The 72089-nt window shown below is 53.4% G+C and overlaps 1 protein-coding gene across 1 annotated transcript; it reads right to left on the bottom strand.

Annotated features, from left to right (window-relative positions):
- Positions 1-48074: 48074 nt before the first annotated feature.
- LOC142908409 (uncharacterized) lies at positions 48075-64210 on the bottom strand. The gene is made up of 4 exons (XM_076059039.1): positions 61880-64210; positions 54446-54547; positions 52637-52825; positions 48075-50341 (listed from the first exon to the last, which is right to left on the bottom strand). Exons 1-4 carry the CDS (start codon positions 62198-62200, stop codon positions 50117-50119), a joined length of 837 nt encoding a protein of 278 aa, XP_075915154.1. The 5' UTR covers positions 62201-64210; the 3' UTR covers positions 48075-50116.
- Positions 64211-72089: the final 7879 nt, after the last annotated feature.

Raw genomic sequence — 72089 nt, 5'->3', positions numbered from 1 at the left:
AGCAGCACCTACACACAGACAAAGATCCTCCAGGTAGTCTCTAGCAGGCTGTAGTGGCAAGTGCTGTTAGTAGCGAGTAGCAGCACCTGCACACACAGACAAAGATCCCCCAGGTAGCCTCTAGCAGGCTGTAGGTGTATGTGCTGTTATTATCGAGTAGCAGCACCTACACACACAGACAAAGCTCCCCCAGGTAGCCTCTAGCAGGCTGTAGGGGCAAGTGCTCTTAGTAGCGAGTAGCAGCACCTACACACACACAAAGATCCCCCAGGTAGCCTCTAGCAGGCTGTAGGGGCAAGTGCTGTGAGTAGCGAGTAGCAGCACCTACACACACAGACAAAGATCCCCTAGGTAGCCTCTAACAGGGCTGTAGGGGCAAGTGCTGTTAGTGGCGGGTAGCAGCACCTACACACAGACAAAGATCCCCCAGATAGCCTCCAGCAGGGCTGTAGGGGCAAGTGCTGTTAGTAGCGAGTAACAGCACCTACACGCACACAGACAAAGATCTCCCAGGTAGCCTCTAGTAGGCTGTAGGGGCAAGTGCTGTGTATAGTTAGTAGCAGTAACGACACACACACAGACAAAGATCCCCCAGGTAACCTCTAGCAGGCTGTAGGGGCAAGTGCTGTTAGTAGCGAGTAGCAGCACCTACATATACACAGACAAAGATCCCCCAGGTAGCCTCTTGCAGGCTGTAGGGGCAAGTGCTGTCAGTAGCGAGTAGCAGCACCTACACACAGACAAAGATCCCCCAGGTAGCCTCTAGCAGGCTGTAGGGGCAAGTGCTCTTAGTAGCGAGTAGCAGCACCTACACACACAGACAAAGATCCCCCAGGTAGCGTCTAGCAGGCTGTAGGGGTATGTGCTGTTAGTAGCGAGTAGCAGCACCTACACACAGACAAAGATCCCCCAGGTAGCCTCTAGCAGGCTGTAGGGGCAAGTGCTGTGAGTAGCGAGTAGCAGCACCTACACACACAGACAAAGATCCCCCAGGTAGCCTCTAGCAGGCTGTAGGGGCAAGTGCTGTTAGTAGCGAGTAGCAGCACCTACACACACACAAAGATCCCCCAGGTAGCCTCTAGCAGGCTGTAGGGGCAAGTGCTGTGAGTAGCGAGTAGCAGCACCTACACACACAGACAAAGATCCCCTAGGTAGCCTCTAACAGGGCTGTAGGGGCAAGTGCTGTTAGTGGCGGGTAGTAGCACCTACACACAGACAAAGATCCCCCAGATAGCCTCCAGCAGGGCTGTAGGGGCAAGTGCTGTTAGTAGCGAGTAGCAGCACCTACACGCACACAGACAAAGATCTCCCAGGTAGCCTCTAGTAGGCTGTAGGGGCAAGTGCTGTGTATAGTGAGTAGCAGTAACGACACACACACAGACAAAGATCCCCCAGGTAGCCTCTAGCAGGCTGTAGGGGCAAGTGCTATTAGTAGCGAGTAGCAGCACCTACATATACACAGACAAAGATCCCCCAGGTAGCCTCTTGCAGGCTGTAGGGGCAAGTGCTGTCAGTAGCGAGTAGCAGCACCTGCACACACAGACAAAGATCCCCCAGGTAGCCTCTAGCAGGCTGTAGGTGTATGTGCTGTTATTATCGAGTAGCAGCACCTACACACACAGACAAAGCTCCCCCAGGTAGCCTCTAGCAGGCTGTAGGGGCAAGTGCTCTTAGTAGCGAGTAGCAGCACCTACACACACAGACAAAGATCCCCCAGGTAGCGTCTAGCAGGCTGTAGGGGTATGTGCTGTTAGTAGCGAGTAGCAGCACCTACACACAGACAAAGATCCCCCAGGTAGCCTCTAGCAGGCTGTAGGGGCAAGTGCTGTGAGTAGCGAGTAGCAGCACCTACACACACAGACAAAGATCCCCCAGGTAGCCTCTAGCAGGCTGTAGGGGCAAGTGCTGTTAGTAGCGAGTAGCAGCACCTACACACACACAGACAAAGATCCCCCAGGTAGCCTCTAGCAGGCTGTAGGGGCAAGTGCTGTTAGTAGCGAGTAGCAGCACCTACACACACACAAAGATCCCCCAGGTAGCCTCTAGCAGGCTGTAGGGGCAAGTGCTGTGAGTAGCGAGTAGCAGCACCTACACACACAGACAAAGATCCCCTAGGTAGCCTCTAACAGGGCTGTAGGGGCAAGTGCTGTTAGTGGCGGGTAGCAGCACCTACACACAGACAAAGATCCCCCAGATAGCCTCCAGCAGGGCTGTAGGGGCAAGTGCTGTTAGTAGCGAGTAGCAGCACCTACACGCACACAGACAAAGATCTCCCAGGTAGCCTCTAGTAGGCTGTAGGGGCAAGTGCTGTGTATAGTGAGTAGCAGTAACGACACACACACAGACAAAGATCCCCCAGGTAACCTCTAGCAGGCTGTAGGGGCAAGTGCTGTTAGTAGCGAGTAGCAGCACCTACATATACACAGACAAAGATCCCCCAGGTAGCCTCTTGCAGGCTGTAGGGGCAAGTGCTGTCAGTAGCGAGTAGCAGCACCTACACACAGACAAAGATCCCCCAGGTAGCCTCTAGCAGGCTGTAGGGGCAAGTGCTCTTAGTAGCGAGTAGCAGCACCTACACACACAGACAAAGATCCCCCAGGTAGCGTCTAGCAGGCTGTAGGGGTATGTGCTGTTAGTAGCGAGTAGCAGCACCTACACACAGACAAAGATCCCCCAGGTAGCCTCTAGCAGGCTGTAGGGGCAAGTGCTGTGAGTAGCGAGTAGCAGCACCTACACACACAGACAAAGATCCCCCAGGTAGCCTCTAGCAGGCTGTAGGGGCAAGTGCTCTTAGTAGCGAGTAGCAGCACCTACACACACACAAAGATCCCCCAGGTAGCCTCTAGCAGGCTGTAGGGGCAAGTGCTGTGAGTAGCGAGTAGCAGCACCTACACACACAGACAAAGATCCCCTAGGTAGCCTCTAACAGGGCTGTAGGGGCAAGTGCTGTTAGTGGCGGGTAGCAGCACCTACACACAGACAAAGATCCCCCAGATAGCCTCCAGCAGGGCTGTAGGGGCAAGTGCTGTTAGTAGCGAGTAGCAGCACCTACACGCACACAGACAAAGATCTCCCAGGTAGCCTCTAGTAGGCTGTAGGGGCAAGTGCTGTGTATAGTGAGTAGCAGTAACGACACAAACACAGACAAAGATCCCCCAGGTAGCCTCTAGCAGGCTGTAGGGGCAAGTGCTGTTAGTAGCGAGTAGCAGCACCTACATATACACAGACAAAGATCCCCCAGGTAGCCTCTTGCAGGCTGTAGGGGCAAGTGCTGTCAGTAGCGAGTAGCAGCACCTACACACACAGACAAAGATCCCCCAGGTAGCCTCTAGCAGGCTGTAGGGGCAAGTGCTGCTAGTAGCGAGTAGCTGCACCTACATACACACAGACAAAGATCCCCCAGGTAGCCTCAAGCAGGCTGTAGGGGCAAGATCTGTGAGTAGCGAGTAGCAGCACCTACACACACACAGACAACGATCCCCCAGGTAGCCTCTACAAGGGCTGTAGGGGCAAGTGCTTTTAGTAGCGAGTAGCTGCACCTACACACACAGACAAAGATCCCCCAGGTAGCCTCTAGCAGGCTGTAGGGGCAAGTGCTGTGAGTCACAAGTAGCAGCACCTACACACAGACAAAGATCCCCCAGGTAGCCTCTAGCAGGCTGTAGGGGTATGTGCTGTTAGTAGCGAGTAGCAGCACCTACACACACAGACAAAGATCTCCCAGGTAGCCTCTAGCAGGCTGTAGGGGCAAGTGCTGTTAGTAGCGAGTAGAAGCACCTACACACACAGACAAAGATCTCCCAGGTAGCCTCTAGCAGGCTGTAGGGGCAAGTGCTGTTAGTAGCGAGTAGCAGCACCTACACACACAGACAAAAATCCCCCAGGTAGCCTCTAGCAGGCTGTAGGGGTATGTGATGTTAGTAGCGAGTAGCAGCACCTACACAAACAGACAAAGCTCCCCCAGGTAGCCTCTAGCAGGCTGTAGGGGCAAGTACTCTTAGTAGCGAGTAGCAGCACCTACACACACAGACAAAGATCCCCCAGGTAGCGTTTAGCAGGCTGTAGGGGCAAGTGCTGTGAGGAGCGAGTAGCAGCCCCTACACACACACACAGACAAAGATCCCCCAGGTAGTCTATAACAGGCTGTAGGGGCAAGTGTTGTTAGTAGCGAGTATCACAACCTACACACACAAATCTGCCCCAGGTAGCCTCTAGCAGGCTGTAGGGGCAAGTGCTGTTATTAGCGAGTAGAAACATCTACACACACACAGACAAACATCCTCCAGGTAGCCTCTAGCAGGCTGTACAGGCAAGTGCTATGAGTAGCGTGTAGCAGCACCTACACACACAGACAAAGATCCCCCAGGTTGCCTCTAGCAGGCTGTAGGGGCAACAGCTGCTAGTAGCAACTAGCAACACCTACATACACACAGACAAAGATCCCCCAGGTAGCCTCTAGAAGGCTGTAGGTGCAAGTACTGTGTGTAGGGAGTAGCAGCACCTACACACAGACAGACAGAGATCCCCCAGGTAGCCTCTAGCAGGATGTAGGGACAATTGCTGTTAGTAGCGAGTAGCAGCACCTACACACAGACAGACAAAGATCCCCTAGGTAGCCTCTAGCAGGCTGTAGAGGCAAGTGCTGTTAGTAGCGAGTAGCAGCACCTACACACACACAGACAAATATCTCCCAGGTAGCCTCTAGCAGGCTGTAGGGGCAAGTGTTGTTAGTAGCGAGTAGCAGCACCTACACACACACAGACAAATATCTCCCAGGTAGCCTCTAGCAGGCTGTAGGGGCAAGTGCTGTTAGTAGCGAGTAGCAGCACCTACACACAGACAAAGATCCTCCAGGTAGTCTCTAGCAGGCTGTAGTGGCAAGTGCTGTTAGTAGCGAGTAGCAGCACCTGCACACACAGACAAAGATCCCCCAGGTAGCCTCTAGCAGGCTGTAGGTGTATGTGCTGTTATTATCGAGTAGCAGCACCTACACACACAGACAAAGCTCCCCCAGGTAGCCTCTAGCAGGCTGTAGGGGCAAGTGCTCTTAGTAGCGAGTAGCAGCACCTACACATACAGACAAAGATCCCCCAGGTAGCGTCTAGCAGGCTGTAGTGGTATGTGCTGTTAGTAGCGAGTAGCAGCACCTACACACAGACAAAAATCCCCCAGGTAGCCTCTAGCAGGCTGTAGGGGCAAGTGCTGTGAGTAGCGAGTAGCAGCACCTACACACACAGACAAAGATCCCCCAGGTAGCCTCTAGCAGGCTGTAGGGGCAAGTGCTGTTAGTAGCGAGTAGCAGCACCTACACACACACAGACAAAGATCCCCCAGGTAGCCTCTAGCAGGCTGTAGGGGCAAGTGCTGTTAGTAGCGAGTAGCAGCACCTACACACACACAAAGATCCCCCAGGTAGCCTCTAGCAGGCTGTAGGGGCAAGTGCTGTGAGTAGCGAGTAGCAGCACCTACACACACAGACAAAGATCCCCTAGGTAGCCTCTAACAGGGCTGTAGGGGCAAGTGCTGTTAGTGGCGGGTAGCAGCACCTACACACAGACAAAGATCCCCCAGATAGCCTCCAGCAGGGCTGTAGGGGCAAGTGCTGTTAGTAGCGAGTAGCAGCACCTACACGCACACAGACAAAGATCTCCCAGGTAGCCTCTAGTAGGCTGTAGGGGCAAGTGCTGTGTATAGTGAGTAGCAGTAACGACACACACACAGACAAAGATCCCCCAGGTAACCTCTAGCAGGCTGTAGGGGCAAGTGCTGTTAGTAGCGAGTAGCAGCACCTACATATACACAGACAAAGATCCCCCAGGTAGCCTCTTGCAGGCTGTAGGGGCAAGTGCTGTCAGTAGCGAGTAGCAGCACCTACACACAGACAAAGATCCCCCAGGTAGCCTCTAGCAGGCTGTAGGGGCAAGTGCTCTTAGTAGCGAGTAGCAGCACCTACACACACAGACAAAGATCCCCCAGGTAGCGTCTAGCAGGCTGTAGGGGTATGTGCTGTTAGTAGCGAGTAGCAGCACCTACACACAGACAAAGATCCCCCAGGTAGCCTCTAGCAGGCTGTAGTGGCAAGTGCTGTTAGTAGCGAGTAGCAGCACCTACATATACACAGACAAAGATCCCCGAGGTAGCCTCTTGCAGGCTGTAGGGGCAAGTGCTGTCAGTAGCGAGTAGCAGCACCTACACACACAGACAAAGATCTCCCAGGTAGCCTCTAGCAGGCTGTAGGGGCAAGTGCTGTTAGTAGCGAGTAGAAGCACCTACACACACAGACAAAGATCTCCCAGGTAGCCTCTAGCAGGCTGTAGGGGCAAGTGCTGTTAGTAGCGAGTAGCTGCACCTACACACAAACAAATATCCCCCAGGTAGCCTCTAGCAGGCTGTAGTGGCAAGTGCTGTTAGTAGCGAGTAGCAGCACCTACACACACAGACAAAAATCCCCCAGGTAGCCTCTAGCAGGCTGTAGGGGTATGTGATGTTAGTAGCGAGTAGCAGCACCTACACAAACAGACAAAGCTCCCCCAGGTATCCTCTAGCAGGCTGTAGGGGCAAGTACTCTTAGTAGCGAGTAGCAGCACCTACACACACAGACAAAGATCCCCCAGGTAGCGTTTAGCAGGCTGTAGGGGCAAGTGCTGTGAGGAGCGAGTAGCAGCCCCTACACACACACACAGACAAAGATCCCCCAGGTAGTCTATAACAGGCTGTAGGGGCAAGTGTTGTTAGTAGCGAGTATCACAACCTACACACACAAATCTGCCCCAGGTAGCCTCTAGCAGGCTGTAGGGGCAAGTGCTGTTATTAGCGAGTAGAAACATCTACACACACACACAGACAAACATCCCCCAGGTAGCCTCTAGCAGGCTGTACAGGCAAGTGCTATGAGTAGCGTGTAGCAGCACCTACACACACAGACAAAGATCCCCCAGGTAGCCTCTAGCAGGCTGTAGGTGCAAGTACTGTGTGTAGGGAGTAGCAGCACCTACACACAGACAAACAGAGATCCCCCAGGTAGCCTCTAGCAGGATGTAGGGACAAGTGCTGTTAGTAGCGAGTAGCAGCACCTACACACAGACAGACAAAGATCCCCTAGGTAGCCTCTAGCAGGCTGTAGAGGCAAGTGCTGTTAGTAGCGAGTAGCAGCACCTACACACACACAGACAAATATCTCCCAGGTAGCCTCTAGCAGGCTGTAGGGGCAAGTGTTGTTAGTAGCGAGTAGCAGCACCTACACACACACAGACAAATATCTCCCAGGTAGCCTCTAGCAGGCTGTAGGGGCAAGTGCTGTTAGTAGCGAGTAGCAGCACCTACACACAGACAAAGATCCTCCAGGTAGTCTCTAGCAGGCTGTAGTGGCAAGTGCTGTTAGTAGCGAGTAGCAGCACCTGCACACACAGACAAAGATCCCCCAGGTAGCCTCTAGCAGGCTGTAGGTGTATGTGCTGTTATTATCGAGTAGCAGCACCTACACACACAGACAAAGCTCCCCCAGGTAGCCTCTAGCAGGCTTTAGGGGCAAGTGCTCTTAGTAGCGAGTAGCAGCACCTACACACACAGACAAAGATCCCCCAGGTAGCGTCTAGCAGGCTGTAGGGGTATGTGCTGTTAGTAGCGAGTAGCAGCACCTACACACAGACAAAGATCCCCCAGGTAGCCTCTAGCAGGCTGTAGGGGCAAGTGCTGTGAGTAGCGAGTAGCAGCACCTACACACACAGACAAAGATCCCCCAGGTAGCCTCTAGCAGGCTGTAGGGGCAAGTGCTCTTAGTAGCGAGTAGCAGCACCTACACACACACAAAGATCCCCCAGGTAGCCTCTAGCAGGCTGTAGGGGCAAGTGCTGTGAGTAGCGAGTAGCAGCACCTACACACACAGACAAAGATCCCCTAGGTAGCCTCTAACAGGGCTGTAGGGGCAAGTGCTGTTAGTGGCGGGTAGCAGCACCTACACACAGACAAAGATCCCCCAGATAGCCTCCAGCAGGGCTGTAGGGGCAAGTGCTGTTAGTAGCGAGTAGCAGCACCTACACGCACACAGACAAAGATCTCCCAGGTAGCCTCTAGTAGGCTGTAGGGGCAAGTGCTGTGTATAGTGAGTAGCAGTAACGACACACACAGACAAAGATCCCCCAGGTAGCCTCTAGCAGGCTGTAGGGGCAAGTGCTGTTAGTAGCGAGTAGCAGCACCTACATATACACAGACAAAGATCCCCCAGGTAGCCTCTTGCAGGCTGTAGGGGCAAGTGCTGTCAGTAGCGAGTAGCAGCACCTACACACATAGACAAAGATCCCCCAGGTAGCCTCTAGCAGGCTGCAGGGGCAAGTGCTGCTAGTAGCGAGTAGCTGCACCTACATACACACAGACAAAGATCCCCCAGGTAGCCTCAAGCAGGCTGTAGGGGCAAGAGCTGTGAGTAGCGAGTAGCAGCACCTACACACAGACAAAGATCCCCCAGGTAGCCTCTAGCAGGCTGTAGGGGTATGTGCTGTTAGTAGCGAGTAGCAGCACCTACACACACAGACAAAGATCTCCCAGGTAGCCTCTAGCAGGCTGTAGGGGCAAGTGCTGTTAGTAGCGAGTAGAAGCACCTACACACACAGACAAAGATCTCCCAGGTAGCCTCTAGCAGGCTGTAGGGGCAAGTGCTGTTAGTAGCGAGTAGCTGCACCTACACACAAACAAATATCCCCCAGGTAGCCTCTAGCAGGCTGTAGTGGCAAGTGCTGTTAGTAGCGAGTAGCAGCACCTACACACACAGACAAAGATCCCCCAGGTAGCCTCTAGCAGGCTGTAGGAGCAAGTGCTGTTAGTAGCGAGTAGCAGCACCTACATATACACAGACAAAGATCCCCCAGGTAGCCTCTTGCAGGCTGTAGGGGCAGTGCTGTCAGTAGCGAGTAGCAGCACCTACACACACAGACAAAGATCCCCCAGGTAGCCTCTAGCAGGCTGTAGGGGCAAGTGCTGCTAGTAGCGAGTAGCTGCACCTACATACACACAGACAAAGATCCCCCAGGTAGCATCAAGCAGGCTGTAGGGGCAAGAGCTGTGAGTAGCGAGTAGCAGCACCTACACACACACAGACAACGATCCCCCAGGTAGCCTCTACAAGGGCTGTAGGGGCAAGTGCTTTTAGTAGCGAGTAGCTGCACCTACACACACAGACAAAGATCCCCCAGGTAGCCTCTAGCAGGCTGTAGGGGCAAGTGCTGTGAGTCACAAGTAGCAGCACCTACACACAGACAAAGATCCCCCAGGTAGCCTCTAGCAGGCTGTAGGGGTATGTGCTGTTAGTAGCGAGTAGCAGCACCTACACACACAGACAAAGATCTCCCAGGTAGCCTCTAGCAGGCTGTAGGGGCAAGTGCTGTTAGTAGCGAGTAGAAGCACCTACACACACAGACAAAGATCTCCCAGGTAGCCTCTAGCAGGCTGTAGGGGCAAGTGCTGTTAGTAGCGAGTAACTGCACCTACACACAAACAAATATCCCCCAGGTAGCCTCTAGCAGGCTGTAGTGGCAAGTGCTGTTAGTAGCGAGTAGCAGCACCTACACACACAGACAAATATCCCCCAGGTAGCCTCTAGCAGGCTGTAGGGGTATGTGATGTTAGTAGCGAGTAGCAGCACCTACACAAACAGACAAAGCTCCCCCAGGTAGCCTCTAGCAGGCTGTAGGGGCAAGTGTTGTTAGTAGCGAGTATCACAACCTACACAAACAAATCTGCCCCAGGTAGCCTCTAGCAGGCTGTAGGGGCAAGTGCTGTTATTAGCGAGTAGAAACATCTACACACACACAGACAAACATCCCCCAGGTAGCCTCTAGCAGGCTGTACAGGCAAGTGCTATGAGTAGCGTGTAGCAGCACCTACACACACAGACAAAGATCCCCCAGGTAGCCTCTAGCAGGCTGTAGGTGCAAGTACTGTGTGTAGGGAGTAGCAGCACCTACACACAGACAGACAGAGATCCCCCAGGTAGCCTCTAGCAGGATGTAGGGACAAGTGCTGTTAGTAGCGAGTAGCAGCACCTACACACAGACAGACAAAGATCCCCTAGGTAGCCTCTAGCAGGCTGTAGATGCAAGTGCTGTTAGTAGCGAGTAGCAGCACCTACACACACAGACAAATATCTCCCAGGTAGCCTCTAGCAGGCTGTAGGGGCAAGTGTTGTTAGTAGCGAGTAGCAGCACCTACACACACACAGACAAATATCTCCCAGGTAGCCTCTAGCAGGCTGTAGGGGCAAGTGCTGTTAGTAGCGAGTAGCAGCACCTACACACAGACAAAGATCATCCAGGTAGTCTCTAGCAGGCTGTAGTGGCAAGTGCTGTTAGTAGCGAGTAGCAGCACCTGCACACACAGACAAAGATCCCCCAGGTAGCCTCTAGCAGGCTGTAGGTGTATGTGCTGTTATTATCGAGTAGCAGCACCTACACACACAGACAAAGCTCCCCCAGGTAGCCTCTAGCAGGCTGTAGGGGCAAGTGCTCTTAGTAGCGAGTAGCAGCACCTACACACACAGACAAAGATCCCCCAGGTAGCGTCTAGCAGGCTGTAGGGGTATGTGCTGTTAGTAGCGAGCAGCAGCACCTACACACAGACAAAGATCCCCCAGGTAACCTCTAGCAGGCTGTAGGGGCAAGTGCTGTGAGTAGCGAGTAGCAGCACCTACACACACAGACAAAGATCCCCCAGGTAGCCTCTAGCAGGCTGTAGGGGCAAGTGCTGTTAGTAGCGAGTAGCAGCACCTACACACACACAGAAAAAGATCCCCCAGGTAGCCTCTAGCAGGCTGTAGGGGCAAGTGCTGTTAGTAGCGAGTAGCAGCACCTACACACACACAAAGATCCCCCAGGTAGCCTCTAGCAGGCTGTAGGGGCAAGTGCTGTTAGTAGCGAGTAGCAGCACCTACACACACAGACAAAGATCCCCTAGGTAGCCTCTAACAGGGCTGTAGGGGCAAGTGCTGTTAGTAGCGAGTAGCAGCACCTACACGCACACAGACAAAGATCTCCCAGGTAGCCTCTAGTAGGCTGTAGGGGCAAGTGCTGTGTATAGTGAGTAGCAGTAACGACACACACACAGACAAAGATCCCCCAGGTAGCCTCTAGCAGGCTGTAGGGGCAAGTGCTGTTAGTAGCGAGTAGCAGCACCTACATATACACAGACAAAGATCCCCCAGGTAGCCTCTTGCAGGCTGTAGGGGCAAGTGCTGTCAGTAGCGAGTAGCAGCACCTACACACACAGACAAAGATCCCCCAGGTAGCCTCTAGCAGGCTGCAGGGGCAAGTGCTGCTAGTAGCGAGTAGCTGCACCTACATACACACAGACAAAGATCCCCCAGGTAGCCTCAAGCAGGCTGTAGGGGCAAGAGCTGTGAGTAGCGAGTAGCAGCACCTACACACAGACAAAGATCCACCAGGTAGCCTCTAGCAGGCTGTAGGGGTATGTGCTGTTAGTAGCGAGTAGCAGCACCTACACACACAGACAAAGATCTCCCAGGTAGCCTCTAGCAGGCTGTAGGGGCAAGTGCTGTTAGTAGCGAGTAGAAGCACCTACACACACAGACAAAGATCTCCCAGGTAGCCTCTAGCAGGCTGTAGGGGCAAGTGCTGTTAGTAGCGAGTAGCTGCACCTACACACAAACAAATATCCCCCAGGTAGCCTCTAGCAGGCTGTAGTGGCAAGTGCTGTTAGTAGCGAGTAGCAGCACCTACACACACAGACAAAGATCCCCCAGGTAGCCTCTAGCAGGCTGTAGGGGCAAGTGCTGTTAGTAGCGAGTAGCAGCACCTACATATACACAGACAAAGATCCCCCAGGTAGCCTCTTGCAGGCTGTAGGGGCAAGTGCTGTCAGTAGCGAGTAGCAGCACCTACACACACAGACAAAGGTCCCCCAGGTAGCCTCTAGCAGGCTGTAGGGGCAAGTGCTGCTAGTAGCGAGTAGCTGCACCTACATACACACAGACAAAGATCCCCCAGGTAGCCTCAAGCAGGCTGTAGGGGCAAGAGCTGTGAGTAGCGAGTAGCAGCACCTACACACACACAGACAACGATCCCCCAGGTAGCCTCTACAAGGGCTGTAGGGGCAAGTGCTTTTAGTATCGAGTAGCTGCACCTACACACACAGACAAAGATCCCCTAGGTAGCCTCTAACAGGGCTGTAGGGGCAAGTGCTGTTAGTAGCGAGTAGCAGCACCTACACGCACACAGACAAAGATCTCCCAGGTAGCCTCTAGTATTCTGTAGGGGCAAGTGCTGTGTATAGTGAGTAGCAGTAACGACACACACACAGACAAAGATCCCCCAGGTAGCCTCTAGCAGGCTGTAGGGGCAAGTGCTGTTAGTAGCGAGTAGCAGCACCTACATATACACAGACAAAGATCCCCCAGGTAGCCTCTTGCAGGCTGTAGGGGCAAGTGCTGTCAGTAGCGAGTAGCAGCACCTACACACACAGACAAAGATCCCCCAGGTAGCCTCTAGCAGGCTGCAGGGGCAAGTGCTGCTAGTAGCGAGTAGCTGCACCTACATACACACAGACAAAGATCCCCCAGGTAGCCTCAAGCAGGCTGTAGGGGCAAGAGCTGTGAGTAGCGAGTAGCAGCACCTACACACAGACAAAGATCCACCAGGTAGCCTCGAGCAGGCTGTAGGGGTATGTGCTGTTAGTAGCGAGTAGCAGCACCTACACACACAGACAAAGATCTCCCAGGTAGCCTCTAGCAGGCTGTAGGGGCAAGTGCTGTTAGTAGCGAGTAGAAGCACCTACACACACAGACAAAGATCTCCCAGGTAGCCTCTAGCAGGCTGTAGGGGCAAGTGCTGTTAGTAGCGAGTAGCTGCACCTACACACAAACAAATATCCCCCAGGTAGCCTCTAGCAGGCTGTAGTGGCAAGTGCTGTTAGTAGCGAGTAGCAGCACCTACACACACAGACAAAGATCCCCCAGGTAGCCTCTAGCAGGCTGTAGGGGCAAGTGCTGTTAGTAGCGAGTAGCAGCACCTACATATACACAGACAAAGATCCCCCAGGTAGCCTCTTGCAGGCTGTAGGGGCAAGTGCTGTCAGTAGCGAGTAGCAGCACCTACACACACAGACAAAGGTCCCCCAGGTAGCCTCTAGCAGGCTGTAGGGGCAAGTGCTGCTAGTAGCGAGTAGCTGCACCTACATACACACAGACAAAGATCCCCCAGGTAGCCTCAAGCAGGCTGTAGGGGCAAGAGCTGTGAGTAGCGAGTAGCAGCACCTACACACACACAGACAACGATCCCCCAGGTAGCCTCTACAAGGGCTGTAGGGGCAAGTGCTTTTAGTATCGAGTAGCTGCACCTACACACACAGACAAAGATCCCCCAGGTAGCCTCTAGCAGGCTGTAGGGGCAAGTGCTGTGAGTCACAAGTAGCAGCACCTACACACAGACAAAGATCCCCCAGGTAGCCTCTAGCAGGCTGTAGGGGTATGTGCTGTTAGTAGCGAGTAGCAGCACCTACACACACAGACAAAGATCTCCCAGGTAGCCTCTAGAAGGCTGTAGGGGCAAGTGCTGTTAGTAGCGAGTAGAAGCACCTACACACACAGACAAAGATCTCCCAGGTAGCCTCTAGCAGGCTGTAGGGGCAAGTGCTGTTAGTAGCGAGTAGCTGCACCTACACACAAACAAATATCCCCCAGGTAGCCTCTAGCAGGCTGTAGTGGCAAGTGCTGTTAGTAGCGAGTAGCAGCACCTACACACACAGACAAAAATCCCCCAGGTAGCCTCTAGCAGGCTGTAGGGGTATGTGATGTTTGTAGCGAGTAGCAGCACCTACACAAACAGACAAAGCTCCCCCTTGTAGCCTCTAGCAGGCTGTAGGGGCAAGTACTCTTAGTAGCGAGTAGCAGCACCTACACACACAGACAAAGATCCCCCAGGTAGCGTTTAGCAGGCTGTAGGGGCAAGTGCTGTGAGGAGCGAGTAGCAGCCCCTACACACACACACAGACAAAGATCCCCCAGGTAGTCTATAACAGGCTGTAGGGGCAAGTGTTGTTAGTAGCGAGTATCACAACCTACACACACAAATCTGCCCCAGGTAGCCTCTAGCAGGCTGTAGGGGCAAGTGCTGTTATTACCGAGTAGAAACATCTACACACACACAGACAAACATCCCCCAGGTAGCCTCTAGCAGGCTGTACAGGCAAGTGCTATGAGTAGCGTGTAGCAGCACCTACACACACAGACAAAGATCCCCCAGGTTGCCTCTAGCAGGCTGTAGGGGCAACAGCTGCTAGTAGCAACTAGCAACACCTACATACACACAGACAAAGATCCCCCAGGTAGCATCTAGAAGGCTGTAGGTGCAAGTACTGTGTGTAGGGAGTAGCAGCACCTACACACAGACAGACAGAGATCCCCCAGGTAGCCTCTAGCAGGATGTAGGGACAAGTGCTGTTAGTAGCGAGTAGCAGCACCTACACACAGACAGACAAAGATCCCCTAGGTAGCCTCTAGCAGGCTGTAGAGGCAAGTGCTGTTAGTAGCGAGTAGCAGCACCTACACACAGACAAAGATCCTCCAGGTAGTCTCTAGCAGGCTGTAGGGGCAAGTGCTGTTAGTAGCGAGTAGCAGCACCTACACACAGACAAAGATCCTCCAGGTAGTCTCTAGCAGGCTGTAGTGGCAAGTGCTGTTAGTAGCGAGTAGCAGCACCTGCACACACAGACAAAGATCCCCCAGGTAGCCTCTAGCAGTCTGTAGGTGTATGTGCTGTTATTATCGAGTAGCAGCACCTACACACACAGACAAAGCTCCCCCAGGTAGCCTCTAGCAGGCTGTAGGGGCAAGTGCTCTTAGTAGCGAGTAGCAGCACCTACACACAGACAAAGATCCCCCAGGTAGCCTCTAGCAGGCTGTAGGGGCAAGTGCTGTGAGTAGCGAGTAGCTGCACCTACACACAAACAAATATCCCCCAGGTAGCCTCTAGCAGGCTGTAGTGGCAAGTGCTGTTAGTAGCGCGTAGCAGCACCTACACACACAGACAAAAATCCCCCAGGTAGCCTCTAGCAGGCTGTAGGGGTATGTGATGTTAGTAGCGAGTAGCAGCACCTACACAAACAGACAAAGCTCCCCCAGGTAGCCTCTAGCAGGCTGTAGGGGCAAGTACTCTTAGTAGCGAGTAGCAGCACCTACACGCACAGACAAAGATCCCCCAGGTAGCGTTTAGCAGGCTGTAGGGGCAAGTGCTGTGAGGAGCGAGTAGCAGCCCCTACACACACACACAGACAAAGATCCCCCAGGTAGCCTATAACAGGCTGTAGGGGCAAGTGTTGTTAGTAGCGAGTATCACAACCTACACACACAAATCTGCCCCAGGTAGCCTCTAGCAGGCTGTAGGGGCAAGTGCTGTTATTAGCGAGTAGAAACATCTACACACACACAGACAAACATCCCCCAGGTAGCCTCTAGCAGGCTGTACAGGCAAGTGCTATGAGTAGCGTTTAGCAGCACCTACACACACACAGACAAAGATCCCCCAGGTAGCCTCTAGCAGGCTGTAGGTGCAAGTACTGTGTGTAGGGAGTAGCAGCACCTACACACAGACAGACAGAGATCCCCCAGGTAGCCTCTAGCAGGATGTAGGGACAAGTGCTGTTAGTAGCGAGTAGCAGCACCTACACACAGACAGACAAAGATCCCCTAGGTAGCCTCTAGCAGGCTGTAGAGGCAAGTGCTGTTAGTAGCGAGTAGCAGCACCTACACACACACAGACAAATATCTCCCAGGTAGCCTCTAGCAGGCTGTAGGGGCAAGTGTTGCTAGTAGCGAGTACCAGCACCTACACACACACAGACAAATATCTCCCAGGTAGCCTCTAGCAGGCTGTAGGGGCAAGTGCTGTTTGTAGCGAGTAGCAGCACCTACACACAGACAAAGATCCTCCAGGTAGTCTCTAGCAGGCTGTAGTGGCAAGTGCTGTTAGTAGCGAGTAGCAGCACCTGCACACACAGACAAAGATCCCCCAGGTAGCCTCTAGCAGGCTGTAGGTGTATGTGCTGTTATTATCGAGTAGCAGCACCTACACACACAGACAAAGCTCCCCCAGGTAGCCTCTAGCAGGCTGTAGGGGCAAGTGCTCTTAGTAGCGAGTAGCAGCACCTACACACACAGACAAAGATCCCCCAGGTAGCGTCTAGCAGGCTGTAGGGGCAAGTGCTGTGAGTAGCGTGTAGCAGCACCTACACACACAGACAAAGATCCCCCAGGTTGCCTCTAGCAGGCTCTAGGGGCAAGTGTTGTTAGTAGCGAGTAGCAGCACCTACACACACACAGACAAATATCTCCCAGGTAGCCTCTAGCAGGCTGTAGGGGCAAGTGCTGTTTGTAGCGAGTAGCAGCACCTACACACAGACAAAGATCCTCCAGGTAGTCTCTAGCAGGCTGTAGTGGCAAGTGCTGTTAGTAGCGAGTAGCAGCACCTGCACACACAGACAAAGATCCCCCAGGTAGCCTCTAGCAGGCTGTAGGTGTATGTGCTGTTATTATCGAGTAGCAGCACCTACACACACAGACAAAGCTCCCCCAGGTAGCCTCTAGCAGGCTGTAGGGGCAAGTGCTCTTAGTAGCGAGTAGCAGCACCTACACACACAGACAAAGATCCCCCAGGTGGCGTCTAGCAGGCTGTAGGGGTATGTGCTGTTAGTAGCGAGTAGCAGCACCTACACACACAGACAAAGATCCCCCAGGTAGCCTCTAGCAGGCTGTAGGGGCAAGTGCTGTTAGTAGCGTATAGCGCCACCTACACACACACAGACAAAGATCCCCCAGGTAACCTCTAGCAGGCTGTAGGGGCAAGTGCTGTTAGTAGCGAGTATCAGAACCTACACACACAAAGCTCCCCAGGTAGCCTCTATCAGGCTGTAGGGGCAAGTGCTGTTATTAGCGAGTAGAAGCATCTACACACACACAGACAAAGATCCCCCAGGTAGCCTTAAGCAGGCTGTAGGGGCAAGTGCTGTGAGTAGCGTGTAGCAGCACCTACACACACAGACAAAGATCCCCCAGGTAGCCTCTAGCAGGCTGTAGGCGCAAGTGCTGTTAGTAGCGAGTAGCCGCATATACACACACAGACATAGATCCCCCAGGTAGCCTCTAGCAGGCTGTAGGGGCAAGTGCTGTTAGTAACCAGTATCAGATCCTACACACACAAAGCCCCCCAGGTAGCCTCTAGCAGGCTGTAGGGGAAAGTGCTGTTAGTAGCGAGTAGCAGCACCTACACACAGACAAAGATCTCCCAGGTAGCCTCTAGCAGGCTGTAGGGGCAAGTGCTGTTAGTAGCGAGTAGCTGCACCTACACACAAACAAATATCCCCCAGGTAGCCTCTAGCAGGCTGTAGTGGCAAGTGCTGTTAGTAGCGAGTAGCAGCACCTACACACACAGACAAAAATCCCCCAGGTAGCCTCTAGCAGGCTGTAGGGGTATGTGATGTTAGTAGCGAGTAGCAGCACCTACACAAACAGACAAAGCTCCCCCAGGTATCCTCTAGCAGGCTGTAGGGGCAAGTACTCTTAGTAGCGAGTAGCAGCACCTACACACACAGACAAAGATCCCCCAGGTAGCGTTTAGCAGGCTGTAGGGGCAAGTGCTGTGAGGAGCGAGTAGCAGCCCCTACACACACACACAGACAAAGATCCCCCAGGTAGTCTATAACAGGCTGTAGGGGCAAGTGTTGTTAGTAGCGAGTATCACAACCTACACACACAAATCTGCCCCAGGTAGCCTCTAGCAGGCTGTAGGGGCAAGTGCTGTTATTAGCGAGTAGAAACATCTACACACACACACAGACAAACATCCCCCAGGTAGCCTCTAGCAGGCTGTACAGGCAAGTGCTATGAGTAGCGTGTAGCAGCACCTACACACACAGACAAAGATCCCCCAGGTAGCCTCTAGCAGGCTGTAGGTGCAAGTACTGTGTGTAGGGAGTAGCAGCACCTACACACAGACAAACAGAGATCCCCCAGGTAGCCTCTAGCAGGATGTAGGGACAAGTGCTGTTAGTAGCGAGTAGCAGCACCTACACACAGACAGACAAAGATCCCCTAGGTAGCCTCTAGCAGGCTGTAGAGGCAAGTGCTGTTAGTAGCGAGTAGCAGCACCTACACACACACAGACAAATATCTCCCAGGTAGCCTCTAGCAGGCTGTAGGGGCAAGTGTTGTTAGTAGCGAGTAGCAGCACCTACACACACACAGACAAATATCTCCCAGGTAGCCTCTAGCAGGCTGTAGGGGCAAGTGCTGTTAGTAGCGAGTAGCAGCACCTACACACAGACAAAGATCCTCCAGGTAGTCTCTAGCAGGCTGTAGTGGCAAGTGCTGTTAGTAGCGAGTAGCAGCACCTGCACACACAGACAAAGATCCCCCAGGTAGCCTCTAGCAGGCTGTAGGTGTATGTGCTGTTATTATCGAGTAGCAGCACCTACACACACAGACAAAGCTCCCCCAGGTAGCCTCTAGCAGGCTTTAGGGGCAAGTGCTCTTAGTAGCGAGTAGCAGCACCTACACACACAGACAAAGATCCCCCAGGTAGCGTCTAGCAGGCTGTAGGGGTATGTGCTGTTAGTAGCGAGTAGCAGCACCTACACACAGACAAAGATCCCCCAGGTAGCCTCTAGCAGGCTGTAGGGGCAAGTGCTGTGAGTAGCGAGTAGCAGCACCTACACACACAGACAAAGATCCCCCAGGTAGCCTCTAGCAGGCTGTAGGGGCAAGTGCTCTTAGTAGCGAGTAGCAGCACCTACACACACACAAAGATCCCCCAGGTAGCCTCTAGCAGGCTGTAGGGGCAAGTGCTGTGAGTAGCGAGTAGCAGCACCTACACACACAGACAAAGATCCCCTAGGTAGCCTCTAACAGGGCTGTAGGGGCAAGTGCTGTTAGTGGCGGGTAGCAGCACCTACACACAGACAAAGATCCCCCAGATAGCCTCCAGCAGGGCTGTAGGGGCAAGTGCTGTTAGTAGCGAGTAGCAGCACCTACACGCACACAGACAAAGATCTCCCAGGTAGCCTCTAGTAGGCTGTAGGGGCAAGTGCTGTGTATAGTGAGTAGCAGTAACGACACACACAGACAAAGATCCCCCAGGTAGCCTCTAGCAGGCTGTAGGGGCAAGTGCTGTTAGTAGCGAGTAGCAGCACCTACATATACACAGACAAAGATCCCCCAGGTAGCCTCTTGCAGGCTGTAGGGGCAAGTGCTGTCAGTAGCGAGTAGCAGCACCTACACACATAGACAAAGATCCCCCAGGTAGCCTCTAGCAGGCTGCAGGGGCAAGTGCTGCTAGTAGCGAGTAGCTGCACCTACATACACACAGACAAAGATCCCCCAGGTAGCCTCAAGCAGGCTGTAGGGGCAAGAGCTGTGAGTAGCGAGTAGCAGCACCTACACACAGACAAAGATCCCCCAGGTAGCCTCTAGCAGGCTGTAGGGGTATGTGCTGTTAGTAGCGAGTAGCAGCACCTACACACACAGACAAAGATCTCCCAGGTAGCCTCTAGCAGGCTGTAGGGGCAAGTGCTGTTAGTAGCGAGTAGAAGCACCTACACACACAGACAAAGATCTCCCAGGTAGCCTCTAGCAGGCTGTAGGGGCAAGTGCTGTTAGTAGCGAGTAGCTGCACCTACACACAAACAAATATCCCCCAGGTAGCCTCTAGCAGGCTGTAGTGGCAAGTGCTGTTAGTAGCGAGTAGCAGCACCTACACACACAGACAAAGATCCCCCAGGTAGCCTCTAGCAGGCTGTAGGAGCAAGTGCTGTTAGTAGCGAGTAGCAGCACCTACATATACACAGACAAAGATCCCCCAGGTAGCCTCTTGCAGGCTGTAGGGGCAGTGCTGTCAGTAGCGAGTAGCAGCACCTACACACACAGACAAAGATCCCCCAGGTAGCCTCTAGCAGGCTGTAGGGGCAAGTGCTGCTAGTAGCGAGTAGCTGCACCTACATACACACAGACAAAGATCCCCCAGGTAGCATCAAGCAGGCTGTAGGGGCAAGAGCTGTGAGTAGCGAGTAGCAGCACCTACACACACACAGACAACGATCCCCCAGGTAGCCTCTACAAGGGCTGTAGGGGCAAGTGCTTTTAGTAGCGAGTAGCTGCACCTACACACACAGACAAAGATCCCCCAGGTAGCCTCTAGCAGGCTGTAGGGGCAAGTGCTGTGAGTCACAAGTAGCAGCACCTACACACAGACAAAGATCCCCCAGGTAGCCTCTAGCAGGCTGTAGGGGTATGTGCTGTTAGTAGCGAGTAGCAGCACCTACACACACAGACAAAGATCTCCCAGGTAGCCTCTAGCAGGCTGTAGGGGCAAGTGCTGTTAGTAGCGAGTAGAAGCACCTACACACACAGACAAAGATCTCCCAGGTAGCCTCTAGCAGGCTGTAGGGGCAAGTGCTGTTAGTAGCGAGTAACTGCACCTACACACAAACAAATATCCCCCAGGTAGCCTCTAGCAGGCTGTAGTGGCAAGTGCTGTTAGTAGCGAGTAGCAGCACCTACACACACAGACAAATATCCCCCAGGTAGCCTCTAGCAGGCTGTAGGGGTATGTGATGTTAGTAGCGAGTAGCAGCACCTACACAAACAGACAAAGCTCCCCCAGGTAGCCTCTAGCAGGCTGTAGGGGCAAGTGTTGTTAGTAGCGAGTATCACAACCTACACAAACAAATCTGCCCCAGGTAGCCTCTAGCAGGCTGTAGGGGCAAGTGCTGTTATTAGCGAGTAGAAACATCTACACACACACAGACAAACATCCCCCAGGTAGCCTCTAGCAGGCTGTACAGGCAAGTGCTATGAGTAGCGTGTAGCAGCACCTACACACACAGACAAAGATCCCCCAGGTAGCCTCTAGCAGGCTGTAGGTGCAAGTACTGTGTGTAGGGAGTAGCAGCACCTACACACAGACAGACAGAGATCCCCCAGGTAGCCTCTAGCAGGATGTAGGGACAAGTGCTGTTAGTAGCGAGTAGCAGCACCTACACACAGACAGACAAAGATCCCCTAGGTAGCCTCTAGCAGGCTGTAGATGCAAGTGCTGTTAGTAGCGAGTAGCAGCACCTACACACACAGACAAATATCTCCCAGGTAGCCTCTAGCAGGCTGTAGGGGCAAGTGTTGTTAGTAGCGAGTAGCAGCACCTACACACACACAGACAAATATCTCCCAGGTAGCCTCTAGCAGGCTGTAGGGGCAAGTGCTGTTAGTAGCGAGTAGCAGCACCTACACACAGACAAAGATCATCCAGGTAGTCTCTAGCAGGCTGTAGTGGCAAGTGCTGTTAGTAGCGAGTAGCAGCACCTGCACACACAGACAAAGATCCCCCAGGTAGCCTCTAGCAGGCTGTAGGTGTATGTGCTGTTATTATCGAGTAGCAGCACCTACACACACAGACAAAGCTCCCCCAGGTAGCCTCTAGCAGGCTGTAGGGGCAAGTGCTCTTAGTAGCGAGTAGCAGCACCTACACACACAGACAAAGATCCCCCAGGTAGCGTCTAGCAGGCTGTAGGGGTATGTGCTGTTAGTAGCGAGCAGCAGCACCTACACACAGACAAAGATCCCCCAGGTAACCTCTAGCAGGCTGTAGGGGCAAGTGCTGTGAGTAGCGAGTAGCAGCACCTACACACACAGACAAAGATCCCCCAGGTAGCCTCTAGCAGGCTGTAGGGGCAAGTGCTGTTAGTAGCGAGTAGCAGCACCTACACACACACAGAAAAAGATCCCCCAGGTAGCCTCTAGCAGGCTGTAGGGGCAAGTGCTGTTAGTAGCGAGTAGCAGCACCTACACACACACAAAGATCCCCCAGGTAGCCTCTAGCAGGCTGTAGGGGCAAGTGCTGTTAGTAGCGAGTAGCAGCACCTACACACACAGACAAAGATCCCCTAGGTAGCCTCTAACAGGGCTGTAGGGGCAAGTGCTGTTAGTAGCGAGTAGCAGCACCTACACGCACACAGACAAAGATCTCCCAGGTAGCCTCTAGTAGGCTGTAGGGGCAAGTGCTGTGTATAGTGAGTAGCAGTAACGACACACACACAGACAAAGATCCCCCAGGTAGCCTCTAGCAGGCTGTAGGGGCAAGTGCTGTTAGTAGCGAGTAGCAGCACCTACATATACACAGACAAAGATCCCCCAGGTAGCCTCTTGCAGGCTGTAGGGGCAAGTGCTGTCAGTAGCGAGTAGCAGCACCTACACACACAGACAAAGATCCCCCAGGTAGCCTCTAGCAGGCTGCAGGGGCAAGTGCTGCTAGTAGCGAGTAGCTGCACCTACATACACACAGACAAAGATCCCCCAGGTAGCCTCAAGCAGGCTGTAGGGGCAAGAGCTGTGAGTAGCGAGTAGCAGCACCTACACACAGACAAAGATCCACCAGGTAGCCTCTAGCAGGCTGTAGGGGTATGTGCTGTTAGTAGCGAGTAGCAGCACCTACACACACAGACAAAGATCTCCCAGGTAGCCTCTAGCAGGCTGTAGGGGCAAGTGCTGTTAGTAGCGAGTAGAAGCACCTACACACACAGACAAAGATCTCCCAGGTAGCCTCTAGCAGGCTGTAGGGGCAAGTGCTGTTAGTAGCGAGTAGCTGCACCTACACACAAACAAATATCCCCCAGGTAGCCTCTAGCAGGCTGTAGTGGCAAGTGCTGTTAGTAGCGAGTAGCAGCACCTACACACACAGACAAAGATCCCCCAGGTAGCCTCTAGCAGGCTGTAGGGGCAAGTGCTGTTAGTAGCGAGTAGCAGCACCTACATATACACAGACAAAGATCCCCCAGGTAGCCTCTTGCAGGCTGTAGGGGCAAGTGCTGTCAGTAGCGAGTAGCAGCACCTACACACACAGACAAAGGTCCCCCAGGTAGCCTCTAGCAGGCTGTAGGGGCAAGTGCTGCTAGTAGCGAGTAGCTGCACCTACATACACACAGACAAAGATCCCCCAGGTAGCCTCAAGCAGGCTGTAGGGGCAAGAGCTGTGAGTAGCGAGTAGCAGCACCTACACACACACAGACAACGATCCCCCAGGTAGCCTCTACAAGGGCTGTAGGGGCAAGTGCTTTTAGTATCGAGTAGCTGCACCTACACACACAGACAAAGATCCCCTAGGTAGCCTCTAACAGGGCTGTAGGGGCAAGTGCTGTTAGTAGCGAGTAGCAGCACCTACACGCACACAGACAAAGATCTCCCAGGTAGCCTCTAGTATTCTGTAGGGGCAAGTGCTGTGTATAGTGAGTAGCAGTAACGACACACACACAGACAAAGATCCCCCAGGTAGCCTCTAGCAGGCTGTAGGGGCAAGTGCTGTTAGTAGCGAGTAGCAGCACCTACATATACACAGACAAAGATCCCCCAGGTAGCCTCTTGCAGGCTGTAGGGGCAAGTGCTGTCAGTAGCGAGTAGCAGCACCTACACACACAGACAAAGATCCCCCAGGTAGCCTCTAGCAGGCTGCAGGGGCAAGTGCTGCTAGTAGCGAGTAGCTGCACCTACATACACACAGACAAAGATCCCCCAGGTAGCCTCAAGCAGGCTGTAGGGGCAAGAGCTGTGAGTAGCGAGTAGCAGCACCTACACACAGACAAAGATCCACCAGGTAGCCTCGAGCAGGCTGTAGGGGTATGTGCTGTTAGTAGCGAGTAGCAGCACCTACACACACAGACAAAGATCTCCCAGGTAGCCTCTAGCAGGCTGTAGGGGCAAGTGCTGTTAGTAGCGAGTAGAAGCACCTACACACACAGACAAAGATCTCCCAGGTAGCCTCTAGCAGGCTGTAGGGGCAAGTGCTGTTAGTAGCGAGTAGCTGCACCTACACACAAACAAATATCCCCCAGGTAGCCTCTAGCAGGCTGTAGTGGCAAGTGCTGTTAGTAGCGAGTAGCAGCACCTACACACACAGACAAAGATCCCCCAGGTAGCCTCTAGCAGGCTGTAGGGGCAAGTGCTGTTAGTAGCGAGTAGCAGCACCTACATATACACAGACAAAGATCCCCCAGGTAGCCTCTTGCAGGCTGTAGGGGCAAGTGCTGTCAGTAGCGAGTAGCAGCACCTACACACACAGACAAAGGTCCCCCAGGTAGCCTCTAGCAGGCTGTAGGGGCAAGTGCTGCTAGTAGCGAGTAGCTGCACCTACATACACACAGACAAAGATCCCCCAGGTAGCCTCAAGCAGGCTGTAGGGGCAAGAGCTGTGAGTAGCGAGTAGCAGCACCTACACACACACAGACAACGATCCCCCAGGTAGCCTCTACAAGGGCTGTAGGGGCAAGTGCTTTTAGTATCGAGTAGCTGCACCTACACACACAGACAAAGATCCCCCAGGTAGCCTCTAGCAGGCTGTAGGGGCAAGTGCTGTGAGTCACAAGTAGCAGCACCTACACACAGACAAAGATCCCCCAGGTAGCCTCTAGCAGGCTGTAGGGGTATGTGCTGTTAGTAGCGAGTAGCAGCACCTACACACACAGACAAAGATCTCCCAGGTAGCCTCTAGAAGGCTGTAGGGGCAAGTGCTGTTAGTAGCGAGTAGAAGCACCTACACACACAGACAAAGATCTCCCAGGTAGCCTCTAGCAGGCTGTAGGGGCAAGTGCTGTTAGTAGCGAGTAGCTGCACCTACACACAAACAAATATCCCCCAGGTAGCCTCTAGCAGGCTGTAGTGGCAAGTGCTGTTAGTAGCGAGTAGCAGCACCTACACACACAGACAAAAATCCCCCAGGTAGCCTCTAGCAGGCTGTAGGGGTATGTGATGTTTGTAGCGAGTAGCAGCACCTACACAAACAGACAAAGCTCCCCCTTGTAGCCTCTAGCAGGCTGTAGGGGCAAGTACTCTTAGTAGCGAGTAGCAGCACCTACACACACAGACAAAGATCCCCCAGGTAGCGTTTAGCAGGCTGTAGGGGCAAGTGCTGTGAGGAGCGAGTAGCAGCCCCTACACACACACACAGACAAAGATCCCCCAGGTAGTCTATAACAGGCTGTAGGGGCAAGTGTTGTTAGTAGCGAGTATCACAACCTACACACACAAATCTGCCCCAGGTAGCCTCTAGCAGGCTGTAGGGGCAAGTGCTGTTATTACCGAGTAGAAACATCTACACACACACAGACAAACATCCCCCAGGTAGCCTCTAGCAGGCTGTACAGGCAAGTGCTATGAGTAGCGTGTAGCAGCACCTACACACACAGACAAAGATCCCCCAGGTTGCCTCTAGCAGGCTGTAGGGGCAACAGCTGCTAGTAGCAACTAGCAACACCTACATACACACAGACAAAGATCCCCCAGGTAGCATCTAGAAGGCTGTAGGTGCAAGTACTGTGTGTAGGGAGTAGCAGCACCTACACACAGACAGACAGAGATCCCCCAGGTAGCCTCTAGCAGGATGTAGGGACAAGTGCTGTTAGTAGCGAGTAGCAGCACCTACACACAGACAGACAAAGATCCCCTAGGTAGCCTCTAGCAGGCTGTAGAGGCAAGTGCTGTTAGTAGCGAGTAGCAGCACCTACACACAGACAAAGATCCTCCAGGTAGTCTCTAGCAGGCTGTAGGGGCAAGTGCTGTTAGTAGCGAGTAGCAGCACCTACACACAGACAAAGATCCTCCAGGTAGTCTCTAGCAGGCTGTAGTGGCAAGTGCTGTTAGTAGCGAGTAGCAGCACCTGCACACACAGACAAAGATCCCCCAGGTAGCCTCTAGCAGTCTGTAGGTGTATGTGCTGTTATTATCGAGTAGCAGCACCTACACACACAGACAAAGCTCCCCCAGGTAGCCTCTAGCAGGCTGTAGGGGCAAGTGCTCTTAGTAGCGAGTAGCAGCACCTACACACAGACAAAGATCCCCCAGGTAGCCTCTAGCAGGCTGTAGGGGCAAGTGCTGTGAGTAGCGAGTAGCTGCACCTACACACAAACAAATATCCCCCAGGTAGCCTCTAGCAGGCTGTAGTGGCAAGTGCTGTTAGTAGCGCGTAGCAGCACCTACACACACAGACAAAAATCCCCCAGGTAGCCTCTAGCAGGCTGTAGGGGTATGTGATGTTAGTAGCGAGTAGCAGCACCTACACAAACAGACAAAGCTCCCCCAGGTAGCCTCTAGCAGGCTGTAGGGGCAAGTACTCTTAGTAGCGAGTAGCAGCACCTACACGCACAGACAAAGATCCCCCAGGTAGCGTTTAGCAGGCTGTAGGGGCAAGTGCTGTGAGGAGCGAGTAGCAGCCCCTACACACACACACAGACAAAGATCCCCCAGGTAGCCTATAACAGGCTGTAGGGGCAAGTGTTGTTAGTAGCGAGTATCACAACCTACACACACAAATCTGCCCCAGGTAGCCTCTAGCAGGCTGTAGGGGCAAGTGCTGTTATTAGCGAGTAGAAACATCTACACACACACAGACAAACATCCCCCAGGTAGCCTCTAGCAGGCTGTACAGGCAAGTGCTATGAGTAGCGTTTAGCAGCACCTACACACACACAGACAAAGATCCCCCAGGTAGCCTCTAGCAGGCTGTAGGTGCAAGTACTGTGTGTAGGGAGTAGCAGCACCTACACACAGACAGACAGAGATCCCCCAGGTAGCCTCTAGCAGGATGTAGGGACAAGTGCTGTTAGTAGCGAGTAGCAGCACCTACACACAGACAGACAAAGATCCCCTAGGTAGCCTCTAGCAGGCTGTAGAGGCAAGTGCTGTTAGTAGCGAGTAGCAGCACCTACACACACACAGACAAATATCTCCCAGGTAGCCTCTAGCAGGCTGTAGGGGCAAGTGTTGCTAGTAGCGAGTACCAGCACCTACACACACACAGACAAATATCTCCCAGGTAGCCTCTAGCAGGCTGTAGGGGCAAGTGCTGTTTGTAGCGAGTAGCAGCACCTACACACAGACAAAGATCCTCCAGGTAGTCTCTAGCAGGCTGTAGTGGCAAGTGCTGTTAGTAGCGAGTAGCAGCACCTGCACACACAGACAAAGATCCCCCAGGTAGCCTCTAGCAGGCTGTAGGTGTATGTGCTGTTATTATCGAGTAGCAGCACCTACACACACAGACAAAGCTCCCCCAGGTAGCCTCTAGCAGGCTGTAGGGGCAAGTGCTCTTAGTAGCGAGTAGCAGCACCTACACACACAGACAAAGATCCCCCAGGTAGCGTCTAGCAGGCTGTAGGGGCAAGTGCTGTGAGTAGCGTGTAGCAGCACCTACACACACAGACAAAGATCCCCCAGGTTGCCTCTAGCAGGCTCTAGGGGCAAGTGTTGTTAGTAGCGAGTAGCAGCACCTACACACACACAGACAAATATCTCCCAGGTAGCCTCTAGCAGGCTGTAGGGGCAAGTGCTGTTTGTAGCGAGTAGCAGCACCTACACACAGACAAAGATCCTCCAGGTAGTCTCTAGCAGGCTGTAGTGGCAAGTGCTGTTAGTAGCGAGTAGCAGCACCTGCACACACAGACAAAGATCCCCCAGGTAGCCTCTAGCAGGCTGTAGGTGTATGTGCTGTTATTATCGAGTAGCAGCACCTACACACACAGACAAAGCTCCCCCAGGTAGCCTCTAGCAGGCTGTAGGGGCAAGTGCTCTTAGTAGCGAGTAGCAGCACCTACACACACAGACAAAGATCCCCCAGGTGGCGTCTAGCAGGCTGTAGGGGTATGTGCTGTTAGTAGCGAGTAGCAGCACCTACACACACAGACAAAGATCCCCCAGGTAGCCTCTAGCAGGCTGTAGGGGCAAGTGCTGTTAGTAGCGTATAGCGCCACCTACACACACACAGACAAAGATCCCCCAGGTAACCTCTAGCAGGCTGTAGGGGCAAGTGCTGTTAGTAGCGAGTATCAGAACCTACACACACAAAGCTCCCCAGGTAGCCTCTATCAGGCTGTAGGGGCAAGTGCTGTTATTAGCGAGTAGAAGCATCTACACACACACAGACAAAGATCCCCCAGGTAGCCTTAAGCAGGCTGTAGGGGCAAGTGCTGTGAGTAGCGTGTAGCAGCACCTACACACACAGACAAAGATCCCCCAGGTAGCCTCTAGCAGGCTGTAGGCGCAAGTGCTGTTAGTAGCGAGTAGCCGCATATACACACACAGACATAGATCCCCCAGGTAGCCTCTAGCAGGCTGTAGGGGCAAGTGCTGTTAGTAACCAGTATCAGATCCTACACACACAAAGCCCCCCAGGTAGCCTCTAGCAGGCTGTAGGGGAAAGTGCTGTTAGTAGCGAGTAGCAGCACCTACACACAGACAAAGATCTCCCAGGTAGCCTCTAGCAGGCTGTAGGGGCAGGTGCTGTTAATATCGAGTAGCAGCACCTACACATACACAGACAAAGATCTCCCAGGTAGCCTCTAGCATGCTGTAGGGGCAAGTGCTGTTAGTAGCGAGTACCAGCACCCACACACAGACAAAGATCCCCCAGGTAGCCTCTATCAGGCTGTTGGGGCAAGTGGTCTTAGTAGCGTGTAGCAGCACCTACACACACACAGACAAAGATCTCCCACGTAGCCTCTATCAGGCTGTTGGGGCAAGTGTTGCTAGTAGCAAGTAGCAGCAACTACATACACAGAGACAAAGATCCCCCACGTAGCCTCTAGCAGGCTGTAGGGGCAAGTGCTGTGAGTAGCGAGTAGCAGCACCTACACACACAGACAAAGATCCCCTAGGTAGTCTCTAGCAAGGGGTAGGGGCAAGTGCTGCTAGCAGCAAGTAGCAGCAAATACATACACAGAGACAAAGATCCCCCAGGTAGCCTCTAGCAGGCTGTCGGGGCAAGTGCTGCTGGTAGCGAGTAGCAGCACCTACACATACAGACAAAGATCCCCCAGGTAGCTTCTAGCAGGGCTGTAGGGGCAAGTGCTGTTAGTAGCGAATAGCAGCACCTACAAACACACAGACGAGGATCCCCCAGGTAGCCTCTAGCAGGCTGTAGGGGCAAGTGCTGTTAGTAGCGAGTAGCACCACCTACACACACACAGAAAAAGATCCTCCAGGTAGTCTCTAGCAGGCTGTAGGGGCAAGTGCTGTTACTAGCGAGTAGCAGCACCTACACACAGACAAAAATCCCCCAGGTAGCCTCTAGCAGGCTGTGGGGGCAAGTGCTGTGAGTAGCGAGTAGGAGCACCTACACACACAGACAAAGATCCCCCAGGTAACCTCTAGTAGGCTGTAGGGGCAAGTGCTGTTAGTAGCGAGTAACAGCACCTACACACACAAAGATCTCCCAGGTAGCCTCTAGCAGAGCTGTAGGGGCAAGTGCTGTTAGTAGCGAGGAGCAGCACCTACACACAGAGACAAATATCCCCCAGGTAGCCTCTAGCAGAGCTGTAGGGGCAAGTGCTGTTATTAGCGAGTAGAAGCACCTACACACAGGCAAATATATCCCAGGTAGTCTCTAGCAGGCTGTAGGGGCAAGTGCTGTTAGTACAGACTGGCAGCACCTACACACGCACAGACAAAGATCCCCCAGGTAGCCTCTAGCATGCATTGTGGGCAAGTGCTGTTAGTAGCGAGTAACATCACCTACACACACAGACAAATATCTCCCAGGTAGCCTCTAGTAGGCTGTAGGGACAAGTGCTGTTAGTAGCGAGTAGCAGCACCTACACACAGACAAAGATCCCCCAGATAGCCTCTAGCAGGGGGTTGGGGCAAGTGCTGCTAGTAGCAAGTAGCAGTAACTACATACACACAGACAAAGATCCCCCAGGTAGCCTCTAGCAGGCTGTAGGGGCAAGTGCTGCTAGTAGCAACTAGCAGCACCTACATACACACGGACAAAGATCCCCCAGCTAGCCTCTAGCAGTCTGTAGGGGCAAGTGCTGTTAGTAGCGAGTAGGAGCACCTACACACACACAGACAAAGATCCCCCAGATAGACTCTAGCAGGCTGTAGGGGCAAGTGCTGGTTTGCGAGTAGCAGCACCTACACACAGACAAAGATCCCCCAGGTAGCCTCTAGCAGGCTGTAGGGGCAAGTGCTGTTAGTAGCGAGTAGCCGCATATACACACAGACAAAGATTCCCCAGGTAGCCTCTAGCAGGCTGTAGGGGCAAGTGCTGTTAGTAGCAAGTAGAAGCACCAACACACACAGACAAAGATCCCCCACGTAGCCTCGGGCAGGATGTGGGGGCAAGTGCCGTTTGGAGCGAGTAGCCGCATATACACACAGAGACAAAGATCCTTCAGGTAGCCTCTAGCAGGCTGTAGGGGCAAGTGCTGTTAGTAGCGAGTAGCAGCACCTACACACACAGACAAAGATCCCCCCGTAGCCTCTAGCAGGCTGTAGGGGCAAGTGCTGCTGGTAGCGAGTAGCAGCACCTACACACACAGACAAAGATCCCCCAGGTATCCTCTAGCAGGCTGTAGGGGCAAGTGCTGTTAGTTGCGAGTAGCAGCACCTACACACACCCACAGACAAAGATCCACCAGGTAGCCTCTAGCAGGCTGTAGGGGCCAGTGCTGTAGGTAGCGAGTAGCAGCACCTACACACACAGACAAAGATCCCCCAGGTAGCATCGAGCAGGATGTAGGGGCAAGTGCTGTTAGTAGCGAGTAGCAGCATCTCCACAGACACAGACAAAGATCCCCCAGGTAGCCTTTAGAAGGCTGTAGGGGCAAGTGCTGTTATTAGCGAGTAGCAGCACCGACACACACAGACAAAAGATCCCCCAGGTAGCCTCTAGCAGGCTGTAGGGGCAAGTGCTGTTATTTGCGAGTAGCAGCACCTACACACAGAGACAAATATACCCCAGGTAGCCTCTAGCAGGCTGTAGGGGCAAGTGCTGTTAGTTGCGAGTAGCAGCACCTACACAGGCCCACAGACAAAGATCCCCCAGGTAGCCTCTAGCAGTCTGTAGGGGCAAGTGGTGTTAGGAGCGAGTAGCAGCACCTACACACACAGACAAAGATACCCCAGGTAGCCTCTAGCAGGCTGTAGGGGCAAGTGCTGTTGGTAGCGAGTAGCAGCACCTACACACACACAAAGATCCCCCAGGTAGCCTCTAGCAGGCTGTACGGGCAAGTGCTGTTAGTAGCGAGAAGCAGCATCTGCACAGACATAGACAAAGATCCCCCAGGTAGCCTCTAGCAGGCTGTAGGGGCAAGTGCTGTTGGTAGCGAGTAGCAGCACCTACACACAGACAAGATACCCCAGGTAGCCACTAGCAGGCTGTAGGGGCAAGTGCTGTGAGTAGCGGGTAGTAGCACCTACAATCACAGATAAACATCCCCCAGGTAGCCTCTAGCAGGCTGTAGGGGCAAGTGCTGTTAGTAGCGAGTAGCAGCACCTACACAGACATAGACAAAGATCACCCATGTAGCCTCTAGCAGGCTGTAGGGGCAAGTGCTGTTGGTAGCGAGTAGCAGCACTTACACACAGACAAAGATACCACAGGTAGCCTCTAGCAGGCTGTAGGGGCAAGTGCTGTGATTAGCGGGTAGTAGCACCTACAAACACAGATAAACATCCCCCAGGTAGCCTCTAGCAGGCTGTAGGGGCAAGTGGTGTTAGTAGCGAGTAGCAGCACCTACAGACAGACACAAATCCCCCAGGTAGCCTCTAGCAGGCTGTAGGGGCAAGTGCTGTTGTTAGCAAATAGCAGCACCTACACACAGACAAAGATCCCCAGGTAGCCTCTAGCAGGCTGTAGGGGCAAGTGCTGTGAGTAGCGAGTAGCAGCACCTACACACACAGACAAAGATCCCCCAGATAGCCTCTATGAGGATGTAGGGGCAAGTGCTGTTAGGAGCGAGTAGCAGCACCTACACACAGACAAAGATCCCCCAGGTAGCCTCTAGCAGGCTGTAGGGGCACGTGTTGTGAGTAACGAGTAGCAGCACCTACACACACAGACAAAGATCTCCCAGTTAGCCTTAGGCAGGCTGTACGGGCAAGTGCTGTGAGTAGCGAGTAACAGCACCTACACACACAAAGATCCCCCAGGTAGCCTCTAGCAGGGCTGTAGGTGCAAGTGCTGTTAGTAGCAAGTAGCAGAACCTACACACACAGACAAAGAACCCCCAGGTAGCCTCTAGCAGGCTGTATGGGCAAGTGCCCCTGGTAGCGAGTAGCAGCACCTACACACACAGACAAAGATCCCCCAGGTAGCCTCTAGCAGGGTGTAGGGGTAAGTGCTACTGGTAGCGAGTAGCAGCACCTACACACAGACAAAGATCCCCCAGGTAGCCTCTAACAGGCTGTAGGGGCAAGTGCTGTTAGTAGCGAGTTTCCGAACCTACACACAGACAAAGATCCCCCAGGTAGCCTCTAGCAGGCTGTAGGGGCAAGTGCTGTTAGTAGCAAGTAGAAGCACCTACACCTACACACACAGACAAAGATCCCCCAGGTAGCCTCGAGCAGGATGCAGGGGCAAGTGCTGTTAGGCGCGAGTAGCCGCATATACACACAGAGACAAAGATCCCCCAGGTAGCCTCTAGCAGGCTGTAGGGGCAAGTGCTGTTAGTTGCGAGTAGCAGCATCTACACACACACAGACAAAGATCCCCCAGGTAGCCTTTAGCTGGTTGTAGGGGCAAGTGCTGTTATTAGCGAGTAGCAGCACGGACACACACAGACAAAAGATCCCCCAGGTAGCCTCTAGCAGGCTGTAGGGGCAAGTGCTGCTGGTAGCGAGTAGCAGCACCTACACACACACAGACAAAGATCCCCCAGGTAGCCTCTAGCAGGCTGTAGGGGCAAGTGCTGTTAGTTGCGAATAGCAGCACCTACACAGACATAGACAAAGATCCCCTAGGTAGCCTCTAGCAGGCTGTAGGGGCAAGTGCTGTTGGTAGCGAGTAGCAGCACTTACACACAGACAAAGATACCCCAGGTAGCCTCTAGCAGGCTGTAGGGGCAAGTGCTGTGAGTAGCGGGTAGTAGCACCTACAAACACAGATAAACATCCCCCAGGTAGACTCTAACAGGCTGTAGGGGCAAGTGCTGTTAGTTGCGAGTAGCAGCACCTACACACACCCACAGACAAAGATCCCCCAGGTAGCCTCTAGCAGGATGTAGGGGCAAGTGCTGTTAGTAGCAAGTAGCACCACCTACACACACACACAGACAAAGATCCCCCAGGTAGCCTCTAGCAGGCTGTAGGTGCAAGTGCTGGGAGTAGCGAGTAGCAGCACCTACATACACCCACAGACAAAGATCCCCCAGGTAGCCTCTAGCAGGCTGTAGGGTCAAGTTCTGTGAGTAGCGAGTAGCAGAACCTACACACCCAGACAAAGATCCCCCAGGTAGCCTCTAGCAGGTGTGTAGGGGCAAGTGCTGTTAGTAGCGAGTAGGAGCACCTACACACACACAGACAAAGATCCCCCAGATAGACTCTAGCAGGCTGTAGGGGCAAGTGCTGGTTTGCGAGTAGCAGCACCTACACACAGACAAAGATCCCGCAGGTAGCCTCTAGCAGGCTGTAGGGGCAAGTGCTGTTAGTAGCGAGTAGCCGCATATACACACAGACAAAGATTCCCCAGGTAGCCTCTAGCAGGCTGTAGGGGCAAGTGCTGTTAGTAGCAAGTAGAAGCACCAACACACACAGACAAAGATCCCCCACGTAGCCTCGGGCAGGATGTGGGGGCAAGTGCCGTTTGGAGCGAGTAGCCGCATATACACACAGAGACAAAGATCCTTCAGGTAGCCTCTAGCAGGCTGTAGGGGCAAGTGCTGTTAGTAGCGAGTAGCAGCACCTACACACACAGACAAAGATCCCCCCGTAGCCTCTAGCAGGCTGTAGGGGCAAGTGCTGCTGGTAGCGAGTAGCAGCACCTACACACACAGACAAAGATCCCCCAGGTAGCCTCTAGCAGGCTGTAGGGGCAAGTGCTGTTAGTTGCGAGTAGCAGCACCTACACACACCCACAGACAAAGATCCACCAGGTAGCCTCTAGCAGGCTGTAGGGGCCAGTGCTGTAGGTAGCGAGTAGCAGCACCTACACACACAGACAAAGATCCCCCAGGTAGCATCGAGCAGGATGTAGGGGCAAGTGCTGTTAGTAGCGAGTAGCAGCATCTCCACAGACACAGACAAAGATCCCCCAGGTAGCCTTTAGAAGGCTGTAGGGGCAAGTGCTGTTATTAGCGAGTAGCAGCACCGACACACACAGACAAAAGATCCCCCAGGTAGCCTCTAGCAGGCTGTAGGGGCAAGTGCTGTTATTTGCGAGTAGCAGCACCTACACACAGAGACAAATATACCCCAGGTAGCCTCTAGCAGGCTGTAGGGGCAAGTGCAGTTAGTTGCGAGTAGCAGCACCTACACAGGCCCACAGAAAAAGATCCCCCAGGTAGCCTCTAGCAGTCTGTAGGGGCAAGTGGTGTTAGGAGCGAGTAGCAGCACCTACACACACAGACAAAGATACCCCAGGTAGCCTCTAGCAGGCTGTAGGGGCAAGTGCTGTTGGTAGCGAGTAGCAGCACCTACACACACACAAAGATCCCCCAGGTAGCCTCTAGCAGGCTGTACGGGCAAGTGCTGTTAGTAGCGAGAAGCAGCATCTGCACAGACATAGACAAAGATCCCCCAGGTAGCCTCTAGCAGGCTGTAGGGGCAAGTGCTGTTGGTAGCGAGTAGCAGCACCTACACACAGACAAGATACCCCAGGTAGCCACTAGCAGGCTGTAGGGGCAAGTGCTGTGAGTAGCGGGTAGTAGCACCTACAATCACAGATAAACATCCCCCAGGTAGCCTCTAGCAGGCTGTAGGGGCAAGTGCTGTTAGTAGCGAGTAGCAGCACCTACACAGACATAGACAAAGATCACCCATGTAGCCTCTAGCAGGCTGTAGGGGCAAGTGCTGTTGGTAGCGAGTAGCAGCACTTACACACAGACAAAGATACCACAGGTAGCCTCTAGCAGGCTGTAGGGGCAAGTGCTGTGATTAGCGGGTAGTAGCACCTACAAACACAGATAAACATCCCCCAGGTAGCCTCTAGCAGGCTGTAGGGGCAAGTGGTGTTAGTAGCGAGTAGCAGCACCTACAGACAGACACAAATCCCCCAGGTAGCCTCTAGCAGGCTGTAGGGGCAAGTGCTGTTGTTAGCAAATAGCAGCACCTACACACAGACAAAGATCCCCAGGTAGCCTCTAGCAGGCTGTAGGGGCAAGTGCTGTGAGTAGCGAGTAGCAGCACCTACACACACAGACAAAGATCCCCCAGATAGCCTCTATGAGGATGTAGGGGCAAGTGCTGTTAGGAGCGAGTAGCAGCACCTACACACAGACAAAGATCCCCCAGGTAGCCTCTAGCAGGCTGTAGGGGCACGTGTTGTGAGTAACGAGTAGCAGCACCTACACACACAGACAAAGATCTCCCAGTTAGCCTTAGGCAGGCTGTACGGGCAAGTGCTGTGAGTAGCGAGTAACAGCACCTACACACACAAAGATCCCCCAGGTAGCCTCTAGCAGGGCTGTAGGTGCAAGTGCTGTTAGTAGCAAGTAGCAGAACCTACACACACAGACAAAGAACCCCAGGTAGCCTCTAGCAGGCTGTATGGGCAAGTGCCCCTGGTAGCGAGTAGCAGCACCTACACACACAGACAAAGATCCCCCAGGTAGCCTCTAGCAGGGTGTAGGGGTAAGTGCTACTGGTAGCGAGTAGCAGCACCTACACACAGACAAAGATCCCCCAGGTAGCCTCTAACAGGCTGTAGGGGCAAGTGCTGTTAGTAGCGAGTTTCCGAACCTACACACAGACAAAGATCCCCCAGGTAGCCTCTAGCAGGCTGTAGGGGCAAGTGCTGTTAGTAGCAAGTAGAAGCACCTACACCTACACACACAGACAAAGATCCCCCAGGTAGCCTCGAGCAGGATGCAGGGGCAAGTGCTGTTAGGCGCGAGTAGCCGCATATACACACAGAGACAAAGATCCCCCAGGTAGCCTCTAGCAGGCTGTAGGGGCAAGTGCTGTTAGTAGCGAGTAGCAGCATCTACACACACACAGACAAAGATCCCCCAGGTAGCCTTTAGCTGGTTGTAGGGGCAAGTGCTGTTATTAGCGAGTAGCAGCACGGACACACACAGACAAAAGATCCCCCAGGTAGCCTCTAGCAGGCTGTAGGGGCAAGTGCTGCTGGTAGCGAGTAGCAGCACCTACACACACACAGACAAAGATCCCCCAGGTAGCCTCTAGCAGGCTGTAGGGGCAAGTGCTGTTAGTTGCGAATAGCAGCACCTACACAGACATAGACAAAGATCCCCTAGGTAGCCTCTAGCAGGCTGTAGGGGCAAGTGCTGTTGGTAGCGAGTAGCAGCACTTACACACAGACAAAGATACCCCAGGTAGCCTCTAGCAGGCTGTAGGGGCAAGTGCTGTGAGTAGCGGGTAGTAGCACCTACAAACACAGATAAACATCCCCCAGGTAGACTCTAACAGGCTGTAGGGGCAAGTGCTGTTAGTTGCGAGTAGCAGCACCTACACACACCCACAGACAAAGATCCCCCAGGTAGCCTCTAGCAGGATGTAGGGGCAAGTGCTGTTAGTAGCAAGTAGCACCACCTACACACACACACAGACAAAGATCCCCCAGGTAGCCTCTAGCAGGCTGTAGGTGCAAGTGCTGGGAGTAGCGAGTAGCAGCACCTACATACACCCACAGACAAAGATCCCCCAGGTAGCCTCTAGCAGGCTGTAGGGTCAAGTTCTGTGAGTAGCGAGTAGCAGAACCTACACACCCAGACAAAGATCCCCCAGGTAGCCTCTAGCAGGTGTGTAGGGGCAAGTGCTGCTGGTAGCGAGTAGCAGCACCTACACACACAGACAAAGATACCTCAGGTAGCCTCTAGCAGGGCAGTAGGGGCAAGTGCTGTTAGTAGCGAATACCAGCACCTACACACACAGACAAAGATCCCCCAGGTAGCCTCTAGCAGGCTGTAGGGGCAAGTGCTGTGAGTAGCGAGTAGCAGCACCTACACACAGACAAAGATCCCCCAGGTAACCTCTAGCAGGCTGTACGGGCAAGTGCTGTTAGTAGCGAGTAGCAGCACCTACACACAGACAAAGATCCCCCAGGTAGCCTCTAGCAGGCTGTAGGGGCAAGTGCTGTGAGTAGCTAGTAAAAGCACCTACACACACAGACAAAGATCCCCCAGATAGCCTCTAGCAGGATGTAGGGGCAAGTGCTATTAGGAGCGAGTAGCAGCACCTACACACAGACAAAGATCCCCCAGGTAGCCTCTAGCAGGCTGTAGGGGCACGTGTTGTGAGTAACGAGTAGCAGCACCTACACACACAGACAAAGATCTCCCAAGTAGCCTTAGGCAGGCTGTACGGGCAAGTGCTGTGAGTAGCGAGTAACAGCACCTACACACACAGACAAAGATCCCCCAGGTAGCCTCTAGCAGGGCTGTAGGGGCAAGTGCTGTTAGTAGCGAGTAGCAGCATATATACACAGACAAATATCCCCCAGGTAGCCTCTAGCAGGCTGTACGGGCAAGTGCTGTTAGTAGCGAGTAGCAGCACCTACACACACGCAGATAAATATCCCCCAGGTAACTAGCAGGCTGTAGGGGTAAGTGCTGCTGGTAGCGAGTAGCAGCACTTACACACAGACAAAGATCCCCCAGGTAGCCTCTAACAGGCTGTAGGGTCAAGTGCTGTTAGTAGCGAGTTTCAGAACCTACACACACAAAGCTCCCCCAGGTAGCCTCTAGCAGGTTGTAGGGGCAAGTGCTGTTAGTAGCGAGTAGCAGCATCTACACACACACAGACTAAGATCCCCCAGGTAGCCTCTAGCAGGCTGTAGGGGCAAGTGCTGTTATTAGCGAGTAGCAGCACCTAGACACAGACAAAGATCCCCCAGGTAGCCTCTAGCAGGCTGTAGGGGCAAGTGCTGTGAGTAGCGAGTAGCAGCACCTACACACACAGACAAAGATCTCCCAGGTAGCCTCTAGCAGGGCTGTAGGGGCAAGTGCTGTTTGTAGCGAGTAGCTGCACCTACACACACAAACAAAGATCCCCCAGGTAGCCTCTAGCAAGATGTAGGGGTAATTCCTGCTGTTAGTGAGTGTGGCGGTTAGTCTGTGGGTCTCTGTGTGGTGAGTCTGTGGGTCTCTGTGTGATGAGTCTATGGGTCTCTGTGTGGTGAGTCTATGGGTCTCTGTGGTGAGTCTATGGGTCTCTGTGTGGTGAGTCTGTGGGTCTCTGTGTGGTGAGTCTGTGGGTCTCTGTGTGGTGAGTCTATGGGTCTCTGTGGTGAGTCTATGGGTCTCTGTGTGGTGAGTCTGTGGGTCTCTGTGTAGTGAGTCTGTGGGTCTCTGTGTGGTGAGTCTGTGGGTCTCTGTGTGGTGAGTCTGTGGGTCTCTGTGTGGTGAGTCTGTGGGTCTCTGTGTAGTGAGTCTGTGGGTCTCTGTGTGGTGAGTCTTTGGGTCTCTGTGTGGTGAGTCTGTGGGTCTCTGTGTAGTGAGTCTGTGGGTCTCTGTGTGGTGAGTCTGTGGGTCTCTGTGTGGTGAGTCTGTGGGTCTCTGTGTAGTGAGTCTGTGGGTCTCTGTGTGGTGAGTCTGTGGGTCTCTGTGTGATGAGAGAGAGAGAGCTAAGAGCGAGCTAAGAGAGCTAAAAGAGAGCTAAGAGAGAGGTAAGAGAGAGCTAAGGGAGAGCTAAGAAAGAGCTAAGAGAGATCTAAGTCAGAGCTAAGGGAGCGCTAAGAGAGAGCTAAGAGAGAGCTAAGAGAGAGCTAAGAGTGAGAGATCTAAGAGAGAGCTAAGAGAGATCTAAGAGAGAGCTAAGAGAGAGATCTAAAAGAGAGCTAAGAGAGAGCTAATAGTGAGCTAAGAGAGATCTAAGAGAGAGTTAAGAGAGCTAAGAGAGCTAAGAGAGAGCTAAGAGAGAGCTAAGAGAGAGCTAAGAGAGAGCTAAGAGAGAGCTAAGAGAGATCTAAAAGAGAGCTAAGAGAGCTAAGAGAGAGCTAAGAGAAAGCTAAGAGAGAGCTAAGAGAGAGCTAAGAGAGAGCTAAGAGAGATCTAAAAGAGAGCTAAGAGAGAGCTAAGAGAGAGCTAAGAGAGAACTAAGAGAGAGCTAAGAGAGAGATTTCCTCGTGGAAATTCCGGCAGTTCATCTAACCTTAAACCTAACCTCCAGGTGAAGAGGAGGAAGCAAAAACCTCTCACCCCTCCCCTCACCCCCCTCACCCCTCCCCTCAGCCCCCTCACCCCCCCTCACCCCTCCCCTCACCCCTCCCCTCACCCCTCCCCTCACCCCCCTCACCCCCCTCACCCCTCCCCTCACCCCTACCCTCACCCCCCTCACCCCCCCACACCCACTCAGGGGTGGACAGTCCTCCACTCGGGGCAGCAGACTGCCAAACAACAGGGTGTGGCTCTTCTTTTTAACAAAATAATGAAGGGGGCGTGGGAGCGTGGCGGTGAGGTGTGGGAAGCTGCAAGTCCCAGGCTACTTTGGGCTCGCCTTCCCATCAACCGGAGGCGAGGAGTGGTGGTCGTGGTTACTTATGCCCCCACCGAAGATGAACATCCGTGGAGGGATGCAGGCAAAGCCGATGAGTCAGATGCCTTCTATGACCTCCTGTCACAGGTGCTGGCTAAAGTGGCACCTCGGGATAGAGTTATCATGTTGGGTGACTTCAATGCCCGAAGTGATTGGAGGGCATGGGCCAGATCAGCTCAATAACAACGGTAGGAGGCTGCTAGATTTTTGTGCAGCCCATGGGCTTGTAATTACCAATACGCTGTTCCGGCATCAGCGCATCCACACAACATCATGGATGCATGCCGGGTCCAAGCAAGAACATCTGCTGGACTACATAGTGACGGACCAGCGGATGCGAGCCCATGTCCTTGACACCAGGACCTACCGTGGAGCTGATCTGCCCTCTGACCATCGACTAGTCATCTGTAAGATGCGCCTGCCATTCTTCCACTCCGGTGGTGGGTGTACACCCAGGACCCCATTCCAACCTAAAGTGGCCTGGTCTCAGTTATCTGATGAAAGTTGCAAGCGAGAATTTCATCATCGCGTGCGGCTGGGGTTGGCATCGTCCCCCACTCCTCCTGATGTCGAGGGTTAATGGGCGAGGTTTAGGACTGTGACTCATGCAGCTGTATTGGCTGCTTTGGGTACGCGGTCCAGACCTCCCCAGAGACCCAGGCTGACAGAGGAGGTGTTCAGGATGGTTTAGAAAAAACGACAGGCCCACTGTCATCGGCTACAAAATCCCACGTCAGAGAATGAGGAGGCTTACCGCAGCCTTCGCTCGGAGGTTCGGAGAGCCGTGAGGTACTGCAAGGATGGGTGGTGGTCGCGTGTTGCTGAGGAGATGGAGTCTGCCTTAGTGGTCCGCGATCACAAATCTCTATTTAACTCCATCAAAAAAGTAACCTGCAGCGCCACACCTATTACCATCATTAGGGGAAAAACGGTGATTCAAGCTCCGACCCCCAGGAACAGGTTTGCAGATTTGCTGAGCATTTCTGTGAGGTCCTGGGGGAGGGGAAATCCCTCAGCCAGGAAAACATCGTGGCACAAAGTGGGGATGACCCTGCTGAGGCTGCGGTGCCTCAAATATTGGAATAAGGCACCCCCTGTGAGTGGCTGGCTGAGGTGCCATCTGTTGAGGAAGTACTGAAGGCCATCCGGAGGCTGAGACCAGGAAAGGCACCGGGCAGAGATGATCTCCCAAGCGTAATGCTGAGGGAGGGTGGCGTATGTGCACAGACTGCCCTACATGACATCATAACAACAGTTTGGACCACTGGACGGGTTCCGCAGGATTGGAAGGATTCCCTGGCGGCCCCCCTCTTCAAGAAGGGGGACCGCACAGACTGTAACAACTACAGGGGCATCTCACTCCTCAGTGTGCCGGGAAAGGTCCTGGCAAGGATTATTCAACATCGCCTTGGCAGGCACGCTGAGGAGAGGCTTGCAGAGCCCCAATGCGGTTTCAGGAAAGGGCGGTCCTGCACAGATGCCATTTTCTCTGTCCGTCTGCTACAGCAGAGGTGTAGGGAATTCCTGCAAGACCTACATCTCGGCTTTATTGACCTGGTCAAGGCCTATGCTACCATCAGTAGGCCTGGGCTCTGGGTTGTTCTTCGTGCTTTTGGAGTCCCTGACCCTCATTAAGGACCTTCATGATGGTGAGCGGGCCCGGGTATAACTACGTGGTCGGGAGTCAGAGCCATTCCCTGTACACCTTGGGGTGCGACAGGGATGTCCTCTGGCTCCCACATTATTTAACATCTATTTTGACCACGTAGTTCGTGAAGCCTTCAATAGCTGTACCGGGGGAATCTCCATATGGTACAGATATAATGGGAGGCTGATCGATGCCTGGGTGCGGTCAAGGGATGGCTTCCCATTGCTCAACCACGTTATGTATGCCGATGATTTGGTAATAGCTGCTCATTCAGAGGAGGAGTTGGAGACGCTGCTGCTGAGACTGGAGCGTGCCACTAAGAGATGGGGCCTTACCATCAGCCCCACCAAAATTAAGCAACTGCCTGGGTATTTTGTACCATCGGACACTCCACCCCCACAATTCCCAATCGGTGATGGGGCAATTGTGGAGAGAGTGGAGAGTTTCCCATACTTGGGCAGTGTGCTTATGACCGGCTCCAGTTTAACAGCAGAGGTCTCACTCCGAATCAGTCGAGCGGCAATATCTTTTCATCGGTTGCGTAACGCTGTGTTGAAGCTACCTGGTCTGTCGCTCCGCACTAAGCTTCAGGTCTTCTCGGCCACGGTCATTCCCTCCCTTCTCTACGCTTGCGAAACGTGGATCCTCTTAATGGAGCATCTTCGCCGGTTGGAAACATTTAGGCTGGCCTGCCTATCCATCCTGGGTTTAACCAGGCTGGATTGTGTGAGGAGCTCACAAATCCTCGAAAGATCTGGGCAAGGTCCCATCGGTGAGCTACTCCGGCAGGCAAGGCTGCGATGGCTGGGTCATGTAGCCCGCATGCCCAGCCACCGCATGCCGAAACAGCTTTTGTTCGGCCGCATCGAGGAGGCTAAATGGGCGTGGCACGGGCTAGAGAAGAGATGGAGTGATGCGGTACAGGAGGACGTGGAGCTGAGTGGACTTGCCGATGACTGGTACCAGCGGTGTCAAGATCGGCCTCTGTGGAGGAGGCTCGTGAAGAACGCTACTGGACAGTTGGAGGCAGTCGCCCTCCAACAACAACGGAGGGCGGAGGAGCGACGCTCACAACAACTAGCGTAGAGCCGGGTGGCTAAAGAACAACAAGTTGGCACAGTAGGGGGCACAGGTGGTGCATCAGCCAGTCATCTCAGTCAGTCGACCCGTGGCACCTGGGTCTGCCCCGTGACCTCCTGCCAACGGGCGTTCGACACTTCACGTGGCCTCAAGGTGCACATGGCCTGGCACAAGCGTCGTGGTGACGTCACCGCCACTTAGTGGCGAATGGCGCTTGTTGTTGTGGGTGTTGTGTCAATGTGTGTGTCTGTGTGTAGCTGTGTGTGTGTCTGTGATGTGGAGACTCACATGAGTAGCTGGTGTAGATGTGTAGTAAACATCACCACTGGGGAGACAAAGGCGGCCGGGCGTGGTGTTCGCCACCCCCTGGTGTGCCGTGCCGGCCTTCACAGGTTTCAAACAACAGCACTTGCCCCTACAGCCTGCTAGAGGCTACCTGGGGGATCTTTGTCTGTGTGTGTGTAGGTGCTGCTACTCGCTACTAACAGCACTTGCTCCTACAGCCTGCTAGAGGCTACCTGGGGGATCTTTGTCTGTGTGTGTAGGTGCTGATACTCCCTACTAGCAGCACTTGCCCCTACAGCCTGCTAGAGGCTACCTGGGGGATCTTTGTCTCTGTGTGTGTAGGTGCTGCTACTCGCTACTAACAGCACTTGCCCCTACAGCCTGCTAGAGGCTACCTGGGGGATCTTTGTCTGTGTGTGTAGGTGCTGCTACTCGCTACTAACAGCACTTGCCCCTACAGCCCTGCTAGAGGCTACCTGGGGGATCTTTGTCTCTGTGTGTGTAGGTGCTGCTACTCGCTACTAACAGCACTTGCCCCTACAACCTGCTAGAGGCTACCTGGGGGATCTTTGTCTGTGTGTGTAGGTGCTGCTACTCGCTACTCACAACACTTGCCCCTACAGCCCTGCTAGAGGCTACCTGGGGGATCTTTGTCTGTGTGTGTAGGTGCTGCTACTCGCTACTCACAGCACTTGCCCCTACAGCCTGCTAGAGGCTACCTGGGGGATCTTTGTCTGTGTGTAGGTGCTGCTACTCGCTACTAACAGCACTTGCCCCTACAGCCCTGCTAGAGGCTACCTGGGGGATCTTTGTGTGTGTGTGTAGGTGCTGCTACTCGTTACTAACAGCACTTGCCCCTACAGCCTGTTAGAGGCTACCTGGGGGATCTTTGTCTGTGTGTAGGTGCTGCTACTCGCTACTAACAGCACTTGCCCCTACAGCCCTGCTAGAGGCTACCTGGGAGATCTTTGTCTGTGTGTGTAGGTGCTGCTACTCGCTACTAACAGCACTTGCCCCTACAGCCCTGCTAGAGGCTACCTGGGAGATCTTTGTCTGTGTGTGTAGGTGCTGCTACTCTCTACTAACAGCACTTGCCCCTACAGCCCTGCTAGAGGCTACCTGGGGGATCTTTGTCTTTTTGCAGAGCAGTAGAATGGGGAAGTGGCGTCACGCGTGCTGTCCCGTGCGATGACGTGACGTCATGCGCTCGGGGCAGCAGAATGACGTCACGGCTCCTCAAGTATAAAAGGGGGGGGGGGGGGGTGGTGACCCCCCGTGACGTAAGCGGGGTCGTGACTGGCGGCTCGAATCGTAGAAGGGTGTAACAGGGAGCGGTGGGCAGGGATGGGGGACCCCTACCCCTGTGGGTGTTGTTAACATTTGTAATGAACCCTTGGCGGAAGCCCTTGACTCACCTCAGCCTCCGAGTGAGGCGTCGGGAAGTTCTCGACATTCGTAAAAAATAAAAACCCCGATTTATTCAAAGTGGATCAATTTTACTCGCGAGACGTAAAATCCATCCGTGCGGAATTCTCCCCCCCTCGAGAGTGTCATTCTCAGGACTCTCCCTTAGCTCTCTCTTAGCTCTCTCTTAACTCTCCCTTAGCTCTCTCTTAACTCTCCCTTAGCTCTCTCTTAGCTCTCTTAGCTCTCCCTTAGCTCTTTCTTAACTCTACCTTAGCTCTCTCTTAATTCTCTTAGCTCTCCCTTAGCTCTCTCTTAACTCTCCTTTAGCTCTCTCTTAATTCTCTTAGCTCTCCCTTAGCTCCCTCTCTTAGCTCTCTCTTAATTCTCTCTTAACTCTCTCTTAGCTCTCTCTTAACTCTCTCTTAACTCTCTCTTAGCTCTCTCTTAGCTCTCTCTTAACTCTCGCTTAGCTCTCTCTTAACTCTCCCTTAGCTTTCTCTTAGCTCTCTCTTAGCTCTCTCTCAGAGCTCTCTTAGCGCTCTCTTAACTCTCCCTTAGCTCTCTCTCTTAGCTCTCTCTCTTAGCTCTCCCTTAGCTCTCTCTTAGCTCTCTTTTAGCTCTCTTTTAACTCTCCCTTAGCTCTCTCTCAGCGCTCTCTTAGCGCTCTCTTAACTCTCCCTTAGCTCTCTCTCTTAGCTCTCTCTCTTAGCTCTCCCTTAGCTCTCTCTTAGCTCTCTTTTAGCTCTCTTTTAACTCTCCCTTAGCTCTCTCTTAGCGCTCTCTTAACTCTCCCTTCGCTCTCTCTTAGCTCTCTCTTAGCTCTCTCTTAACTCTCCCTTAGCTCTCTATTAGCTCTCTCTTAGCTCTCCCTTAGCTCTCTCTTAGATCTCCATTTGCTCTCTCTTAGCTCTCTCCTAGCTCTCTCATAGCTCTCTCTTAGCTCTCTCTTAGCTCTCTCTTAGCTCTCTTAACTCTCTCTTAGCTCTCTCTTAGCTCTCTCTTAGCTCTCCCTTAGCTCTCTCTTAGCTCTCTCTTAGCTCTCTCTTAACTCTCTCTTAGCTCTCTCTTAGCTCTCTTAGCGCTCCCTTAGCTCTCTCTTAGCTCTCTCTTAACTCTCTCTTAGCTCTCTCTTAGCTCTCTCTTAGCTCTCTCTTAACTCTCTCTTAGCTCTCTCTTAGCTCTCTCTTAGCTCTCTCTTAGCTCTCTCTTAGATCTCTTAGCTCTCCCTTAGCTCTCTCTTAGCTCTCTCTTAGCTCTCTCAGCTCTCCCTTAGCTCTCCCTTAGCTCTCTCTTAACTCTCTTAGCTCTCTCTTAACTCTCTCTTAGCTCTCTCTTAACTCTCTCTTAACTCTCTCTTAGCTCTCTCTTAGCTCTCTTAGCTCTCCCTTATCTCTCTCTTAGCTCTCTTTTAGCTCTCTCTTAACTCTCCCTTAGCTCTCTCTTAGCGCTCTCTTAACTCTCCCTTAGCTCTCTCTTAGCTCTCTCTTAGCTCTCTCTTAACTCTCTCTTAGCTCTCTCTTAACTCTGCCTTAGCTTTCTCTTAGCTCTCTCTTAGCTCTCTCAGCTCTCTCTTGGCGCTCTCTTAACTCTCTCTTAGCTCTCCCTTAGCTCTCTCTCAGCTCTCTCTCTTAGCTCTCTCTTAGCTCTCTCTTAACTCTCTCTTAGCTCTCTCTTAGCTCTCTTAGCTCTCCCTTAGCTCTCTCTTAGCTCACTCTTAACTCTCTCTTAGCTCTCTCTTAGCTCTCTCTTAGCTCTCTCTTAACTCTCTCTTAGCTCTCTCTCTTAGCTCTCTTAGCTCTCCCTTAGCTCTCTCTTAACTCTCTCTTAGCTCTCTCTTAACTCTCTTAGCTCTCTCTTAGCTCTCTCTCTCTTAGCTCTCTCTCTTAGCTCTCTCTTAGCTCTCTCTTAGCTCTCTGTTAACTCTCTCTTATCTCTCCCTTAGCTCTCTCTTAGCTCTCCCTTAGCTCTCTCTTAGCTCTCTCTTAACTCTCTCTTAGCTCTCTCTTAGCTCTCTCTTAGCTCTCCCTTAGCTCTCCCCTCTCTTTTAGCTCTCTCTTAGCTCTCTCTCTTAGCTCTCTCTTAGCTCTCTCTTAGCTCTCTCTCTTAGCTCTCTTAGCTCTCTCTTCACTCTCCCCCCTCTCTCTTAACTCTCTCTTAGCTCTCTCCTAGCTCTCTCTTAGCTCTCTCTTAGCTCTCCCCTCTCTCTTAGCTCTTCCTTAGCTCTCTCTTAACTCTCTCTTAGCTCTCTTCGCTCTATCTTAACTCTCTCTTAACTCTCTCTTAACTCTCTCTTAGCTCTCCCTTAGCTCTCTCTTAATTCTCTCTTAATTCTCTCTTAGCTCTCCCTTAGCTCTCCCTTAGCTCGCTATCTTAGCTCTCCCCCTTCTCTCTTAGCTCTCTCTTAACTCTCTTAGCTCTCCCTCTTAACTCTCTCTTAGCTCTCCCTTAGCTCTCTCTTAGCTCTCTCTCAGCTCGCTCTCTCTTAACTCTCTCTTAACTCTCTCTTAGCTCTCTCTTAGCTCTCTCTTAACTCTCTCTTAACTCTCTCTTAGCTCTCTTAACTCTCTCTTAACTCTCTCTTAACTCTCTCTTAACTCTCTCTTAGCTCTCTCTTAACTCTCTCTTAGCTCTCTCTTAGCTCCCTTACCGCTCCCTTAGCTCTCTCTTAGCTCTCTCTTCCCTCTCCCCCCCTCCACGCGCTGCGCTGACGTCACCCCCAGGTGCCGGGGAGAGGGCGGGGGGAAGCCCGGTGGGGCGATCACGTGACCGCGGCACCTGCCCCCCCCGCTACCGCCCCCGCCCTCCGTTGCCACGACGACCGCAGGCTTCGCCTGAGCGCGCAGGCCGCAGGCCTCCCGCCACCAAAATTCGCTTCAATCGAAGGCGCTGAACGGGCGCAGATTTTGTCGTCAAAAGTCACCACTCGCTGAGAGTGGTGGTGATGATGGTGGTGGTGGTGACGATGTTGCTATTATCCACTTGGCGTCGCTGCTATCACTCCGTGTGATGTTCAGGTCACCCTGAACAAACAGCTCAGTGGGATTCAGCTCACATCATGAACACCGAGTTGCGTGGATTGTTTAAAGTTCTCTGTGTCCATGGCTCTCCTTGTCACCTTCTTAGCTGCTAAGCAGGAACCTTTGATGGCGTTATTAAAAGTATTTAAATACGAGATAAAGTGTTACCCTTTCTGGCTGTACAACAGCAGACGTTGCGTTAAGATGTTCAAACACCGAACAGAAAGCTCGCGAGCCCTGTGGAAACCAGGAGAACCTCACAAATCTGGTCCTCGTGGCCATTGTTCATGTCCGTTTCAAAGTCAATGCCATTTCTATTCTCAATATCCTTGCAAAAAAGGTTTTCGCTTGGTGCTTGAACATCTCCAACGCAACTGTTTGAACATCTTTAGCACAGGAATGCGAACTAGTCTCCTATTTCACTGCAGGTCAAGGGAAGTTCCCTTTGATGTAGCTGCTTAGCGTGAGCTGTCGATGTGAGTGGCATTGTCCTGGTGCTGGCCCTCTGCCGCCCTCTGCCCCTGGCCTAACGCCGTCTGAGACGAGGTTCTGAAGGGTGCCGCCTCTACCGTGGAGCGAATTCGTGTCAAAGACATCACAATCATCATCATCACCATCATCATCACCATCATCACCACCACCATCATCACCATCACCACCACCATCACCACCATCATCACCATCATCATCACCACCACCATCATGATAACCACCATCACCACCATCATCACCACCATCATCATCACCACCACCACCATTACCACCACCACCATGACCATCACCACCACCATCATCACCACCACCATCATCACCACCACCATGACCATCACCACCATCATCATCACCATCACCACCACCATTACCACCACCACCATGATCATCACCACCATCATCACCACCACCATCATCACCATCATCACCACCATCATCGCCACCACCACCATCATCACCACCACCATCACCACCATCACCACCATTACCACCACCACCACCATCACCACCACCATGACCATCACCACCATCATCACCACCACCGCCATCACCACCACCATCACCACCATCATCACCACCATCATCATCACCACCACCACCATCACCACCACCATCACCGCCGCCACCATCACCACCACAACCACCACCATCACCACCACGACAACCACCACCACCATCACCACCGCCGTGAGACGCGAGTTTTTATTCTCGAGACTTGAAACGAGGCGCGGTCCGGCACTTCAAACAGCTGCTGCCCACGCTCTGCAGTCCCCGACGTACGAGGGTGTTCCCCGCTCACCAGTGACACACAGACACACACACACACTGACACACAGTCACACTGACACACTGACACACACTAACACACACTGACACACAGACACACACAGACACACACACAGTCACACTGACACACACACTGACACACACTAACACACACACTGACAAACTGACACATACACTGACACACACTGACACACACACACTGACACACACTGACACACACACACTGACACACACTGACACACACTGACACACTTGACACACACACACTGACACACACACTGACACACACACTGACACACACTGACACACACACTGGCACACACACTGACACACACACACTGACACACACTGACACACACACTGACACACACACTGACACACTGACACTGACACACACACTGACACACTGACACACACACTGACACACTGACACACACACTGACACACACACACTGACACACACACTGACACACACACACTGACACACACACTGACACACTGACACACACGACACACACACACTGACACACTGACACACACGACACACACACACTGACACACTTGACACACACACACTGACACACTGACACACACACACTGACACACACACACACTGACACACACACACTGACACACACACACACTGACACACACACACTGACACACACACACTGACACACACACTGACACACACACTGACACACACACACTGACACACACACACTGACACACACACTGACACACACACTGACACACACACACTGACACACACTGACACACACTGACACACACACACACTGACACACACACACTGACACACACACACTGACACACAGACACGCCGAGCAGCAACAGGCCGCGTGAGGCGTCTATTGCAGGTGCTGCCCCTTTGACAAATCATGTAAACACAATTACTAAACAGTTCATTAAATAGCAATTAAATAGCAATAAATTAAATGGCAAACAATTAAATAAAATTAAATAAATAAGTGGACACCCGTGCGCTGTGGGCACCTTGCGGTGTGGGCGAGCACTACACAGACAAAGGTCCCCCAGGTAGTCCACACAGTGCTAGAGGGGCAGGAGCTGTCTCTCCCCAGTGCTGATAGACATACACAGTGCGCTAACCGCTGCACCACCACTCCCCCCACACTCACAGTGCGCTAACCACTGCACAACCACTCCCCCCACACTCACAGTGCGCTAACCACTGCACCACCACTCCCCCCACACTCACAGTGCGCTAACCACTGCACCACCACTCCCCCCACACAGTGCGCTAACCACTGCACCACCACTCCCCCCACACAGTGCGCTAACCACTGCACCACCACTCCCCCCACACTCATACAGTGGATGTAGCTGTAGTGTAGCTGTAGTGTAGCTGTAGTCTAGTGTAGCTGTAGTGTAGCTGTAGCGTAGCTGTAGTGTAGTGTAGCTGTAGTGTAGCTGTAGTGTAGTGTAGCTGTAGTGTAGCTGTGGTGTAGCTGTAGCGTAGCTGTAGTGTAGCTGTAGTGTAGTGTAGCTGTAGTGTAGCTGTAGTGTAGCTGTAGCTGTAGTGTAGCTGTAGTGTAGCTGTAGTGTAGTGTAGCTGTAGTGTAGCTGTAGTGTAGTGTAGCTGTAGTGTAGCTGTAGAGTGGCTGCAGTGTAGCTGTAGTGTAGTGTAGCTGTAGTGTAGCTGTAGTGTAGTGTAGCTGTAGTGTAGCTGTAGTGTAGTGTAGCTGTAGAGTAGCTGTAGTGTAGCTGTAGTGTAGTGTAGCTGTAGTGTAGCTGTAGTGTAGCTGTAGCTGTGGTGTAGCTGTAGTGTAGCTGTAGAGTAGCTGTAGTGTAGCTGTAGTGTAGTGTAGCTGTAGAGTAGCTGTAGTGTAGCTGTAGTGTAGTGTAGCTGTAGTGTAGCTGTAGTGTAGCTGTAGTGTAGTGTAGCTGTAGTGTAGCTGTAGCTGGCTATGTGCGCGCTAGTAGTCGTAGCGTCTTGTGGAGCTGTGCACGGAGCTCCCTCAGCAGCAGCAGAGCTCTGAGGGCTGCGTCGGGGCCCTCCCAGAAGTCGCGCGACGCGTACGTCTCGTGGAGCTGCACGCCTCCACCAGGGGGCCCACCTCCACCAGGGGGCCCACCTCCACCAGGGGGCCCGCCTCCACCAGGGGGCCCGGGGGGGCACAGTGAGGAGATCTACGGGGAGGGCGGGAGAGAGAGGAGTGGTGAGTGAGTGGTTGGTGAGTGAGTGGTGAGTGAGTGGTGAGTGGTGAGTCAGTGGTGAGTGAGTGTGTGAGTGAGTGGTGAGTGGTGAGTGTGTGGGTGAGTGAGTGGTGAGTGAGTGGTGAGTGTGTGGGTGAGTGAGTGGTGAGTGGTGAGTGAGTGGTGAGTGGTGAGTGTGTGGGTGAGTGAGTGGTGAGTGAGTGGGTGAGTGTGTGGTGAGTGACTGAGTGAGTGAGTGGGTGGGTGAGTGAGTGAGTGGTGAGCGAGTGGTGAGTGAGTGAGTGAGTGGTGAGTGAGTGGTGAGCGAGTGGTGAGCGAGTGGTGAGTCGGTGAGTGAGTGGTGAGTCGGTGAGTGAGTGGGTGAGTGAGTGAGTGGGTGAGTGAGTGAGTGGGTGAGTGAGTGAGTGGGTGATTGGGTGAGCGAGTGGTGAGTGAGTGAGTGAGCGAACGAGTGGTGAGTGAGTGGTAAGTGAGTGGGTGAGTGAGTGGGGAGTGAGTGGGTGAGTGAGTGTGTGAGTGAGTGAGTGTGTAAGTGAGTGAGTGTGTGAGTGAGCGAGTGAGTGGTGACCGAGTCGGTGAGCGAGTGGTGAGTGAGTGGTGAGTGGTGAGTGAGTGGTGAGTGAGTGTGTGAGTGAGTGAGTGGTGAGTGAGTGTGTGAGTGAGTGTGTGAGTGAGTGAGTGTGTGAGTGAGTGAGTGGGTGTGTGAGTGAGTGTGTGAGTGGTGAGTGAGTGTGTGAGTGAGTGAGTGTGTGAGTGAGTGTGTGAGTGAGTGTGTGAGTGAGTGAGCGAGTGAGTGTGTGAGTGTGTGAGTGAGTGAGTGTGTGAGTGAGTGTGTGAGTGGTGAGTGAGTGTGTGAGTGAGCGAGTGAGTGTGTGAGTGAGTGTGTGAGTGGTGAGTGAGTGTGTGAGTGAGCGAGTGAGTGTGTGAGTGAGTGGGTGAGTGAGTGGGTGAGTGAGTGACTGAGTGTGTGAGTGAGTGTGTGAGTGGTGAGTGAGTGTGTGAGTGAGCGAGTGAGTGTGTGAGTGTGTGAGTGAGTGGGTGAGTGAGTGGGTGAGTGAGTGACTGAGTGTGTGAGTGAGTGAGCGAGTGAGTGTGTGAGTGAGTGTGTGAGTGAGTGAGTGTGTGAGTGAGTGTGTGAGTGGTGAGTGAGTGTGTGAGTGAGTGAGTGTGTGAGTGAGTGAGTGGTGAGTGAGTGAGTGAGCGAACGAGTGGTGAGTGAGTGGTGAGTGAGTGGGTGAGTGAGTGAGTGTGTGAGTGTGTGAGTGAGTGAGTGTGTAAGTGAGTGAGTGAGTGTGTGAGTGAGTGTGTGAGTGTGTGAGTGAGTGAGTGTGTAAGTGAGTGAGTGAGTGTGTAAGTGAGTGAGTGTGTGAGTGTGTAAGTGAGTGAGTGGTGAGTGTGTGAGTGAGTGAGTGTGTGAGTGTGTGAGTGAGTGAGTGTGTAAGTGAGTGAGTGAGTGTGTGAGTGAGCGAGTGAGTGAGTGGTGAGTGTGTGAGTGAGTGAGTGGTGAGTGAGTGAGTGTGTGAGTGAGTGAGTGTGTGAGTGAGTGTGTGAGTGTGTGAGTGAGTGAGTGTGTAAGTGAGTGAGTGAGTGTGTGAGTGAGCGAGTGAGTGAGTGGTGAGTGTGTGAGTGAGTGAGTGGTGAGTGAGTGAGTGTGTGAGTGAGTGAGTGTGTGAGTGAGTGAGTGAGTGGTGAGTGAGTGAGTGAGTGTGTAAGTGAGTGAGTGAGTGTGTGAGTGAGTGAGTGGTGAGTGAGTGAGTGTGTGAGTGAGTGAGTGTGTGAGTGAGTGTGTAAGTGAGTGAGTGTGTGAGTGAGTGGGTGAGTGAGTGAGTGGTGAGTGTGTGAGTGGTGAGTGAGTGTGTGGGGAGTGAGTGTGTGAGTGAGTGAGTGTGTGAGTGAGTGGTGAGTGAGTGGTGAGTGAGTGGGTGAGTGAGTGGGGAGTGAGTGTGTGAGTGAGTGATGTGTGAGTGAGTGGTGAGTGAGTGGTGAGTGAGTGGGTGAGTGAGTGGTGAGTGTGTGAGTGAGTGAGTGAGTGGTGGGTGAGTGAGTGAGTGAGTGTGTAAGTGAGTGAGTGAGTGTGTGAGTGAGTGAGTGAGCGAGTGAGTGGTGAGTGAGTGAGTGTGTAAGTGAGTGTGTGAGTGAGTGTGTGTGTGAGTGAGTGAGTGGTGAGTGGTGAGTGAGTGTGTGAGTGTGTGAGTGGTGAGTGTGTAAGTGAGTGAGTGTGTGAGTGAGCGAGCGAGCGAGCGGCGAGCGAGTCGGCGAGCTGCTCACCTTTGTGTTGATGTGCCGCACGAGGTCCCGCAGATCGAGCTCCAGGCTCCGCGAGTCGGGGTGAGTGAGCGGTGAGCAGGGGGCGTGGCCTGGCGAGCGAGGGGCGATGGTGAGCGAGTGGTGAGCGAGCGCGAGGTACTCGCGGTACAGCTGCAGGTTCCTCACCTCGGCGCTCAGCTGCTCGCAAGTCTGCACGGGGTGGGGGGCACGGAGTTTGTTAGGCGAGTTTGTCTACACGGTACAAACTCCTCGGGGGTGGGTGGGTGAGGGGGTGGGTGAGGGGGTGGGTGAGGGGGTGGGTGAGGGGGTGGGTGAGTGGGTGGGTGAGGGGGTGAGGGGGTGGGTGAGGGGGTGGGTGAGGGGGTGGGTGAGGGGGTGGGTGAGGGGGTGAATGGGTTAGTGGGTGGGTGAGTGAGTGAGTGGGTGAGTGAGTGAGTGGGTGAGTGGGTGGGTGGGTGAGTGGGTGGGTGAGTGGGTGAGGGGGTGGGTGAGTGAGTGGGTGAGTGAGTGGGTGAGTGAGTGGGTGAGGGGGTGGGTGAGTGGGTGAGGGGGTAGGTGAATGAGTGGGTGGGTGGGTAGGTGAATGGGTGAGTTGGTAGATGGGTGAGTGAGTGGGTGAGGGGGTAGGTGATGGGTAAGGGGGTAGGTGAGTGAGTGGGTGGGTGGGTGAGTGGGTCGGTGGGTGGGTGGGTGAGTGGGTGAGTAGGCGGGTGGGTGAGTGGGTGGGTGGGTGAGTGGGTGAGTGGGTGAGTGGGTGAGTAGGCGGGTGGGTGAGTGGGTGGGTGGGTGAGGGGGTGAGTGGGTGAGTGGGTGAGGGGGTGAGGGGGTGAGTGAGTGAGGGGGTGAGTGAGTGAGGGGGTGAGTGAGTGGGTGAGGGGGTGAGTGGGTGAGGGGGTGGGTGAGGGGGTGGGTGAGTGGGTGAGGGGGTGGGTGAGGGGGTGGGTGAGTGGGTGGGTGAGGGGGTGAGGGGGTGAGGGGGTGGGTGAGGGGGTGGGTGAGGGGGTGAATGGGTTAGTGGGTGAGTGAGTGGGTGAGGGGGTGGGTGAGTGGGTGAAGGGGTAGGTGAATGAGTGGGTGGGTGGGTAGGTGAATGGGTGAGTTGGTAGATGGGTGAGTGAGTGGGTGAGGGGGTAGGTGATGGGTAAGGGGGTAGGTGAGTGAGTGGGTGGGTGGGTGAGTGGGTCGGTGGGTGGGTGGGTGAGTAGGCGGGTGGGTGAGTGGGTGAGTAGGCGGGTGGGTGGGTGGGTGAGGGGGTGAGTGGGTGAGGGGGTGAATAAGTGAGGGGGTGAGTGAGTGAGGGGTGAGTGAGTGGGTGAGGGTTTGAGTGGGTGAGGGGGTGAGTGAGTGGGTGGGTGGATGAGGGAGTGGGTGAGTAGGCGGGTGGGTGAGTGGGTGAGTAGGCGGGTGGGTGAGTGGGTGAGTAGGTGGGTGGGTGAGTGGGTGAGGGGGTGAGTGGGTGAGTGAGTGGGTGGGTGGGTGAGTGGGTGAGGGGGTGAGTGACTGGGTGGGTGGGTGAGTGGGTGAGTAGGTGGGTGGTTGAGTGAGTGGGTGAGGGGGTGAGTGGGTGAGGGGGTGAGTGGGTGAGTGGGTGAGTGGGTGGGTGAGGGGGTGAGTGAGTGGGTGAGTGAGTGGGTGAGTGGGTGAGGGGGTGGGTGAGTGGGTGGGTGAGGGGGTGAGTGAGTGAAGGGGTGAGTGAGTGGGTGGGTGGTTGAGGTGGTAGGCGAGTGAGTGAGTCTTTGCGAGTCTTTGCGAGTGAGTAGCAGTGCTAGTTAGTGCTAGTTTGTAGTAGCAGTCGGTAGTAGTTAGTACCATTGGTAGTCTCCACTGGGCTGAGATGGACTGGGCTGAGGGCAGGCCTGGTAACGTGGAGTGGGGCGCCTCGAACAAAGCATCACAGAACCTGGACAGCGCCTGGCACGCACACAGACACACAGCCACACAATCTTACTATTTATACTTTCATATTTATACTGTACTACCAAGCGGCGGCGGTGACGTCACCAAGCGGCGGCGGTGACGTCACCAAGCGGCGGCGGTGACGTCACCAAACGGCGGCGGTGACGTCGCCAAGCGGCGGTGGTTCATAGTTCATTTCATAGTTTCATTTATTTGGTATAGCCCTGTGAGCCATTCGGCTCTTGAACCGGGTGCAACCGCCACAAACAAAAACATGAACAAGAAAAAACATCTTAAAGTGACTTTGTGTGACTGTGCAAACAGAAAAATCCAGGAAAAAAAACATCAAAATATTCCTGAAATAGCACCGTACACCAACGCTGTCACTGTGGGGTTTGTGTGTGCGAGTGAGTGTGTGAGTGTGTGAGTGTGTGCGCGTGTGCCTGTGTCTGTGTCCGGCAAACAACCCCCTAACTCCTCGCGGTGCCGGACGGGCAACTCTGTCGTGGACAGTGCCGTGGTGGGAAGGCCAATTCCGTTTGGCCCTCTCCCCTCAGGGCATCTGTGGACACCACAGCGGCTAAACGGGGGCTCTGGACGGGTGCGAGGGGCTGGTAACCCCTCCACCTTCAATTAATTACCGCTAAACCGCGAATTAAGTATGCAACTAATACACTTGTGCCGGAGGCCCCGGGGGGGCCAGGCGTCTATGACGTCTCCTGGCCAAACCCCAATTGGCGGAGCCAGGAGATTGAATCTCTACCCTCGGGGCTCCTCCAGAAACAAAGAAAAGCCACTTCGTGTGGCCACGTGGAATGTCCGAATGCTCACTGCGGAGGAGAGGCTGCCACTCCTCTGTCGGGAGCTGGACCGGTACCGCCTGGATCTCTGTGGCATTCAGGAGGTCCGGTGGACCGGTCTGGCTCCTGCCACCATTGATGGGTGGACAATCCTCTACTCGGGGCAGCAGACTGCCAAACAACAGGGTGTAGCTCTTCTTCTGATAAAATAATGAATGGGCGTGGGAGCATGGCGGTGAGGTTTGGGAAGGTGTAAGCCTCAGGCTACTTTGGGCTCGCCTTCCCATCAACCGGAGGTGAGGAGTGGTGGTCGTGGTTACTTATGCCCCCCCCCCCCCCCACCGAAGACGAACATCCGTGGAGGGATGCAGGCTGAGGTGCCATCTGTTGAGGAAGTACTGAGGGCGATCCGGAGTCTGAGACCAGGAAAGGCAGCGGGCAGAGATGATCTCCCAAGCGAAATGCTGAGGGAGGGTGGCGTTTGTGCACAGACTGCCCTATATGACATCATAACAACGGTCTGGACCACTGGACGGGTTCCGCAGGATTGGAAGGATGCCCTTGTGGTCCCCCTCTTTAAGAAGGGGGACCGCACAGACTGTAACAACTACAGGGGCATCTCACTCCTCAGTGTGCCGGGAAAGGTCCTGGCAAGGATTATTCAACATCGCCTTGCCAGGCATGCTGAGGAGAGAATTGCGGAGCCCCAATGCGGTTTCAGGAAAGGGCGGTCCTGCACAGATGCCATATTTTCTGTCCGTCTGCTACAGCAGAGGTGTAGGGAATTCCAACAAGACCTACATCTCTGCTTTATTGACCTGGTCAAGGCCTATGATACCATCAATAGGCCTGGGCTCTGGGTCGTTCTTCGTGCTTTTTGGAGTACCTGACCCTCTGCTCACGATCATTAAGGACCTTCATGATGGTGAGCGGGCCCGGGTAAAACTACGTGGCCGGGAGTCAGAGCCATTCCCTGTACACCTTGGGGTGCGACAGGGATGTCCTCTGGCTCCCACATTACTTAACATCTATTTTTACCACGTAGTTCGTGAAGCCTTCAATAGCTGTACCGGGGGAATCTCCATATGGTACAGATATAATGGGAGGCTGATCGATGCCCGGGTGCGGTCAAGGGATGGCTCCCTATTGCTCAACCACGTTATGTATGTTGATGATTTGGTAATAGCTGCTCAGTCAGAGGAGGAGTTGGAGACGCTGCTGCTGAGACTGGAGCGTGCCACTAAGAGGTGGGGCCTTACCATCAGCCCCACCAAAACTAAGCACCTGCCTGGGTATTTCGGTGGTGTGTGTGTGTGTATAGTGGTGTGTGTGTATAGTGGTGTGTATGTGTAGTGGTGTGTGTGTAGTGGTGTGTGTGTATAGTGGTGTGTGTGTAGTGGTGTGTGTGTGTGTAGTGGTGTGTGTGTAGTGGTGTGTGTATAGTCGTGTGTGTGTATAGTCGTGTGATAGGGCAGTTGTGGAGAGAGTGGAGAGTTTCCCATACCTGGGCAGTGTGCTTATGACTGGCTCCAGTTTAACAGCAGAGGTCTCACTCCGAATCAGTCGAGCGGCAATATCTTTTCATCGGGTGCGTAACGCTGTGTGGAAGCTACCTGGTCTGTCGCTCCGCACTAAGCTTCAGGTCTTCTCGGCCACGGTCATTCCCTCCCTTCTCTACGCTTGTGAAACGTGGACCCCCCTAATGGAACATCTTCGCCTGTTAGAAACATTTAGGCTAGCCTGCCTACGATCCATCCTGGGTTTAACCAGACTGGATTGTGTGAGGAGCTCACAAATCCTTGAAAGATCTGGGCAGGGTCCCATCGGTGAGCTCCTCCGGCGGGCAAGGCTGTGATGGCTGGGTCATGTAGCCCGCATGCCCAGCCACCGCATGCCGAAACAGCTTTTGTTTGGCCGGATTGAGGGGGCTAAGCGGGCGCGGCACGGGCTAGAGAAGAGATGGAGTGATGTGGTACAGGAGGACGTGGAGCTGAGTGGACTTGCCGATGACTGGTACCAGCGGTGTCAAGATCGGCCTCTGTGGAGGAGGCTCGTGAAGGATGCTACTGGGCAGTTGGAGGTAGTCGCCCTCCAACAACAACGGAGGGCGGAGGAGCGACGCTCAGAACAACGAGCGGAGCGCCGGGTGGCTAAAGCACAGCAGGTTGGCACAGTAGGTGGTGCATCAGCCAGTCATCTCAGTCAGTCGACCCGTGGCACCTGGGTCTGCCCCGTGACCTCCTGCCAGCAGGCGTTCGACACTTCACGTGGCCTCAGGGTGCACATAGCCTGGCACAAGCGTCGTGGTGACGTCACCGCCACTTAGTGGCGAATGGCGGTTGTTGTTGTTGTTGTCACTGTGTGTCACTGTGTGTGTCACTGTGTGTGTGTGTGTCACTGTGTGTGTGTGTGTCACTGTGTGTGTCATCGTGCGCGTCTAACAGAACGTGACCCCCTTAATCCCCCGGGAGGTTACCCGGGGGAGCTTTGTCTTGCTGATGAAACCACGCGGCCACGAAACCGAAACTGGAAGTGGCTTCTGAAACCGGGAAACCGCGGAGCAGAGACAAAAACAAAGCTACCCCAGGTAACCTCGGGGAGGGCCGCAGGGGCAAGTGCTGCTACACACACACCACTACACACACACACCACTACACACACCACTACACACACACAACTACACACACCACTACGCACACACACGACTACACACACACACCACTACACACACACACGACTATACACACACACGACTATACACACACACCACTACACACACACACGACTACACACACACACCACTACACACACACACCACTATACACACACACCACTATACACACACCACTACACACACACACCACTACACACACACACCACTACACACACACACCACTACACACACACACCACTACACACACACACCAATACACACACACCACTACACACACACACCACTACACACACACACACCACTACACACACACCACTACACACACCACTACACACACACCACTATACACACACACCACTATACACACAGAACTATACACACACACACCAGTATACACACACACCACTATACACAACAACAACAACAACCGCCATTCGCCACTAAGTGGCGGTGACGTCACCACGACGCTTGTGCCAGGCCATGTGCACCCTGAGGCCACGTGAAGTGTCGAACGCCCGCTGGCAGGAGGTCACGGGGCAGACCCAGCAGGTGCCACGGGTCGACTGACTGAGATCACTGGCTGATGCACCACCTGTGCCCCCTACTGTGCCAACCTGCTGTGCTTTAGCCACCCGGCGCTCCGCTCGTTGTTGTGAGCGTCGCTCCTCCGCCCTCCGTTGTTGTTGGAGGGCGACTACCTCCAACTGCCCAGTAGCATCCTTCACGAGCCTCCTCCACAGAGGCCGATCTTCACACCGCTGGTACCAGTCATCGGCAAGTCCACTCAGCTCCACGTCCTCCTGTACCACATCACTTCATCTCTTCTCTAGCCCGTGCCGCGCCCGCTTAGCCCCCTCAATCCGGCCGAGCAAAAGCTGTTTCGGCATGCGTTGGCTGGGCATGCGGGCTACATGACCCAGCCATCGCAGCCTTGCCCGCCGGAGGAGCTCACCGATGGGACCTTGCCCAGATCTTTCAAGAATTTGTGAGCTCCTCACACAATCCAGTCTGGTTAAACCCAGGATGGATCGTAGGCAGGCCAGCCTAAATGTTTCTAACCGGCGAAGATGTTCCATTAGGGGGGTCCACGTTTCGCAAGCGTAGAGAAGGGAGGGAATGACCGTGGTCGAGAAGACCTGAAGCTTAGTGCGGAGCGACAGACCAGGTAGCTTCCACACAGCGTTACGTAACCGATGAAAAGATATTGCCGCTCGACTGATTCGGAGTGAGACCTCTGCTGTTAAACTGGAGCCAGTCATAAGCACACTGCCCAGGTATGGGAAACTCTCCACTCTCTCCACAACTGCCCCATCACCGATTGGGAGCTGTGGGGGTGGAGTGTCCGATGGTACAAAATACCCAGGCACATACACACTGACACACACACACTGACACACAGTGACACACACAGTGACACACACACACACTGACACACAGTGACACAAAGTGACACACTGACACACACACAGTGACACACACTGACACACAGTGACACACACTGACACACACACACTGTGACACACACGCACACTGACACACAGTGACACACACTGACACACACACAGTGACACACACTGACACACACTGACACACATACACTGACACACAGTGACACACACTGACACACACACACTGACACATAGTGACACACACACACACTGACACACAGTGACACAAAGTGACACACTGACAAACACACACTGTGACACACACACGCACACTGACACACAGTGACACACACTGACACACAGTGACACACACTGACACACACACACTGACACACAGTGACACACACTGACACACACACACAGTGACACACAGTGACACACACTACACACACACACTGACACACAGTGACACACACACACTGTGACACACACACACTGACACACAGTGACACACAGTGACACACACACACTGACACACAGTGACACAAAGTGACACACTGACACACACTGACACACACAGTGACACACACACACACTGACACACAGTGACACACATACACTGACACACAGTGACACACACACACACTGACACACAGTGACACACATACACTGACACACAGTGACACACACACACTGACACACAGTGACACACACACACTGACACACAGTGACACACACACACTGTGACACACACACTGACACACAGTGACACACATACAGACACACAGTGACACACACACACTGACACACAGTGACACACACACACTGTGACACACACACTGACACACAGTGACACACATACACTGACACACAGTGACACACACACACTGACACACAGTGACACACACACACTGACACACAGTGACACAAAGTGACACACAGTGACACACATACACTGACACACAGTGACACAAAGTGACACACTGACACACACACAGTGACACACACTGACACACACAGTGACACACACAGTGACACACACACACACTGTGACACACACACGCACAGTGACACACAGTGACACACATACACTGACACATAGTGACACACACTGACACACACATACACTGACACACAGTGACACACACTGACACACACACACTGTGACACACACTGACACACACTGACACACACAGTGACACACACTGACACACACACAGTGGCACACAGTGACACACACTGACACACACACACTGACACACAGTGACACACACACGCTGACACACAGTGACACACACACACTGTGACACACACACACACTGACACACAGTGACACACACACACTGTGACACACACACACTGACACACATTGACACACACACACTGACACACAGTGACACACACACACTGTGACACACACACACTGTGACACACACACACTGACACACAGTGACACACATACACTGACACACAGTGACACACACTGACACACACACACACTGACACACAGTGACACACAGTGACACACACAGTGACACACACTGACACACACACTGTGACACACACACTGACACACAGTGACACACTGACACACACACAGTGACACCCACACACTGACACACAGTGACACACACTGACACACACAGTGACACACAGTGACTCACATACACTGACACACACTGACACTCAGTGACACACACTGACACACACACAGTGACACAGTGACACACACACAGTGACACACGGTGACACACACACACACTGACACACACACACTGACACACAGTGACACACAGTGACACACAGTGACACACACACAGTGACACACAGTGACACACACACACACACTGACACACACAAACTGACACACAGTGACACACAGTGACACACACACAGTGACACACAGTGACACACACACACACTGACACACACACACTGACACACAGTGACACACACACACACTGACACACAGTGACACACACACAGTGACACACATACACTGACACATACACAGTGACACACAGTGACACACACACACTGACACACAGTGACACACAGTGACACACAGTGACACACACACTGACACACAGTGACACACACACACACTGACACACAGTGACACACACACACACTGACACACAGTGACACACACACACACTGACACACAGTGACACACACACACACTGACACACAGTGACACACACACACTGACACACACTGACACACACACACTGACACACAATGACACACACACTGACACACAGTGACACACAGTGACACACACACACACTGACACACAGTGACACACACACACAGAGACAGTGACACACACAGTGACACACAGTGACACACACAGTGACACACACACACTGACACACAGTGACACACACTGACACACACACACTGACACACAGTGACACACAGTGACACACACACAGTGACACACAGTGACACACTTGACACAGTGACACAGAGAACCACTCACAAACGCAGCAAGGAGCTCCTTCGCCAAGCTGAACGCCTTCAGCGCCATCAGCTCCACAGGTTTGCGACTCCCGTACAGCCGCTGCTGCTGCTGCTGATGCCGCTCCTGCTGCTGATGCTGCTGCTGATGCTGCTGCTGATGATGATGAAGCTGCTGCTGCTGCCGCCGCTGCTGCTGATGCTGCTGATGATGAAGCTGCTGCTGCTGCCGCCGCTGCTGCTGCTGATGCTGCTGCTGCTGATGACGCTGCTGATGACGCTGCTGAGATGTCCTTGCAAGGCACCGTGCAGTCATGAGCAGCATCAGCACCGCCATCATCATCAGCAGCAGCGCTCCTCCTGCGGATGGTCGGGAGTGGACAGTTCACAGCGGCGGTCAGGAGATCACACAGACAAAGATCCCCCAGGTAGCCTCTAGCAGGCTGTAGGGGCAAGTGCTGTTAGTAGCGAGTAGCAGCACCTACACACACAAAGACAAAGATCCCCCAGGTAGCTCCTAGCAGGCTGTAGGGGCAAGTGCTGTTAGTAGCGAGTAGCAGCACCTACACACATAAAGACAAAGATCCCCAGGTAGCCTCTAGCAAGCTGTAGGGGCAAGTGCTGTTAGTAGCGAGTAGCAGCACCTACACACACAAAGACAAAGATCCCCAGGTAGCCTCTAGCAGGCTGTAGGGGCAAGTGCTGTTAGTAGCGAGTAGCAGCACCTACACACAAAGACAAAGATCCCCCAGGTAGCCTCTAGCAGGCTGTAGGGGCAAGTACTGTCACACACTTTCATTCACAGACATTCTTACATTCAATCACAGTTAGACACTGACTCTTACACTCACTCACACTCACTCACTCTTACACTCACTCACACACTCTTACACTCACTCACACACTCTTACACTCACTCACTCTTACATTCACTCGCTCACTCTTACACTAACTCACTCTTACACTCACTCACACACTCACTCTTACACTCACTCACACACTCTTACACTCACTCACTCTTACATTCACTCGCTCACTCTTACACTAACTCACTCTTACACTCACTCACACACTCACTCTTACACTCACTCACTCTTACACTCACTCACTCTTACATTCACTCACACACTCTTACACTAACTCACTCTTACACTCACTCACTCTTACACTCACTCACTCTTACAATCACTCTTACAATCACTCTTACATTCACTTACTCACTCTTACACTCACTCACTCTTACACTCACTCACTCTTACACTCACTCACACACTCACTCTTACACTCACTCACACACTCTTACACTCACTCACTCTTACACTCACTCACACTCACTCACTCTTACACTCACTCTTACACTAACTCACTCTTACATTCGCTCACTCACTCTTACACTCACTCACTCTTACAATCACTCTTACAATCACTCTTACATTCACTCACTCACTCTTACACTCACTCACTCTTACACTCTTACATTCTTGCATTCAATCACAGTTAGACACTGACTCTTACACTCACTCACTTTTACACTCACTCACACACTCACTCTTACACTCACTCACACACTCTTACACTCACTCTTACACTCACTCACACTCACTCTTACACTCACTCTTACACTCACTCACTCTTACATTCACTCACTCACTCTTACACTCACACTCACTCTTGCACTCACTCACCCTTACACTCACTCTTACACTCACCCACCCTTACACTCACTCACCCTTACACTCACTCTTACACTCACTCACTCTTACACTCACTCACCCTTACACTCACTCACCCTTACACTCACTCTTACACTCACTCACACTCACTCTTACACTCACTCTTACACTCACCCACCCTTACACTCACTCACCCTTACACTCACTCTTACACTCACTCACTCTTACACTCACTCACCCTTACACTCACCCTTACACTCACTCTTACACTCACTCTTACACTCACTCACTCTTACACTCACTCACTCTTACACTCACTCACACACTCACTCTTACACTCACTCACACACTCTTACACTCACTCACTCTTACACTCACTCTTACACTCACTCACACTCACTCTTACACTCAACTCTTACACTAACTCACTCTTACATTCGCTCACTCACTCTTACACTCACTCACTCTTACAATCACTCTTACAATCACTCTTACATTCACTCACTCACTCTTACACTCACTCACTCTTACACTCTTACATTCTTGCATTCAATCACAGTTAGACACTCACTCTTACACTCACTCACTCTTACATTCACTCACTCACTCTTACACTCACACTCACTCTTGCACTCACTCACCCTTACACTCACTCTTACACTCACCCACCCTTACACTCACTCACCCTTACACTCACTCTTACACTCACTCTTACCCTCACTCACCCTTACACTCACTCACCCTTACACTCACTCACTCTTACAATCACTCTTACATTCACTTACTCACTCTTACACTCACTCACTCTTACACTCACTCACTCTTAACTCACTCACACACTCACTCTTCTACACTCACACTCACTCTGCACTCACTCACCTTACACTCACTCTTACACTCACCCACCCTTGCACTCACTCACCCTTACACTCACTCTTACACTCACTCTTACACTCACTCTTACACTCACTCACCCTTACACCACTCACTCACCCTTACACTCACTCTTACACTCACTCTTGCACTCACTCACCCTTACACTCACCCTTACACTCACTCTTGCACTCACTCACCCTTACACTCACTCTTACACTCACCCTTACACTCACCCTTACACTCACTCTTACACTCACTCACACTCACCCTTACACTCACCCTTACACTCACTCTTACCACTCACTCACCCTTACACTCACTCTTACACTCACTCACACTCACCTTACACTCACCCTTACACTCACTCTTACACTCACTCTTACACTCACTCACACACTCACCCTTACACTCACTCTTACACTCACTCACCCTTACCACTCACCCTTACACTCACTCTACACTCACTCACCCTTACACTCACTCTTACACTCACTCCACACTCACCCTTACACTCACTCTTACACTCACCCTTACACTCACTCACTCACACTCTCACTCACTCTTACACTCTACCTCTCATGTTAGGCGCACGCGTCTTGTTGCTGATGATGATGCTGCTGATGATGCTGCTGTGATGATGATGATGCTGTTGCGATGATGATGATGATGATGCTGCTGCTGCCGCTGATGATGCCGCTGAGTTCTTGAGTGGACTCTACGGTGCAAGTCGACACAAACTGGAGCTTTTAAATACCCCGCAAGTATTTATACACAGACACACCGAGTCGCACCTCACACACAAACACAGCGCTCCTCACATCGCCCACACATTCACACACCCACACACCACTCACCGGGTGCCGGCGAGGGAAAATCAACGCCACCAGAACCACCCCACAGCACTCGGCATCAGCGGCATGACGCGGAGGAGGGGAATCCGAGAGACTCTGCACGCTGGGAATTTACATTCAGCTGCATCACGTCGCACTCCGAAACTCTGCGTGTGTGTGTGTGTCTGTGTGTCTGTGCGTGTGTCTGTGTGTGTGTCTGTGTGTCTGTGTGCGTGTGTCTGTGTGTGTCTGTGTGTGTGTGTCTGTGTGCGTGTGTCTGTGTGTGTGTGTCTGTGCGTGTGTCTGTGCGTGTGTCTGTGTGTCTGTGCGTGTGTCTGTGTCTGTGTTTCTGTGCGTGTGTGTGTGTCTGTGCGTGTGTCTGTGTTTCTGTGCGTGTATGTGTCTGTGCGTGTGTCTATGTGTGTCTGTCTGTGTGTGTCTGTGCGTGTGTGTGTCTGTGTCTCTGTGCGTGTGTCTGTGTATATCTCTGTGCGTGTGTCTGTGTGTGTCTGTGTGCGTGTGTCTGTGTGTGTGTCTGTGTGCGTGTGTCTGTGTGTGTCTGTGTGCGTGTCTGTGTCTCTGTGCGTGTGTCTGTGTCTCTGTGCGTGCCTGTGTGTCTGTGTGCGTGTGTCTGTCTCTGTGCATGTGTCTGTGTGCGTGTGTCTGTGTCCGTGTGTCACTGTGTGTCTGTGTGTCTGTGTGCGTGTGTCACTGTGTGTGTGCGTCTGTGTCTGTGTGTCTGTAAGTGTGTGTCTGTGTGCGTGTGTCACTGTGTCTGTGTGTGTGTTTGTGTGTTGTGTGTGTTTGTGTGTGTGTGTCTGTGTGTGTCTGTGTGTGTGTTTCTGGCAAAACCTACCTTCTCGTGGTGCCGGACGGGCAACGTTGTTTAAACGGCGCGGCACGGGCTAGAGAAGAGATGCGGTACAGGAGGACGTGGAGCTGAGTGGAATTGCCGATGACTGGTACCAGCGGTGTCAAGATCGGCCTCTGTGGAGGAGGCTCGTGAAGGACGCTACTGGGCAGTGGAGGCAGTCGCCCTCCAACAACAACGGAGGGCGGAGGAGCGACGCTCACAACAACGAGCGGAGCGCCGGGTGGCTAAAGCACAGCAGGTTGGCACAGTAGGGGGCACAGGTGGTGCATCAGCCAGTCATCTCAGTCAGTCGACCCGTGGCACCTGGGGTCTGCCCCGTGACCTCCTGCCAGCGGGCGATCGACACTTCACGTGGCCTCAGGGTGCACATGGCCTGGGACAAGCGTCTTGGTGACGTCACCGCCACTTAGTGCGAATGGCGGTTGTTGTTGTATGTCTGTGAGTCTATGGGTCTCTGTGTGAGTGTATGGGTCTCTATGTGAGTGTATGGGTCTCTGTGTGAGTCTATGGGTCTCGATGTGAGTCTATGGGTCTCTGTGTGAGTCTATGTGTCTCTATGTGAGCCTATGGGTTTCTGTGTGAATCTATGGGTGTCTGTGTGAGTATATGGGTCTCTGTGTGAGTCTATGGGTCTCTGTGTGAGTCTATGGGTCTCTGTATGAGTCTATGGGTCTCTATGTTAGTATATGGGTCTCTGTGTGAGTCTATGGATCTCTATGTCAGTCTATGGTCTCTGTATGAGTCTATGGGTGTCTGTTAGTCTATGGGTCTCTGTGTGAGTCTATGGGTCTCTGTGTGAGTATATGGATGTCTGTTAGTCTATGGGTCTCTGTGTGAGTCTATGGGTCTCTGTGTGACTCTATGGGTCTCTGTGTGAGTCTATGGGTCTCTGTGTGTCTATGGGTCTCTATGGGTCTGAGGTTCAATGACGTCACAGTTCCTCACTTGAAGGGGTGGGGGGAGGGGCGGAAGTGGGGGAGGGGGCGGGGGGGATATTCCGTGGGGGAGGGGGCGGGGCTCGCAAGTGGATTCCCCCGCAACTTTTCCCACACGGGGGGTGGAGAGGAGTGGGTGGGGCGAGAGCGTTGCCCTACAGCACTTGCCCCTACAGCCTGCTAGAGGCTACCTGGGGGATATTTGTCTGTGTATTTGTAGGTGCTGCTACTCGCTACCAACAGCACTTGCCCCTACAGCCTGCTAGAGGCTACCTGGGGGATATTTGGCTGTGTTTGTGTAGGTGCTGCTACCCGCTACTCACAGCACTTGCCCCTACAGCCTGCTAGAGGCTACCTGGGGGATCTTTGTCTGTGTGTTTGTAGGTGCTGCTACTCGCTACCAACAGCACTTGCCCCTACAGCCTGCTAGAGGCTACCTGGGGATCTTTGTCTGTGTGTGTAGGTGCTGCTACACGATACTCAGAGCACTTGCCCCTACAGCCTGCTAGAGGCTACCTGGGGGATCTTTGTCTGTGTGTGTAGGTGCTGCTACTCGCTACTAACAGCACTTGCCCCTACAGCTTGCTAGAGGCTACCTGGGGGATCTTTGTCTGTGTGTGTAGGTGCTGCTACTCGCTACTAACAGCACTTGCCCCTACAGCTTGCTAGAGGCTACCTGGGGGATCTTTGTCTGTGTGTGTAGGTGCTGCTACTCGCTACTCACAGCACTTGCCCTACAGCCTGCTAGAGGCTACCTGGGGGATCTCTGTCAGTGTGTGTAGGTGCTGCTACTCGCTACTAACAGCACTTGCCCCTACAGCCTGCTAGAGGCTACCTGGGGGATCTTGTGTGTGTAGGTGCTGCTACTTGCTACTCACAGCACTTGCCCCTACATCCTGCTAGAGGCTACCTGGGGGATCTTTGTCTGTGTGTGTAGTGCTGCTACTCGCTACTCACAGCACTTGCCCCTACAGCCTGCTAGAGGCTACCTGGGGGATCTTTGTCTGTGTGTTTGTAGGTGCTGCTACTCGCTACCAACAGCACTTGCCCCTACAGCCTGCTAGAGGCTACCTGGGGATCTTTGTCTGTGTGTGTAGGTGCTGCTACTCGATACTAACAGCACTTGCCCTACAGCCTGCTAGAGGCTACCTGGGGGAGCTTTGTCTGTGTGTGTGTAGGTGCTGCTACCACGGCTCCAACGCAGCGCCTCGCGGCCAGCAACATGCAGCACCAACTAGACTGGCGATGGTGACGATGGTGGTGATGATGGTGGTGGTGATGATGGTGGTGGTGATGATGGTGGTAATGATGGTGATGATGATGATGCTGGCGGTGATGGTGGTGATCATGATGCTGGTGGTGATGATGATGCTGGTGGTGATGGTGGTGATGATGATGGTGGTGATGATGATGGTGGTGGTGGTGATGGTGGTGGTGGTGGTGATGGTGGTGGTGTGATGATGGTGGTGATGGTGGTGGTGATAGTGGTGATGATGGTGTGTGATGGTGGTGATGATGGTGGTGATGATTGTGGTGATGATGATGGTGGTGATGATGGTGGTGATGATGGTGGTGGTGATAATGGTGATGATGGTGATGCTGATGATGGTGATGATGCTGATGATGGTGGTGATGATGGTGGTGATGATGGTGATGATGGTGGTGGTGATGATGATGTTGGTGGTGATGATGATGGTGGTGGTGGGTGATGATGATGGTGGTGATGATGGTGGTGGTGATGATGATGGTGGTGATGGTGGTGGTGATGATGATGGTGGTGATGGTGGTGGTTGTGATGATGGCAGTGATGGTGGTGATGATGATGGTGGTGATGGTGGTGGTTGTGATGATGGCGGTGATGGTGGTGATGATGATGGTGGTGATGATGGTGATGATGGTGGTGATGATGATGGTGATGATGATGGTGGTGATGATGGCGGAGATCATGGTGGTGGTGATGGTGGTGATGATGGTGGTAATGATGGTGGTGATGATGGTGATGATGGTGATGATGATCGTGATGGTGTTGATGATGGTGGTGATGGTGGTGATGATGATGATGGTGGTGTTGATGGTGGTGATTATGGTGATGATGGTGGTGGTGGTGGTGATGATGGTGGTGATGATGATGGTGGTGATGATGATGATGGTGGTGGTGATGGTAGTGATGATGGTGATGATGGGAATTCCAAACGATTTCCTGTGACTCAGAACGCCTGGCGGCCAGCAACAATGAGCACTCAGCGTCCTCACTCATTCTCAAGAAGCCGCTCGCCTTTCCTGGATCGAGTGCCGAGATTTATCGTAAAGATGTGAGGTGGGGGGTGAGGTGGGGGGGAGGTGGGGGGAGACGGGTGTGGGTGAGAGTGAGTGGGTGGAGGTGAGTGAGAGTGGGTGTGTGTGTGGTGTGTGTCGCGTGTGTGGTGTGGTGTGTGTGGTGTGTGTGTGTGGTGTGTGTGGTGTGTTGGTGTGTGTGTGGTGAGTGTGTGTCGTGTGTGTGGTGTGTGTGGTGAGTGTGGTGAGTGTGGTGTGTTTGGTGAGTGTGGTGAGTCTGGTGTGTGTGTGGTGAGTGTGTCTGCCCTTGTGTGTGTGTGTGCACGCCTCTGTGTGTGTGCGCCTGTGTGTGCTGTGTGTGTCTCACTCACCCACTCACACACTCACTCACTCACCACCCGCTCACTCACACACTCACACACACTCACTCACTCACACACTCACACACTCACTCACTCACACACACTCACTCACCCACTCACTCACCCACTCACTCACTCACACTCACCACACACTCACTCACTCACACACACTCACTCACACACTCACTCACACTCACCACACACTCACTCACTCACACACACTCACCACACACTCACTCACTCACACACTCACACACTCACTCACACTCACCACACACTCACTCACTCACACATACTCACACTCACACACTCACACTCACTCACCCACTCACTCACACACTCACTTACCACACACTCACACACTCACACCCTCACTCACTCACTACACAGGCAGTAGATAAAATCACACAGAGGCTCACTGACAGGACATTGTTACTGAGTTGTATTGAAGGCATTGTGAGTGAGTGAGTGTGTGGGTCAAAGTTTAAGTTATCAGTGAGCACAACAAAGACAAAGATGTCCCCTATAGCCTTAGCAGACTGTAGGGGCAAGTGCTATTTGCGAGTAGCACCGATGAACAAACACACACATACACACAGGCACGCACACACACACACACAGACACACACACACAGACACCCACACACACAGACGCACACACACACAGGCGCACACACACACACAGAGGCGCACACACACACACAGGCGCACACACACACAGGCGCACACACACACAGGCGCACACACACAGGGACACACACACAGGTGCACACACACACACAGGCGCACACATACACACAGGTGCACACACACACACAGGTGCACACACACACAGGTGCACACACGCACATACACAGGCGCACACACACACACACAGGTGCACACACACACACGTGCACACACACAGGTGCACACACACACACAGGCGCACACACACACAGGTGCACACACACACACAGGTGCACACACACACACAGGCACACACACACACACAGACACCCACACACACAGACGCACACACACACACAGGTGCACACACATACACACAGGTGCACACACACACAGGTGCACACACACACAGGCGCACACACACACACAGGCGCACACACACACACAGGTGCACAAACACACAGGTGCACACACACACAGGTGCACACACACACACACAGGCGCACACACACACACACACAGGTGCACACACGCACACACACAGGCGCACACACACACAGGTGCACACACACACACAGGCGCACGGACACACAGGTGCACCGGACACACAGGTGCACGGACACACACAGACACACACTGACACACACCAGGCAGGTGCACACACACACACAGACACACACTGACACACACCCAGGCAGGTGCACAACAACACACACAGGCACACACACACACTGGCACACACACACATACACACACACAGACACACACAGACACACATGGCACACACACACAGACACACACACACAGCCCAAGGCTGAGTGAGCCGCTCCTCCTCCTCCACCTCCACTCTCCTCCTCCACCTCCTTCTCCTCCTCCTCCTCCACCTCCTACTCCTCCTCCTCAACCTCCTCCAAGTTCCACCTCCTTCTCCTCCACTGCAGACAGCAGCTGGGACTGAGCGAGAGGAAAGGGCGGGGTGAGTGGATGAGTGAGTGGGTGAGTGAGTGAGTGGGTGAGTGGGTGAGTGAGTGGGTGAGTGAGTGAGTGGGTGAGTGAGTGGGTGAGTGAGTGAGTGGGTGAGTGAGTGGGTGAGTGAGTGAGTGAGTATTTGAATGAGTGGGTGAGTGAGGGGGTGAGTGAGTGGGTGAGTATTTGAGTGAGTGAGCGAGTGGGTGAGTAAGTGGGTGAGTGAGTGGGTGAGTGAGTGAGTGGGGTGAGTGAGTGGGTGAGTGAGTGGTGAGTGAGTGGGTGAGTGAGTGAGTGAGTGGGTGAGTGAGTATTTGAATGAGTGGGTGAGTGAGTGGGTGAGTGAGTGGGTGAGTATTTGAGTGAGTGAGCGAGTGGGTGAGTGCAAGTACTTATCTAACTAAGTGCACCTAGCCTGGCACCTGGTGGCGCTGAGCCCTGCCAGCTGGGTCGTCATGGCAACAGCGCGTCTCAGCTCCGCCCGGGCGCGGGACACGGAGACACGGAGACAACTCTCGTCCGCGAGACACGGAGACACGGGGACACGCGGAGACGAGAGACACGGTCCAACAGAGACACGGCGTTCTGTAGGCACACAGAGACACGGAGACACAGACACAGTGACACCGAGACGCGGGGACACGGGGAACACGGAGACACGGAGACACGGGGACACAGATACACGGGGACACTGAGACACAGAGACCACTGAGATACTGAGACACCGAGACACCGAGACACTGAGATACAGAGACACTGAGACACAGAGACAC

This window comes from Petromyzon marinus (assembly GCF_048934315.1).
Source record: "Petromyzon marinus isolate PM22_M1 ecotype Great Lakes invasive population chromosome 84 unlocalized genomic scaffold, UKy_Petmar_22M1.pri1.0 chr84_unloc.2, whole genome shotgun sequence".
Lineage (NCBI taxonomy): Eukaryota > Metazoa > Chordata > Hyperoartia > Petromyzontiformes > Petromyzontidae > Petromyzon > Petromyzon marinus.
Note: the sequence above shows the minus strand (reverse complement) of the source record. Positions and strands in the feature narration are given on the sequence as shown.

Bases quoted from the DNA above. Each gene is read 5' to 3' on its own strand.
- LOC142908409 (XM_076059039.1), bottom strand. From the start codon at position 62,200: ATGATGATGGCGGTGCTGATGCTGCTCATGACTGCACGGTGCCTTGCA. The intron at 54,548-61,879 runs GTGAGTGGTTCT...TGTGCGTGCCAG, and splicing joins AGGAGCTCCTTGCTGCGTTT to GCGCTGTCCAGGTTCTGTGA. The intron at 52,826-54,445 runs GTACTAACTACT...CACCCCGTGCAG, and splicing joins CCCAGTGGAGACTACCAATG to ACTTGCGAGCAGCTGAGCGC.